The sequence below is a fragment of the Scyliorhinus torazame genome, chromosome 4 (assembly GCF_047496885.1).
Source record: "Scyliorhinus torazame isolate Kashiwa2021f chromosome 4, sScyTor2.1, whole genome shotgun sequence".
Classification (NCBI taxonomy): domain Eukaryota; kingdom Metazoa; phylum Chordata; class Chondrichthyes; order Carcharhiniformes; family Scyliorhinidae; genus Scyliorhinus; species Scyliorhinus torazame.
In genome coordinates, this window is record NC_092710.1 from 119,511,046 (window position 1) to 119,576,140 (window position 65,095).

At 48.8% G+C, this 65,095-nt stretch overlaps 1 long non-coding RNA gene across 1 annotated transcript; it reads right to left on the minus strand.

Moving 5' to 3' along the window:
- Nucleotides 1–37,198: 37,198 nt before the first annotated feature.
- Nucleotides 37,199–43,120, minus strand: LOC140411630 (uncharacterized). Its single transcript, XR_011940907.1, has 2 exons — nt 43,020–43,120; nt 37,199–37,454 (listed from the first exon to the last, which is right to left on the minus strand). It is a non-coding gene; the product is annotated as an uncharacterized lncRNA (long non-coding RNA).
- Nucleotides 43,121–65,095: the final 21,975 nt, after the last annotated feature.

The window sequence follows — 65,095 nt, forward strand, 5'->3', positions numbered from 1 at the left end:
AGAACACCCTGGCGCTCCAGCGCATGCGCCAACTCGCGCCGGCCTTCGGAGGCCCTTCGGCGCTGGCTGGCGTGGCGCCAACCACTCCAGCACCGGCCGAGCCCCCGGAGGTGCGGAGGATTCTGCAACATCTGTGCGGCCCGACGCCAGAGTGGTTCACGCCACTCTTTGGCGCTGGTACGGCCCACCCCGCCGATTGTGGAAGAATCCTGGCCCTCATCTTTTACGATGCTTTAGTAGACACATTGCCTGTATGTATTTTAAACCATATCATTACTGCAGCAGAACATAAAATAGAATATATATCAATTTCTACGTGCATCACAACAATGATACTGCAAAAAATATTAGGACGTCTAATTTTCCTCACACACTGCATTTACCCCCGTGAATAGTGAATCAACCCATAGAAGCCGACAAATGCTGACATCACCTGGGTCCACAGTCTTACATAACCCAATAAATGTTGAATTACTCACACAGATCTGCAAAATACTGACAATGTTTGCGCACAGCTCAGTTAGTCAGATGGCTAGAGTGCGATGCAGAATGATACCAACAGCATGGGTTCAATCCCCAATTCCAGCTGTGGAAATACAGGCCTCACTTAGTTCCACACTTTGCCTCATACTTCTGCAGTCACACCCCTCAAACCATGAGTAGCCACAAATGTCTCTTGGATCAAGAAAGATGCCTAGGTATCAGTTTAGCCAGATGATGAAGTATGAAACAGTGGAGCCTAGTTATTACACATTTAAAACTTTTATTTAGATAGACACACATCGTAGGATGGGGAGCTCTAACCGTCAACCCCTCTTCTGGTCTGCTGTTATATGTATGAGCACATGTGTTTCCCCAGTTAATACCTGAATAAAGTTAATATATAATTAAAAGTTGTGCTTCTCTTTTTAAATAAAATAAAAATTAGACTTTGTATAACCGTAATTTAAAAAAATGAATTTCATAGCCTGTACAAAATTTTAGATTAAGAGACATAAAATAAAATAATCAGACTCGTGGTCAGCATTTTCTTCAAGCCCACGTAGTCAATTCGTAAGCCTTTCTCATTCTTTGCCTTCTATGCTCGTTTCAAGCACGAACCAAATCAAACTGCTGTCAACTGCCCCAGCAACCTCAGACACATCGATACCTACTGTCGTGGAAATCATAATAAAGACAAATTCCTCGAGGTTTGATTTCAGGAAATTTATTTACACAAATATATTTGCGGAGAGAGAGTGTTCTAGCTGCAAAGCCAGTGCACTGCACTCTGAGATTCGATTGAAGAATGCATATCTTTATCTTCATAGTCTGAAATAACAGCTTGAAGTAAACAGGCATGTTTATATTAAATAGACCTTGGAAAGTATGAAAGATGAAATACGTAGTACGTATGTTCTTGCCCTTGGCTAAAAACAACTCGAGTACACATTTTGTTATCTTTCGGAGGACAATGTGTTTTCATAATAAGGCCGAGACTAGAATATTAAGCAGTATTTTGTTTATGTTACCTGACCTACTTATTTTAGTCCAAAAGCAGTGTTGAACTATAGTCAAGCATTTCCCAGCATGCTTTGAAGTTGGTTTATGTTAATTTCCCTTCCACAATTCCCTTCTTGTTGATCTTTTGATCAACACCTTTTAGTAAATTATCGTGTCCTCCGTAGAGAAGGGTGGTTTATAATGTAAGGGGAACGGACGTATGACCATTCCCTGCGTGTTATGAGCTGGTAGCAAGGAGGCAAGGCGGCTAGGGCTTTTCCCATGTTAGTACAATAAAAATATCTTGCACAACATTAAAACAGTAACCATACGACAATCAAGATTACAATGGTGATTATAATCCAGAACACAATCCTCTGTTCTGATGATCCTACCACCCAAAGCCAAAGTCCCATCCCTCATTTTCATGTAATTTTGTCACCTCTCTACGAATGTGATCCACCAGATTATCAATTTTTCTGAGTTATCAGGGATGTGTGTGCAACAGTCCCTTCCAATCAGGGCACAAGTGCCTCCCTTTTCAGCTAACAAGAAATCAGGAGCCATTCTATTCTGCAGGGCAACCGCTCTCATAGCGACCATCTCAGTTTCTATCTGGTTAACAGCTTCTGCAGTGTCATTAGCTACCTGCTCAAGGATGTCTCGTAGTTCGCGTAGTTCGTAGGCATTAGTGGCTATTCCTAATGGTGGTATCATTATTCCAGGCATTTGTGCCCATGTCATAACACTTTGTGTCGTCCTGTGATGGGGATGGTCCTGCAATTGCTGAATGTGATGCACATAAGGGACTACGTATCCCAAATAGCAGGAGCCTTCCCAATTTTCTGGTATGGCCACAGATAAAATACGGGCCTCCACTAGTTTGATTTTCAACTGCTGCCTAATCAAAGATGAATAATCCTTTAACTTTAAGGTAGAACATAGGGAGTTTCCAATTCAAGGTCTGATCACACTGACTCGTGCCTACTGAGTGGGTCCCATATGTTTTATGATTCTTAAAGCATATACTTCCTTTTGGGACTCCAGTATAATTGGGAAGGATCAATCAGGGCGGTTGACGTGTTACATTAAACCTAGGCCCCCACCATTCCTCAAACCTATTCATTTCATATCCAGTTAATCTCCAATCTAACATATTCTGTGTATCTTCACCGCGTCCTGTACTATTTTGTCTTAGAGCCCATTCTGCTATCTCTTTACTAGTGAATGGGATGGGTCGCACAGGGAAGCCCTCCCCGAGCATCTGGGAATTTGTGTACAAACCCAACAACTGAATTTATTTACCGTCTCTGCGTATGAGTGAGACATGTATATTAAGGTGTTAGTATGCAGTTTACCCTCTACATGATGTTGGATTAATATGATAAAACATAAGAACAGTAGCGCCGTCATTGTCTTCAGGTCAGCATTTAGTACTCTCAAAGTTCCGTATGATGTGGTTTACACGGGTTGCGTGGATCCTATCTGGCGTTTCTTTTACTTTAACGGCTCTTCGGGTTGTTCGCAGCACTTGGCAGGGTCCATTCCACCGAAGAGAAAAATAATCTTTGTTTAGTGCTTTCACATATACTTGATCTCCAGGTTTAAAGGGTGTGTATTTCCCTCTTGGATGCATCTGAGCCTATCGCACCGTTTCATGTTTTTAAAAAAATTAGTTATTTATTATTTATTTATTTATTTATTTATTTTTATGACCAAGAAAGCACAACTGCACCTATACTTCCTCAGGAAACTAAGGAAATTCAGCTTGTCCCCATTGACTCTCACCAATGTTTACAGGTGTTCCATAGGGAGCATCCTATCTGGCTGCATCACAGCCTGCTGTGGTAACTGCTCGGCCCAAGACTGTAAGAAACTACAGAGAGTCGTGAACACAGCCCAGTCTATCACACAAACCTGCCTCCCATCCATTGACTCTGTCTTCACCTCCCACTACCCTGGGAAAGTGGGCAGCATAATCAAAGACCCCCCCCATCCGGGTTATTGTCCCTTCCAACCTCTTCCATCGGGCAGGAAATACAAAAGTCTGAAGAACAATCACTACAGATTCAAAAATAGCTTCTTCCCCACTGTTACCAGACTCCTGAATGACCCTCTTATGGACTGAACAGATCTCTTCACACATCTTCTCTACTTTGTGAGCGGGATTGTCCGGTCACCGATGCCGAAATCGCGTTCGGCGATCGGCTGGAGAATACTCGACCAATCGGGGGCGGCGCTGCTTTGCCCCCTCCAAATCGACAGCCTCAGGACGTTGCCTGAGGCCCACACCCGATGCTCCGCCCCCGACCGGCCGTGTTCCAATGAGGTCCGTCGCATGGGGTATCATCCGTTGGAAATTTGGCGTGGCGGCTGGGGACTCAGTCTGGCGTCACCACAGTCGGGGGAGGGCCGATCCGCGGGCAGGGGGGACTTTGTCAGCGGCTGGGGGCACTATTGGGGGGTGGTCTGGGGCTCGCGGACCGGCCAAAGGGGGGGCACTATTTCACAGGCGGATCCGCGAGCGGCCGGCGCCACGTTGCACAGTGCGGCAGCTGCAGGCCGCCGCCGTGCCCATGCGCGGCTACGGACCCAGCAATTCTCCTAGCCGTATCGGCAGCTAGAGTTCGGTGCTCTTCACTGCCAGCATGCTAGCCCCCAGCCAAACAGAGGATCGATGGCCATTTTGCACTGGATTTTCGGTCATGAAACGCAACCGTTCGCATGTCGGCATGGGGACATAGCCTCAAAATCGGAGAATCCAGTCCTGCATGTTTCACCTGATGCCGCTGTCAATGTATTGCACTGTGATTTTATGTATATCCTATATTTTTGTCATGTATGGAACGATCTGTCCGGATACATCGGTACACATGACAATGCATCCAATCCAATCCCTCCCCGCTGGGAATCCCGTGGGCAGGGGTGCATGACATCAGGAAAAGAGAATCTGAACTGCTGGAGAATTCCGGCCCAAAGTTATTGGGCGAAATTCTCCGTTATCGGCGGAAAGTCCGCCGATCGGCGCAAAAAACGGCGCAAATCCGACTTGCGTCACGTCGGAAAAATGGGTCGAAAGTCTCCGGCCCAAAATGGGCTAGCAGCGACGTAACGGTAGCCGCTTGTGCAGTGGTTCACGCCGTGCAGCGTCATACGCGCCGCACGCGTGACGGCTCATAAGGCCGCGCTGCTCCCCCCGCCCGACCGGAACACCCGGCCGCAACACCCGACTGGATGGCTGGCCGCCGCTCAGCCCCGAGGCACGAGTCACGCGATGTGGAGGCGCTCCTGGACGCGGTGGAGCAGAGGAGGGACGCCCTGTATCCCGGGCACGGCCGCAGAGTTGCCCAACGCCACAGCCCCGTCTGTGGAGGGAAGTGGCAGAGGCCGTCACCGCTGTGGCCCTGACACCACGGACAGGCACCCTGTGCCACAAGAAGGTGAACGACCTCGTCAGAGCAGGCAGGGTGAGCCTCCCCCATATCCCCCCTCCCTCATATCCCCCCTCCCCATATCCCCCCATCCCCATACCCCCCCTCCCCCATATCCCCCTCCCCATATCCCCCCTCCCCCATATCCCCCCTCCCCCATATCCCCCATAATCCCCCCTCCCCATATACCCCATATCCCCCCTCCCCCATATCCCCCCTCCCCATATCCCTCCTCCCCCATATCCCCCCTCACCCATATCCCCCCTCCCCCATATCCCCCATATCCCCCCCAATTTCCCTCCTCCCCCATATCCCCCCTCCCCCATATCCCCCCTCCCCATATCCCCCTCCCCCATATCCCCCATATCCCCCATATCCCCCTCCCCATATCCCCCCTCCCCATATCCCCCCTCCCCCATATCCCCCCATATCCCCCCTCCCCATATCTCCCCTCCCCCATATCCCCCATATCCCCCCTCCTCCATATCCCCCCTCCCCCATATCCCCCCTCCCCCATATCCCCCACATCCCCAAGTGAATCCAGCCCTAACCTTAACCTCTGCAATGCACGCGCAACCGATGGCGTGCATTCATATACCTGCCTAACAGTGTTGCCTTTTACCCCTGCCACCGCCCCCCCACAGGATAAGCGCGCACACAACAATAGGGAGCATGTGAGGACTGGAGGAGGCCCCGCTGATGAGAGGCCACTGACCGAACACGAGGAAAGGGTCCTGGAACTGGCTAGTGGACCTGAGGACCGGGAGGTTGCTGATGCAGAGGTCGGGGGCGTAGTAGCAAGTGAGCCACCGACAGCCCGTCCCCATAACCCTCCTCCCCTATATCCCCCTCCCCCATATCACCTGATCACTGCCTGATGTCTAACCATGCATGCTTCATTGTGTATCGCAGGACCAAACGTCCAGGCACCCATCCCCGCAGATGCAGACCGCCCGCAGGATGTCCCTCGGAGGCCACGGGAGACGGAGAAACACGAACCCTCCAGCATACGACACCCGCAGGATGCCCCTCGGAGGCCACGGGAGACGGAGAGACCCGGACCCTCCAGCATGTGACGCCCGCAGGATGCCCCTCGCACACCACGGGAGACGGAGAGACCCGCACCCTCCAGCATGCGACGCCCGCAGGATGCCCCTCGCACACCACGGGAGACGGAGAGACCCGCACCCACCAGCATGCGACGCCCGCAGGATGCCCCACGGAGGCCACGGGAGACGGAGAGACCTGGAGCAACAGGGAGACGACACCCCCGTCACGTGCGGGAGCGACCACCCAGCGACGAGGGGGGCAGCCACAGGCCCCCGTCACATCCGAGCCAGGACACCACTACCCAGGACACCACTACCCAGGACACCACTACCCAGGACACCACTACCCGGGACACCACTGCCCAGGACACCCCTACCCGGGACAGCACTACCCAGGAAGACGAAATACCGGACAGTGACTCAGAGTGGATGGGTGGAGACGAACCCCCACCCCAAAGTGCCATGGACTCAGAGTGGGACGAAGAGCACGACACAACGCCACTGCTGTCACCAACACCCTCCACCATCGCAGAAACACTCACCTCGGTTGGGCACTTTAGTGATGAGGCGTCTGGTACACTCACTGGTGCGCACAACACAGCCGTCCCGGTACAGCAGGTGGAGGTAGGAGCAGCAGAGGGACCGGGCGGTCGGAGGGCAGCCCAGCCCAAGCGAACAACTGCCGCCCAGATGGATCCCGGGTTCCTGGAGTTACCACACCCACACATAGATCCGATGCAACCACCGACCCGGAGACGAGCGAAGAGGGTGACGGGTGGCTTGCGGTGGCTGCAGTCGCAGGTGGAGGAGTCCACCCACGTCCAGGAACTGGGAGTGGTGCCGGTCATGCGTGCCACCCAGGCCGACACCGCACGGGTGGCGTTCGCGGTGGAGGCAATGGGTGCGACGGTGTCAGGCATGGGGAACGGTTTGCGAGGCCTGGGGCTTTCTGTGCAGGCGGCGTCTGTGGCCCAGGAAATGGCTGCCCTCTCACAGAAGGCCATGAGCCAGTGCCAGCGCCAGATGGCAGAGGCGCTCAACGCCATAGCCCAGTCTCAGCAGGCCATGGCTCAGTCTCAGCAGGCCATGGCCCAGTCTCTGCAGGCCATGGCCCAGTCTCTGCAGGCCATCGCTGAGGGCATCGGCGCCAGTGGCCATGTGCGAGCCGGCGTCGCACTGTCACAGACAGGGTTTGCCAACCCCCTGGGCTCCATGGCTGCAAACCTGCAGATCCCTGTTGATACCAGCACGGGCCTCCAGGACTGGCAGCGCCAGATGTCGGGGGGGCGTCGGCTGGCCAGTCCGTTCGCATCCCCCACCCATGTAGAGGCCTGGGGGCCATCGGGCACCCCGAGGGAGGAGGAGGTGGTGTGGTCCGTCCCGGCTCCCCCTGTAGGGGAGGTCCCGGTACACCGCGACACCTCGGACTCCCCCCCTTCCGTCCCAGGTGCATCGGGTGGGCAACGGGCAGGACAGGCTGGCAGCTCGCCATCCCAGTCGCCCGGGCCGCAGCCTGGCCCATCTAGGCCAGGACGCCCCAGGAAACGGCCGCCAAAGGGATCCAGTGTCAGAGGGCAGGAATCACAGGAGTCCACCTCCAGTTCTGCTGTACCGTCTGGGGAACCACGTAGACGTAGTCAAAGGGCCCGTAAGGCCAAACAATTAAACACTGAGTAAGTTGGCACGGGTGCAGGGCACAGATGAGTTTTAGGGGCTAGGGCACGTGCATGAACTCCTTTGGTTATTAAAGTCAATGTTACACCTACAGAAGCTGCCTTTGAGCTCTGTCCAAAGCGTGCGGGGGTGTCATGTACGTTGAGCGCAAGTGTGTGTGTGAGGGGTGGTCTGACCTCAGCCCCAGGTGAGTCTGCCCCCTTCCCCCTGGGCCGCCATCACCATCCCCCGGGCAGAGGACGGGACCATGTGCTGCAGTGTCACAGCCGCATGCAGGGATGGTCCGGGTGGATGGTGGTACTGTGGCCATGGGTCAGACATAGTCCAACGATGTAGAGCCAGGAGCTCACCGCAGGGCGGGTTGTCATCATCCTCCATGGCCTGCAATAGACACGCGTCCACCTGCAACTGTGTGAGCCCGGCCGTTGTGCCGCAGGTGGATCGGCAATGGGGGGGGGGTGGTGTGCATGCGGGTGGGGTGGGTGGGGTTGGGGAGGGGGGTGAGGGTGCTGGGTGGGTGGATGGGTGGGGGGTGTGGGTGGTCGGCTGTTGCCATGGTGTGCGGTCTGTGGCCATACTACCCGATTCCCACGCCCATCTAGTCAGTGAAGCGGGCGGCTATCAGTCTGTCCCGTGCCCGCTGGGCCAGCCGGCAACGGTGGACAGCCACCCGCCTGTGTCTACCCCATCTGCCCTGACCATTACCCCCATCCCCCTCATCTGGGGAGGACTGCGCCTCTTCCTGCTGCTCCGCCAGTCCACCCTCCTCTGCCTGCGGCACATCGCCCCTCAGCTGGGCTATGTTGTGCAGGACGCAGCACACCACAATGATGCGGCCGACCCTATCTGACCGATACTGGAGGGCGCCCCCAGAGAGGTCCAGGCACCTGAAACGCATCTTCAGCACGCCAAAGCACCTCTCTATCACTCCCCTTGTCGCTACATGGGCATCATTGTAGCGGTTCTCCGCCTCATTGCGTGGTCTCCGTATAGGCGTCATCAGCCACGATCGCAATGGGTAGCCCCTGTCGCCCAGCAACCAGCCCCTCAGCCGGGGATGGCGTCCCTCGTACATGCCGGGGATGGATGACCGCGACAACACGTATGAGTCGTGTACACTGCCTGGGTAACGGGCGCAGACGTGCAGGATCATCATGCGGTGGTCGCAGACCACCTGTATGTTCATCGAATAGGTCCCCTTCCTGTTGGTGAACACGGCCCTGTTATCTGCAGGTGGCCGCACGGCGACGTGCATCCCATCGATCGCGCCTTGACCATGGGGAACCCGGCCACGGCAGAGAAGCCCATGGCCCGGGCATCTTGGCTGGCCCGGTCCACGGGGAAGCAGATGTAGCGGTGCGCCATGGCATATAGGGCATCTGTCACTGCCCGGGTGCACCGATGCACCGATGTCTGCGATATGCCGGACAAGTCCCCACTCAGTGCCTGGAATGACCCCGTTGCATAAAAGTTCAGGGCCACCGTAACCTTGAGGGACACGGGGAGAGGGTGTCCCCCGCCAGTGCCACGCGGTGACAGGTGTGCCAGCAGGTGGCAGATGTGTGCCACGGTTTCCCGCCTCATCCGGAGTCTCCTCCTGCATTCCCGGTCCGTGAGGTCCTGGTATGACTGCCGGGGCCGGTACACACGGGGCGCCCTTGGGTGCCTCCGTTGCCGTGGGGCCGCGACGTCCTCCTCCCCCTCCTCGTCCTGTCGGTCAGGTGTCCCTCCAGCCTGGGCGGCTGCCGCCTGTTCCTCTGCGGCAGACTGCGCCGCCTCTCTGGCACGCTCCTCCTCCTCCTCCTCCTCATCCAGGGCAACATAGACATGAGCGGCTGCCGCCACGGCGGCCATTATCGCTGGATGATCGGAAAACATGACGGCCTGGTGGGGGGGAGGGGAACGACGACATGTCATCATTGCCCATATCCCCTCCTCCCCACAGCCAGGTGGCATGGACCGCATGGGTCCAACTGTTGGAGGCTGGCACCTGGCCAGGTGGACCAACTCACTTGCCCTCGCATCCCCCTCCCCGGCACGGACCCCCCATCCCCCTCCCCGGCACAGACCCCCCCCCCAACCTCCACCCCGGCACGGAACCCCCCCAACCTCCACCCCGGCATGGACCCCCGCTCCCAAACTCCACCCCGGCACGGACCCCCCCCCAACCTCCACTCCGGCACGGACCCCCCATCCCCCCTCCCCGGCACGGACCCCCCCCCCAACCTCCACCCCGGCACAGACCCCCCCACCAACCTCCACCCCGGCACGGACCCCCCCCAACCTCCACCCCGGCACGGACCACCCCCCCCCCCAACCTCCACCCCGGCACAGACCCCCCCACCAACCTCCACCCCGGCACGGACCCCCCCCAACCTCCACCCCGGCACGGACCACCCCCCCACCCAACCTACACTCCGGCACAGACCCCCCATCCCCCTCCCCGGCACGGACCCCCCACCTAACCTCCACCCCGGCACGGACCCCCCCCCCCAACCTCCACCCCGGCATGGATCCCCCCCCCACAACCTCCACCCCGGCACGGACTCCCCCCCAACCTCCACCCCGGCACGGACCCCCCATCCCCCTCCCCGGCACGGACCCCCCCCCAACCTCCACCCCGGCACGGACCCCCCCCCTAACCTCCACCCCGGCACGGACCCCCCTAACCTCCACCCCGGCACGGACCCCCCCCAACCTCCACCCCGGCACGGACCCCCCATCCCCCTCCCCTGCACGGACACCCCCAACCCCCACCCCGGCACGGAGCCCCCCCCAACCTCCACCCCGGCACGGAACACCCCAAACTCCACCCCGGCACGGACCCCCCCCAACCTCCACCCCGGCAGGGGCCCCCCCCACCCTCCACCCCGGCACGGACCCCCCCCCCAACCTCCACCCCGGCAAGGATCCCCCCCCAACCTCCACCCCGGCACGGACCCCCCCCAACCTCCACCCCGGCACGGATCCCCCCCCAACCTCCACCCCGGCACGGACCCCCTCCCAACCTCCACCCAGGCACGGACCCCCCCCCAACCTCCACCCCGGCACGGACACCCCCCAAACCTACACCCCGGCACGGACCCCCCCCCCAACCTCCACCGCATCACGGGCCCCCCCATCCCCCTCCCCGGCACGGACCCCCCCCCAACCTCCACCCCGGCACGGAACCCCCCCCAACCCGGCACGGACCCCCCCCAACCTCCACCCCGTCACGGAACCCCCCCTAACCTCCACCCCGGCATGAACCCCCCATCCCCCTCCCCGGCACGGACCCCCCCCCCCAAACTCACCCCGTCACGGGCCCCCCATCCCCCTCCCCGGCACGGACCCCACGCCAACCTCCACCCCGGCACGAAACCCCCCCCCAACCTCCACCCCGGCACGGATACCCCCCAACCTCCACCCCGGCACGGACCCCCCCCCCAACCTCCACCCCGGCACGGAACCCCCATCCCCCTCCCCGGTACGGACCCCCCCCCAACCTCCACCCCGGCACGGACCCCCCCCAACCTCCACCCCGGCACGGACCCCCCCCCCAACCTCCACCCAGGCACGGACCCCCCCCAACCTCTATCCCGGCACGGACCCCCTATCCCCCTCTCCGGCACGGACCCCCCCCAACCCCCACCCCGGCACGGACGCCCCCCCAACCCCCACCCCGGCACGGACGCCCCCCAACCTCCACCCTTGCACGGACCCCCCCAACCTCCACCCCGGCACGGACCCCCCCCCAACCTCCACCCCGGCACGAACCCCCCAACCCCCTCCCCGGCACGGAACCCCCCAACCCCCACCCCGGCACGGACCCCCCCCCCAACCTCCACCCCGGCACGGACCCCTCCCAACCTCCACCCCGGCACGGACCCCCCCCAACCTCCACCCCGGCACGGGCCCCCCACCCCAACCTCCACCCCGGCACGGACCACCCCAACCTCCACCCCGGCAAGGACCCCCCCCAACCTCCACCCCGGCACGGACCCCCCCCCAACCTCCACCCTGGCACGGACCCCCCCCCAACCTCCACCCCGGCAAGGACCCCCTCCAACCTCCACCCAGGCACGGACCCCCCCCCAACCTCCACCCCGGCACGGACCCACCCCCAGCCTCCACCCCGGCACGGATCCCCCCCATCCTCCACCCCGGCACGGACCCCCCCAACCTCCACCCTGGCACGGACTCCCCCCAATCTCCACCCCGGCACGGACCCCCCCCCAACCTCCACCCCGGCACGGACCCCCCCAACCTCCACCCCGGCACGGACCCCCCCAACCTCCACCCCGGCACGGACCCCCCCAATCTCCACCCCGGCACGGACCACCCCCCCAACCTCCACCCCGGCACGGGCCCCCCCCAACCTCCACCCCGGCACGGACACCCCCCAACCTCCACCCCGGCACGGACCCCCCATCCCCCTCCCCTGCACGGACACCCCCAACCCCCACCCCGGCACGGAGCCCCCCCCAACCTCCACCCCGGCACGGACCCCCCAAACTCCACCCCGGCACGGATCCCCCCCAACCTCCACCACGGCACGGACCCCCCCCCAACCTCCACCCAGGCACGGACCCCCCCCCAACCTCCACCCCAGCACGGACCCCCCCCAAACCTACACCCCGGCACGGAACCCCCCCCAACCTCCACCGCATCACGGGCCCCCCCATCCCCCTCCCCGGCACGGACCTCCCCCCAACCTCCACCCCGGCACGGACCCCCCCCAACCTCCAGCCCGGCACGGACCCCCCCCAACCTCCACCCCGTCACGGAACCCCCCCCAACCTCCACCCCGGCATGAACCCCCCATCCCCCTCCCCGGCACGGACCCCCCCCCCAAACTCCACCCCGTCACGGGCCCCCCATCCCCCTCCCCGGCACGGACCCCCCCCAGCCTCCACCTCGGCACGAACCCCCCCCCCAACCTCCACCCCGGCACGGACCCCCCCCAACCTCCACCCCGGCACGGACCCCCCCCAACCTCCACCCCGGCACGGAACCCCCATCCCCCTCCCCGGTACGGACCCCCCCCAACCTCCACCCCGGCATGGACCCCCCCCAACCTCCACCCCGGCACGGACCCCCCCAATCTCCACCCCGGCACGGACCACCCCCCCAACCTCCACCCCGGCACGGACCCCCCCCAACCTCCACACCGGCACGGACACCCCCCAACCTCCACCCCGGCACGGACCCCCCATCCCCCTCCCCTGCACAGACACCCCCAACCCCCACCCCGGCACGGAGCCCCCCCCAACCTCCACCCCGGCACGGACCCCCCCCCCAACCTCCACCCCAGCAGGGCCCCCCCCACCCTCCAACCCGGCACGGACACCCCCTCCAACCTCCACCCCGGCAAGGATCCCCCCCCAACCTCCACCCCGGCAAGGACCCCCCCCCAACCTCCACACCGGCAAGGATCCCCCCCCCAACCTCCACCCCGGCACGGAACCCCCCCCAACCTCCACCCAGGCACGGACCCCCCCCCAACCTCCACCCCGGCACGGACCCCCCCCAAACCTACACCCCGGCACGGAACCCCCCCCAACCTCCACCGCATCACGGGCCCCCCCATCCCCCTCCCCGGCACGGACCCCCCCCAACCTCCACCCCGGCACGGACCCCCCCCCCAACCTCCAGCCCGGCACGGACCCCCCCCAACCTCCACCCCGTCACGGAACCCCCCCCAACCTCCACCCCGGCATGAACCCCCCATCCCCCTCCCCGGCACGGACCCCCCCCCAAACTCCACCCCGTCACGGGCCCCCCATCCCCCTCCCCGGCACGGACCCCCCCCAACCTCCACCCCGGCACGAACCACCCCCCCAACCTCCACCCCGGCACGGACCCCCCCAACCTCCACCCCGGCACGGACCCCCCCCCAACCTCCACCCCGGCACGGAACCCCCATCCCCCTCCCCGGTACGGACCCCCCCCCAACCTCCACCCCGGCACGGACCCCCCCCCAACCTCCACCCCGGCACGGACCCCCCCCCCCAACCTCCACCCAGGCACGGACCCCCCCCCAACCTCCACCCCGGCACGGACCCCCTATCCCTCTCTCCGGCACGGACCACCCCCCCAACCTCCACCCCGGCACGGACGCCCCCCCAACCTCCACCCTTGCACGGACCCCCCCAACCTCCACCCCGGCACGGACCCCCCCCCCAACCTCCACCCCGGCACGAACCCCCCAACCCCCTCCCCGGCACGGACCCCCCCAACCCCCACCCCGGCACGGACCCCCCCCCAACCTCCACCCTGGCACGGACCCCTCCCAACCTCCACCCCGGCACGGACCCCCCCCCCAACCTCCACCCCGGCATGGGCCCCCCCCCCCAACCTCCACCCCGGCACGGACCCCCCCCAACCTCCACCCCGGCAAGGACCCCCCCCCCAACCTCCACCCCGGCACGGACCCCCCCCCCAACCTCCACCCCGGCACGGACCCCCCCCCCCCCCAACCTCCACCCCGGCAAGGACCCCCTCCAACCTCCATCCAGGCACGGACCCCCCCCCAACCTCCACCCCGGCACGGACCCACCCCCAGCCTCCACCCCGGCACGGATCCCCCCCATCCTCCACCCCGGCACGGACCCCCCCAACCTCCACCCCGGCACGGAACCCCCCCAATCTCCACCCCGGCACGGACCCCCCCCCAACCTCCACCCCGGCACGGACCCCCCCCAACCTCCACCCCGGCACGGACACCCCCCAACCTCCACCCCGACACGGACCCCCCCAATCTCCACCCCGGCACGGACCCCCCCCCCAACCTCCACCCCGGCACGGACCCCCCCCCCAACCTCCACCCCGGCACGGACCCCCCCCAACCTCCATCCCGGCACGGACCCCCCACATCCTCCTCCCCGGCACGGACCCCCTTCCGGCACTCCCCCGGAGCCCAACCTACTCTAACCACACACACCCCTCCCCCCCCCCCCCCCCCGCCGCACACACACACACACAACCCGAGACACACCTCTCCTCACACATTCAGACTGCGGCCACGCCATCGCCTGCCCAGAGCCAACCCCCCAGGCCGTCACTCACCTCCACGCTGGTCGGCGTGAACCTGGAGCACAGGGTCACTCCGATGAAAAGGAGGTTTAATTTACGTCGACGTGAACGGTCATCACGTCGACGGGACTTCGGCCCATCCGGAAGGGAGAATATTGGCAGGCCGAAAATCGGCTGCCTTGCGCAGACCCGTGACATTCTCCGACGGCAGCGGCGACATTAACGCCCCGCCGACTTTTCTCCCTTCGGAGACTTCGGCAACCGGCGGGGGTGGGATTCACGGCGGCCAACGGCCATTCTCCGACCCTCTGGGGGGTCGGAGAATGACGCCCATTGTAGCCACATTTGCTGAAGATACAAAGATAGGGAGCAAGCTGTTTTTGAAGAGGACATAGTCCATAAGGGATGTAGTTAGCTTAAGAAAGGGGATAATAATGAAAAATCTGAGCTCATTCAATTTGGTAGGAAGAATATAAAGATAAAATTTAATTAAATGTAGAGAGATTACAAAATGATGCAGTGGAGTGAGATCTGGGAGTCCTCAGATATGAATGACAAAAAGTATACATGCAGATAGAGCAAGTAATTAGAAATAAAAATGAATGTTGGCCTTCATTGCAAAGGAGAAGGGAGTATAAAAGTAGGGAAATCTTGCTACAACTGTACAGGGCTTCGATGAGATCACACCTAGAGTCCTGCATGCAATTTGGGTCTCCTTATTTAAGGAGGGATATATTACATTGGACACAGTTCAGTGTAGTTTCACTCGGCTAATTCCTGAGGTGAAGGGCTTATCTTCTGCTGAAAGTTTGAGCAGATTAGACCCATAGTCATTTGGATTCAAAGCATTTATTTTCTATCTTGATTCTTTTCTCAATGATTATTTTAAAGTTGTCTCTGGTATGCTGTGAGCTAAACAGTTCTCGGCGAACTAATAGTGCAGGTAAACCCTTCAGCACACTGTTTGAACTCACAGACTGGGTCACCCTTTTGGTCACCCAAACCTAATCTTCCTTCAAAGGTAACGTACCTGCTATTTATTTAGTTATATGTTTATCCATGGTTTCCCCTTTGGATTTGTCTGTCTCATAATATTTTCCCTTGAAGCAGACCCCTTCATGGTCACTAGAATGCATAAAGCTTTTAAGAACCCAGGCTGATAGTTTGAGCCCTAAACTGTACAGGGGAAATAAGAAATGACTCAGTCAAAAAATATTCATGGATCAGATTTGTTTATTTAACACAAAGGATTATAGATTTTAAATGGTACTGCAATGCCTCATAATACAATGTTCTCTGACAATACAATCACTTTATTGTTCTTCCTCTACCAACAAAGTGCTCAGGTATCTTGTAAATAAATTGTCATACAATCATTCTTGAAGCAGGCACATCTCTTGATTGTAGATCTCCTTTTGACATTCCATCTGCCTTTGACTTCCCCATAGCAATCTCCAATCTGTTTATACCTTCTGTTTAAGGAGGGACAAGTTATAATGCTGACAGTGGCTTACAGTCCAATTGGTATTAGTGTTAAAATGTCCCATCACTTGCTGAACTCCTAGTTTTATTTAGAAGGTCGGGCCTGGCCAGATTTCTTGGATTTACTTATGCAGTCAAGTATTGCTGGGGGGCATGGATTGGTTGTAATTCTCATCTGTAACCTCATGTAAAGGTGTTTGCATGAGATCAACAGGCCCATTAAATTAATGCTGTTATATCTCATTCCTGTAGGTCTTTTCAAGGCTTTGTATCCCATTATGTTAGACAAATGTTTCTCTTAACTGCTGAGCCTTTGTACCGTCCTGATAACATTGTCTGTGTTTCTGCTGCTTGGGACACAACTCAGCAAGTTTAATTTTAAAAACTGAAAACATGGGGCAACACCGGCACCAGACCCACTCGAGGATTGCCCTCCGGATGTGCCTCACCGGCACGAACGGATGCCTACTTACGTATGTATAGGTATATCATATCCTGTGAACATAACGGCAAAATATACTCTGTGCAAAAATCCAATTAAAAACATTTATAAAAAAAAAACTGAAAACATATATTTGTTTCAGTTTTTCGCAAGGTGCAATGGTCAAAGGAGTCAATCATTGCATAAAGTTATTTTTTTAAGTAAAGCTACACTGACAGAGGACATTCTATAGAGCTGTTCAAAATCATGAGGGAACTAAACTGATCAGATAGAATCTGTTTCCATTGGGGAAAGGGTTACCTAACAGAAGACATGATTTGAAAAATAAGTACAGGTGACATTCTGCTATTTTACAGTTATGCTACTCTTAGCACTTCTTTAATCCTCAATACTACCATTAACATGACTTCATTGTCAATCACTCCTTAGCTCCGACCTATCCCGGACCTTGTATTCTACCCCACCTCCTCCACCCCCTCTCCTACTATATCATTCCTTAAATTTCTACCCCTCCTCAGTTCTGAAGAAGTGTCATACAGACTCGATAACTCTGATTCTGTCTCCACAGATACTCCCATATGTGCTGAGTTGATCCAGCATTTCCTGTTTATATTTCAGATTTCCAGCTCCACAATATTTTGCTTTTGTATGATGAAAAGTTGCTTAACACAGCGAGCAGTTATCATCTGGAATTTAGTGCCTGAAAGTTCAGTGAAGGGAAATTCAATCACAGCTTTCAAAAGGCAATTGTATTGAAAAAACAAAAGGAAGAGAAATAATTAACAGGGCAGTGGGGAGATGGCCTGGGAGTGGGTCTAATTGAGTTGCTCTTGCAGAGGGCAATAACGGACTGGATGGGCAACACGGCTTCAATAACTCATTGGTGAAGATACAACACATTCAAACTCTCTCCCAAAGAAACTGAAACCTGAATCCAGCAACATGCGCATTGGTTTCTGCCACCATTAAACACATCATGATAGCTTCCTTGTGCCATAAAGTCAATGTTTTACCAAATCTTAGCTGCACATTTCACAGTTACCATGAAAGATATTAACCACTTGGTCAAAATTGTTCCATATTCCTTTTCCATTTATAAAATTCAAAAATTAAAGTTTGAATCCGTGTCCATGACATTTTAATCTATTGAACATAAAACATTGCTAAAATTCTTTCAAATATTTTCAGGAGAATAAGTTCTGAAAGATTTCTCCTGTCAGAAGATAAAACATTCTCTCTTTGCACAGCTGTGTCCCTGGCTGCGCTCAATATTAAACTGGAAGCTGCTCTGCTGGACTCGGACAGGCACCTGCAACCAACGTGTGAACATCTCATCTAATATACCTTCTGAGTTTTTCTTCAGAAAAGCTAGATTAAACAATGTCTTTCCATCGATATTTACCAATCTGATGAAAAATGTATTTTTCTAAAACTCCAACTCCAATAAATACTAAGGAGGCGTTAATTTATTTTAAAAGCACTGTTGCCTTCCATGTGAAATATCTCCTGTCCTCCCAGCAAACTTTCAAAAAAATTCAAAACATTCCTTACAGAAACCTGAATTTGAAATGTGATCAAATCTCTTCAACCACTTTATTCTAACAGGGTTTTTCTTCAAATGAAGGTCTTTGAATTTGAAAACTCCTTGATCCCTGCTTCCAATCCCAGAATGGTGGAAGAATTAACTCACCCGGTTTGCATCCGTTCTGTGGGCAGCAAGGTAGCATAGTGGTTAGCACTGTTGCTTCACAGCTCCATGATCCCAGATTTGATTCCTGGCTTGGGTCACTGTCTGTGTGGAGTCTGCACGTTCTCCCCGTGACTGCATGGTTTTTTTTCTGGGTGCCCCAGTTTCCTCCCACATGTCCCGAAAGACGTGCTATTAGGTAATCTGGAGATTCTGAATTCTCCCTCTGTGTACCCGAACAGGCGGTGGAATGTGGCGACTAGAAGATTTTCACAGTAACTTCATTGCAGTGTTAATGTAAGCCTACTTGTGACAATTAAGATTATTATTACAAAAAGAAACTTAGTTCAATTCCCCACCCTTGTCCCATATCCCTGGAATTGTTTTTCTCCTTCAGTTATTTATGCATTTTTCTCTTGAAGGCTGCTATTGAATTTATATCTGTCAGGCAGTGAATTCCAAACCTAACCACTCATTACCTCTGGTTCTTTTGCTGGACATTTTCTATATGAGTCCTCTCATTGTTCACACTTTAGCCACTGGTCGCAGTTGTGCTTTATTTTCCCAATTTAAATCCTTCATGATTTTCATGAGCGTATCAAATCTTCCCTGTTCAGAAGGGAATAATCCCAATCTCCCCACCATTCTCGGAACCCTTTTGGTAAATCACTCCTGTACCTTCTCCAAAATCTTTTTGTCTTTCCAAACGTGTTGTGCCTGGAACTGGAAACAAATCTTCATTACGTGCCTCACACCTTGTACCCGATATCTCCAAGTATCCTGTGTTTTATGAATGGCTTTGTCTCTCTGACCTGACAGCTTCAAAGATTTCTGCACAAACTCCCCCAAATCTCTGTGTCCCTTCACTATATTAAAAAAATCTGCACTATTGTTTGCTTCATCCACATTCTACTCAGCAAAATAGATTTTTTTGCTGGAAACTTTCATCATCCCTGTGTTCACCAATTCCACAAGCCTGCCCATGTCTATAACTACCACTCTCGCTGTTTACTAGTTTTCCAATGTTTGTGTTACCGGAAATATAAAAACAATTCCCTCCATTCACCCTACGTCCAAGTCATTAATGTATATTAAAATCCGGAGCACTCCCAAGCACTGAATTTTGGAGAACACCAGAACATACCCCCACTTCCCAAAGACAAAAGTGCTTCAAAAAAAAACCTTAACTACTCAAGAAAATTGCTCCTGAAATGAAATGCTTTCAAAACTGTCATTAAAGTTCAGGGCGGATCCTATTGAAAACTTTCTCTTCACCTATCTTTAGCACGGAAACCCCATCCTCCCAATCTCTGCCATGAATTTGGGCACGTTTTGGATTGAATCCATTGGGTCTGCCATGTCCCCATCAACGATTCCGTGGACAGAGTGAGGGTGAAAAATATCTTAATCTCATCAACTTCAGCAGAATTACCATAAATATCATGGATTATTTGTAATTCATGGTTACTTTTGTGAGAATCGCAAGAATCCGACAGGAAGCTAAAGTAGGATTTGAAAGTTTTCTTTCATTTTTAAATTTTTTATTTTTAATAAATTTTCAGGACCCAATTCTTTTTTTTCAAATAAGGGGCAACTTAGCATGATCAATCCACCTACCCTGCACAACTTTGGGTTGTGGGGGTGAGACCCACGGAGACAATGCGCAAACTCCACATGGACAGTGACCTGGGGCCGGGATCGAACCGGGGTCCTCAGCGCCGTGAGGCAGTAGTGCTAATCACTGCACCACAGTTTTGTTTCATTTTTAAACAATCCTCCAATCAGTGTCCAGGGACATTTCAGAACCGTTGTCAACTCTTCCCTGAATTTCCTCTGGGTGGCTGCATAAATAAACGTGTTTATGCAGGAACTCAAATACTTCATCATAGCTCCAGTTTCCGTGGCGATATACGCAGGCGCTGTGCGGTCACCTCGATAGTAAGTTGTGTTTGTCAGTCTTGTCGCTAAAAAACTCACATTGGCTGTCAGCCACAACAGTATAAAACTGCCCGAGATAGTGAAGAGTAAAATGATGGATTTCCTCCTGTTCTCCATCTCTGAATCACTCTGATTCTCACTGCTGTGACCCCGGAGTCTCCTACGGGCTCTGCTGGCCACTAAAACACGTCTGACTGTCAAAGAATTAAACAGGACAATTAAAGTAAATGGGAGCCAAACATGCCAGATGCTGTGAAACAATGAATACGCTACACCGAAAGGTGAGGTAAAAACAGCCACATTTGCCCGGCAGCCCCACCACAATTTGTTAATCACCTGTTCAGGTTCATAGGCAAAAAACATGGGGATATTCTTTATACCGATCAGGATAGAGAACATTGTTATAACCAGCACCGCAGTTCTCTCGGTGCAATATTTTGTGTTAAATCTTTGGGAGCAGATAATTATAAAACGGTCAAATGTGAAGGAAACAGTGAACCAAACAGACAAATCGAGGGTCACAACAGTCATATATAGAATGAATATACACACGGGAGTGTGAGACAGGAATGAATGTGGAAAATGATAGCCAAAAATATAATAAACCATTACATTGATGATCAAGACGAGTAGATCTGCTGTTGCCATGGCCACCATGTAGACAGAGATACATTTGGAAAGGCCACAGTTTCTTCGGGAGAGCGTCACAATCGTCATTAAGTTTGCTGTAAGGAAGACAGAGGGGAGAATATAAGCACCACTATCTAATATGGTACTTGTTGAGACCACTTGACTCTATTTTGTGTCATTATTAACACAGAGCTGTGTGAGGCAGGATTTATATTGGAGACATTACCCGTGAAACCTTCCCGCAGCATTTCATAAACTGCTGCAGCTCCTAAATCAGCAGTGGGTAGCAAGCTGGTCCAGAAAGCAACTAAAATCCTAGTGTGGAAACTTTAAAAATCAGTGCAACATCAGCGAGGCTGTCGGGTTAGGAGAAGATGTAACGTGTGGACAAGGAGTTCACAAGTTGATTCCAGCAACTTTCTACACAATCACCCAAGAAACACCATACTCCATTGAATTAGCAGAAAGAACGGGAAGGATATTAATACAGATCAACAACAAGCAGATTACAATAACTCACCGGGAATACCAGCAGCTGTGAGAATTGGGTAGTAAATCTCCTTTATTAGTAGAATAGTCACGCTATCCATTTCCTGCGAGAGAGAATGGACACTGGCAAAGCTTAAAGTCTGTGACTGGGGCACGGCTGAGGCACTGGGTGGGAAACGCTATTCATATACACAGAATAATCCTCCAGGGAGTCAGTCAGGTTACATTAATAGCATTAGGTGCAGCCATTTAACAAATATGCTCAATTAAATTGTTGCTTCATAATGAGCTAAATTGGTGATATTGTTATTGGACAGTTTGATAGTAACAACTATAATAAAACATTTATTTTACAAATGGGGAGCAAAATCTTTCAGTATTGGTGCTGTTATTTTTCATACAACACAGCTAGAGACATTTCCCCTTGTAGTCATAATCCATCCTGACCCTGAATTTGACTCACCCTTACAAAGAAACATAGATACATAGAAGATAGGTGCAGGAGGAGGCCATTTGGCCCTTCGAGCCTGCTCCGCTATTTATCACGATCATGGCTGATCATCCAACTCAACAGCGTAATCCTACTTTCTCCCCAAAGCCTTTGACTCCATTCACCCCAAGTGCTATATCTAGATGCCTCTTGAATATATTCGGTGTTTTAGCCCACCTTTTGGGTGAAGAAATGTTTCCTCATCTCTGTCCGAAATGGTTTACCCTGAATTCTCACCCTGGTTCTGGACACACCCACCATTGGGAACATCTTCCCTGCATCTACCCTATCTAGTCCCGTTAGAATTTTATAAGTCTCTATGAGATCTCCCCTCATACTTCTGAACTCCAGTGAGGACAATCCTAACCGAGTCAATCTCTCCTCTTTCTGCTCCAATGATATAAAAACAGGTGATATTTGAAGGATAACCCATTAAACACCTGCATTAGTAACTGAAGCAGGAGGGGCTAGCAATATGTAGTAGACCAGGTGGCATCTGTTCAAAGTCAAATATTGCATCAACATTTCAGGTCAATGATCTTTCATCAGAACTGAAATTCTGAAATTTTGGAGATTCAAATTTGGAGATGACCAAAGGAACGGTGAGAAGAGGAGCAGGAGTTGACCATTCAAATCTTTGAGCCTGTTCCAATCGTTATAATCAGGGCCGATCATCCAACTGAGTAACCTGTTCCAGCTTCTCCTCCATATCGTTTGATCCCTGAGATCGAGCCAATGTTTTGGCCTCAACTGTTTTGTGTGATAAGAACAACAAAGAACAAAGAAATGTACAGCACAGGAACAGGCCCTTCGGCCCTCCAAGCCCGTGCCGACCAAGCTGCCCGACTAAACTACAATCATCTACACTTCCTGGGTTCGTATCCCACTATTCCCATCCTATTCATGTATTTGCCAAGGTGCCCCTTAAATGTCACTATCGTCCCTGCTTCCACCACCTCCTCCGGCAGCGAGTTCCAGGCACCCACTATCCTCTGTGTAAAAAACTCACCTCGTACATCTCCTCTAAACCTTGCCCCTCTCACATTAAACCTATGCCCCCTAGTAATTGACCTCTCTACCCTGGGGAAAAGCCTCTGACTATCCACTCTGTCTATGCCCCTCATAATTTTGTAGACCTCTATCAGGTCGCCCCTCAACCTCCGTCGTCCCAGTGAGAACAAACCGAGTTTATTCAACCGCTCCTCATAGCTAATGCCCTCCATACCAGGCAACATTCTGGTAAATCTCTTCTGCACCCTCTCTAAAGCCTCCACATCCTTCTGGTAGTGTGGCGACCAGAATTGAACACTATACTCCAAGTGTGGCCTAACTAAGGTTCTATACAGCTGCAACATGACTTGCCAATTCTTATACTCAATGCCCCGGCCAATGAAGGCAAGCATGCCGTATGCCTTCTTGACTACCTTCTCCACCTGTGTTGCCCCTTTCAATGACCTGTGGACCTTTTGTACTAGTCTACCATGAGGGACCTTGTCAAAGGCCTTACTGAAGTCCATATAGACAACATCCACTGCCCTACCTGCATCAATCATCTTTGTGACCTCCTCGAAAAACTCAATCAAGTTAGTGAGACACGACCTCCCCTTCACAAAACCATGCTGCCTCTCACTAATACGTCCATTTTCTTCCAAATGGGAGTAGATCCTGTCTCGAAGAATTCTCTCCAGTAATTTCCCTACCACTGAAGTAAGGCTCACCGGCCTGTAGTTCCCTGGATTATCCTTGCTACTCTTCTTAAACAGAGGAACAACATTGGCTATTCTCCAGTCCTCCGGGACATCACCTGAAGACAGTGAGGATCCAAAGATTTCTGTCAAGGCCTCAGCAATTTCCTCTCCAGCCTCCTTCAGTATTCTGGGGTAGATCCTATCAGGCCCTGGGGACTTCCCTACCTTAATATTTTTAAAGCCGCCCAACACCTCAACTTTTTGGATCTCAATGTGACCCAGGCTATCTACACACCCTTCTCCAGACTCAACATCTACCAATTCCTTCTCTTTGGTGAATACTGATGCAAAGTATTCATTTAGTACCTCGCCCATTTCCTCTGGCTCCACACATAGATTCCCTTGCCTATCCTTCAGTGGGCTAACCCTCTCCCTGGCTACCCTCTTGCTTTTTATATACGTGTAAAAAACCTTGGGATTTTCCTTAACCCTATTTTCCAATGACTTTTCGTGATGCCTTCTAGCCCTCCTGACTCCTTGCTTAAGTTCCTTCCTACTTTCCTTATATTCCACACAGAGTTCGTCTGTTCCCAGCCTTTTAGCCCTGACAAATGCCTCCTTTTTCTTTTTGACGAGGCCCACAATAGCTCTCGCTATCCAAGGTTCCCGAAAATTGCCGTATTTATCCTTCTTCCTCACAGGAACATGCCGGTCCTGAATTCCTTTCAACTGACACTTGAAAGCCTCCCACATGTCAGATGTTGATTTGCCCTCAAACATCCGCCCCCAATCTAGGTTCTTCAGTTCCCGCCTAATATTGTTATAATTAGCCTTCCCCCAATTTAGCACATTCACCCTAGGACCACTCTTATCCTTGTCCACTAGCACTTTAAAACTTACTGAATTGTGGTCACTGTTCCCAAAATGCTCCCCTACTGAAACTTCTACCACCTGGCCGGGCTTATTCCCCAATACCAGGTCCAGTACCACCCCTTCCCTAGTTGGACTGTCTACATATTGTTTTAAGAAGCCCTCCTAGATGCTCCTTACAAACTCTGCCCCGTCTAAGCCCCTGGCACTAAGTGAGTCCCAGTCAATATTGGGGAAGTTGAAGTCTCCCATCACCACAACCCTGTTGCTTTTACTCTTTTCCAAAATCTGTCTACCTATCTGCTCCTTTATCTCCCGCTGGCTGTTGGGAGGCCTGTAGTAAACCCCCAACATTGTGACTGCACCCTTCTTATTCCTGATCGCTACCCATATAGCCTCACTGCCCTCTGAGGTGTCCTCCCGTAGTACAGCTGTGATATTCTCCCTAACCAGTAGCGCAACTCTGCCATCCCTTTTACATCCCCCTCTATCCCGCCTGAAACATCTAAATCCTGGAACGTTTAGCTGCCAATCCTGCCCTTCCCTCAACCAGGTCTCTGTAATGGCAACAACATCATAGTTCCAAGTACTAATCCAAGCTCTAAGTTCATCTGCCTTACCCGTAATATTTATTGCATTAAAACATATGCACTTCAGGCCACAAGACCCGCTGTGTTCAGCAACTTCTCCCTGTCTGCTCTGCCTCAGAGCCACACTGTCCCTATTCCCTAGTTCTCCCTCAATGCTCTCACCTTCTGACCTATTGCTCCCGTGCCCACCCCCCTGCCATACTAGTTTAAACCCTCCCGTGTGACACGAGCAAACCTCGCGGCCAGGATATTTATGCCTCTCCGGTTTAGATGCAACCCGTCCTTATATAGGTCACACCTGCCCCGGAAGAGCTCCCAGTGGTCCAGATAACGGAAACCCTCCCTCCTACACCAGCTGTTTAGCCACGTGTTTAGCTGCTCTATCTTCCTATTTCTAGCCCCACTGGCACGTGGCACAGGGAGTAATCCCGAGATTACAACCCTAGAGGTCCTGTCTTTTGACTTTCTGCCGAGCTCCCTGAACTCCTGCTGCAGGACCTCATGCCCCTTGCTGCCTATGTCGTTAGTACCAATATGTACAACGACCTCTGCCTGTTTGCCCTCCCCCTTCAGGAAGCCCTCTACCCGTTCGGAGACATCGAGGACCCTGGCACCAGGGAGGCAACATATCATCCTGGAGTCTCTTTCATGTCCACAGAAGCCCCTACTGTGCCCCTGACTATAGAGTCCCCTATTACTATTGCTCTTCTGCTCTTTGACCCTCCCTTCTGAACATCAGAGCCAGCCGTGTTGCCACTGCTCTGGCTGCTGCTGTTTTCCCCTGATAGGCTATCCCCCCCCCCCCCCCGACAGTATCCAAAGGGGTATAACTGTTCGAGAGGGGGACAACCACAGGGTGTCCCTGCACTGACTGCCTGCCCTTTCTGGTGGTCACCCATTTCTCTGCCTGCACCTTGGGTGTGACCACATTTATATAACTGCGATCTATGGTGCTTTCTGCCACCTGCATGCTCCTAAGTGCATCCAATTGCTCCAACCGAACCATGCAGCCTGTGAGGAGCTCCAGTTGGGTGCACTTTCTGCAGATGAAGCCATCTGGGAAGCTGGAAGCCTCCCGGACCTGCCACATCTCACAGTCAGAGCAGTGAACCCCTCTAACTGACATTGCGTCAATTAATTAGTAAATTAAAATTAAAAGTTTAAAAATTAAAAAAAAAAATTTTTTTTTTTTTAAATCTGTTTCCTAGCACTAGATTTCTACTATAAATGTGAAAGCTAAATATAGTACTCTCTGATCTCTGGCTTAGATACCACTCTAAATTATAATTAAGTAATTATATTTAATTAGTTACCAATGCTTAATTTTTTAAATTTAGTGTAGATTCCCAACCAGCCACTCAGGTCACAGCTTTTCTGTGATGTCACTTCAGTTCCCCCCCCCCCCCCCCACACACAATTTGAAAAGGTAATAAAAGTAAAAATGAGTAGAAATCACTTACTTACCTTCTTACCTTCTGAGGGTCTTAGATGTTCTCAGGTTCTCTCCCTGACAGAGACTGCTCCTCCTCCTCCGAACGGCTCCCGAAACTAGGCCGCGATCTTTTTAAATCTCCGCTCCGACTCACAGCTCCCGCACTTTTTAAATCTCCGCAAACAATAACGAAATAATCAGGCCATTTGCCTTCTTTTTAAGGAAATACAGAGGGAGGGTGGAGGGTAGATGAGGACCAAAGTGTCGCTTTATGAGAGGGTAGAAAAGAGATATGAAATGATAAAAGGTTCAATACCAGAAGGCATAAAATGATGATTACGGGATAAGCAAGGAAACAAAACATCGACACAAAGGGGGCATAAATTGGGAATGTGATATCATCAATAGCGACCATCGAAAATAATGGGGGCATTGGTTAGGATCTGGACATTGCCCTCAGTTACACATCACTCTATGCCCCTCTGTTAGTGTCTCTCTTTACTACGACACCTCGTTCCAACTTTATCTCTCTCTTTCTCTTTTGGTGTCTCTCCATTTCACTCACTTTATCAACACGCACCATTTTCAACATCAATATTGTGTTTCTAATTCATTCTGTTTCATTGTATTCAATGGGACAATGATTGAGCAGGACAAAATATGATACCTGATTTCATGTTCGAATACTTTTAAGAAATGGGTGTTTATCGAATAGCTGTCCTTTTGAACTAACTTTTGGTCATGAGATAAGAGGACGACTTAAATTGATTAAGGAAAAATGGTGAGTGAGAAATTGGAACTTACATTGTTGGATTACGTGTCAAATTTTAGGGAATTTTTAAATAGAGCAGGTGAATTGGCTGGACAGCATTTAGAAGTTGCACAAAATGTGATGAAACGGGTAGCAGCCAAGAAATCCAAAGATCGTAGTTTTGCCAGTGGAGATAAAGTTTTAGTGTTGTTACCAGTGGTAGGTGAACCTTTAAAAGCAAGGTTTTGTGGACCTTATCAGATTACAAGGAAATTAAGTGAAGTGAATTATGTGGTAAGAACGCCAGATAGAAGGAAAACTCACTGAGTGTATCATGTGAATATGCTTAAAAAGGTACTTTGAAAGGGAAGGAGAGCAAAAGGAGGAGGTTTTAATGATTCTAACTCAAAGTGACAAACCAAATCCAGATGACTTTGAATTTGACATACCACAAATTAAATTGGAAAACGAGAATGTTCTTAAAAATTGGGATAAATTGTTGAGTTACCTTCCAGAGGAAAAACAAACTGACCTGAAAGAGTTATTGATAGCAAGTTTGTGGAGATAAGTTGGGAAGCACTAAAATGGCTATACATGATGTAGATGTGGTAAATGCTGTTCCAATTAAACAACATCCATATAGACTTAACCCTTTAAAATCAGCACAGGTTAACAAAGAGATTGAAAGTATGCTTAAAAATGGCATATTTGAAGTGGGTTACAGCCAATGGAGCTCACCCATAGTGATGGTACTGAAACCGGATGGTACCCAACGGTTGTGTGTGGACTATAGAAAGGTTAATGCAGTTACAAGGATGGACTCTTATCCTATCCCACGCTTGGAGGATCGCATTGAGAAGGTGGGACAATCAGCTTTTATTTTCAAACTGGATTTATTTAAAGGTTTCTGGCAGGTACCTTTATCCGAAAGGGCGAAGGAGATTTCAGCTTTTGTGACTCCAGATGGTATATGTCAATTCAAAGTTATGCCATTTGGCATGAAAAACGCCCCAGCGACATTTCAACGGTTAACTAACAAAGTTGTTTCAGGATTACCCAATTGTGCGGTATACATCGACGATCTGGTAATTTTCAGCCAGACATGGGAAGAACATTTGAAACATCAGATGGAGTTATTCGATCGACTTCAGGAGGCGGGTTTGGTGGTAAACCTAGCCAAAAGTGAATTTGGAAAAGCCCAAGTCACTTTCCTTTTCCATACAATCGGACAGGGTCGAATGGTCCCACGGGATGTGAAAATAAAAGTTATTGGGGAGTTTCCAATACCATCGACACAAAAGGAAATAATGCGATTGCTTGGCATGAGTGGATTTGATCGAACATTTGTGCCAGATTTTAGCAGTGTGGTTGCTCCACTGACAGCTGAGTTTCAACAGGCATTTGAAGGCCTAAAGGCTGTGTTAACCACTGCTGCTGTGTTGGAGAATTACAAGGGACTCTGTGACCGGAATGAACTAAAGTATTTGACTATAAAGAGAAATGCCGAGGTGTAGAGAAAGGGATGGATAGTGCAGAGATCTTCTTGTCCAAAGAGACTGTCAATAAAGAAGGATTCCAATTGGAGGAAGAAGAACTAAAATGGACTATGTCATTATTAAATGTTTGCATGTTTTGTTGGAAAAAAAAACGTATATTCACTGTCAATATTTCTTAAAGGAAAGTGAAAAGTTGAAAAATGATACCATCTTCAAGCTGATGGTTTATTTATTTTTCTTGAGGGGAGGTGTCATGTGCGAGTACCTTTAAGAAATGGGTGTTTACCGAATAGCTGTAGTGGGTGTACCTTTAGGAAATGGGTGTTTGTCAGATAGCTGCAGTGATGTCAGAGAGTGGGTGGAGCTGGGCTGTCTGTCGTTTTTCAGCAGGCAGCTACAGTGTGTTTTAGTTCCGTTTTGAGAGCTGGATAGCTGCAGGTAAATCAAGCAGCTGTATAAGGATCTCTCTGCAATCTAAAGGCTATCTCCAGATCATTTGGGTGATTTCAAAGTGATAACCGCTCTCAGTAGAGAATTTAAACCTGATCTCTGTGTTAAAAAGGGTCTTTTGTCTTATGGATGTTGCAAGGAAAGATTAAGGATTACTTATAGAATATTGTATCTGTGGGGATGATTGGTGTTGATAGTTGTTAAGATGTTTATTGTGGGTTTATAAAGTGTTAACTGGTTTCATAAATAAACATTGTTTTAATTCAAAAGTACTTTAACTCTCTGTTGCACTGCACCGGTAAAGTAGGCCAGTGTGCTCCCCATAACCACAATTTATTAAAAGTTTTGGGTCAGGTGAACTCCATGATACATTTTGGGGTTCTCTAAACCCTGGCCCATAACACTGATACTATAATAGGCCAATTACAGCAATTGTTCCAATTCACAATTCCACATCTCAGACACTGTCCCTGATAACACTTTAAATATCTTTCTGCTGTGCGGACATACCACAGACACATTGCACATAAACCCCAGCATGAGACACAGCAACATATTGGTTCTCCAAACCCATCCCATTGGCAGATTTGAAGTTTTGCTGGATAGTCGATCATTCAGCACTGATTTTTGGCCACTTGATTCTTCCTCTTGTGCCGTACACATTCATTCTCAAGTACATGTCTGACCCATTCAAATCCATCAAGTTCCTTCATAGTGGGTGCCTGAAGCAATTGGGAAATCCACATTGTGCTGATAATTCAAGTAATCGTGTTGGACCAATCTGACCTTTCATGAGAAGCTTCAGAAATATCCGAAGCTTAGTGTTACCTCCCAATGGAACTGTTTAACCTGAATTTAATGATTACATTTTACAGCAGTTGGGTGGTTATAGTTGCTACCAAACGCTATTAATTTAAGTTTGAAAGCAATATCATTGTAACAGTATTAAATTATCAATAAGTTACTCTCCCCTTATAAAAGCAAATTACTGTGGATGCTGGAATCTGAAGGCAAAGAGAAAAAGTGCTGGAAAATCTCAGCATGTCTGGCAGCATCTGTAGGGAGAGAAAAGAGCTAACGTTTCGAGTCCAGGTGACCCTTTGTCAAAGCTCCTGTTAATGTGATAGCTCTGTCACATGTGTAAAGATCATATCATGTTGCCACTGTCCAGAACTTGATCTACCACATTCTGTTCCTTAGAACTTTCATGACCAAAATCGTGAGCATTTGAGGTATAAGGGATCTCATTTGCTTATATCAGCTGCACTGAAGCTGAGATATTGTCATTAATTCTGATTAGTTGTGAGGAGTGAATTTTAAGACACACCTTTTTGCTGATTTGGACTGAGCCTGAAGGCACTTAAAAATGTAAGGCCTTATTCTGGCTTTCATGCCCACAATCATAATGAAACCGTCTAGCAACTGTATCAACAGAAGCAGATATGTTTTGTCTGATTAATAGATATAGTACATTATAATAAGTTATTTTTGTTTGATGTGGTTTGTATTCTTACTTCTACAAGGTTTGGACATGTGACAAATTGGCAAAGTACTGTGAATTTGGCCTATCCCTGACTGAGATGCTGCGTGATAGGCTGATGTGTGGGGTGTGTCAGGCGGCACGGTAGCACAGTGGTTTGCACTGTTGATTCACAGCGCCAGGAACCCGGGTTCAATTTCCGGCTTTGGTCATTGTCTGTGCAGAGTCTGCATGTTTTCCCCGTGTCTGTGTGTGTTTCCTCCGGGTGCTCCGGTTTCCTCCCACAAGTCCCGAAAGACGTGCTTGTTAAGTGAATTGGACACTGTGTCTTCTCCCTCAGTGTACCGAACAGGCACCAGTGGGTGGTGACTGAGGGATTTTCACAGTAACTTCATTACAGTGTTAATGTAAGCCTACTTGTGACAATAATAAAGGTTATAATTAACAACGTCACAAGCCAAAATGAATTCCTGGCAGAGCCCAACCTAGGCCTGAAAAAGGCCATTGAGGTAGCCTTGTCCCTGGAGAATGCCGAAAAAGAGGCTCAAGAGCTTCAAGGGACGCCAGACAGTCAGATCCTCAAGTTGGGGTGAGCATTTTCTTCAAGCTCATATGGTCAATTCATAAGCTTTACTCATTCTTTGAAGTAAATACTTTATTCCACAATTACATGCATTCAAAGGGTATCCTACGTCCAGTAGACACATTTTACACACTTCCTTTTAAAATGTTTGCTACATAGAATCTCATATCCATTACCTGCACAAGACCCAGTGTTTCAGCAGCTGAAGTATTTCGAACAACATTTCTTAGCTTGCATGCTCAAGGTGAACAGTTCCCATTTCCATAGGAAATATGAAATCAGCTGCACTAGAAAAGCTAACAGATAGAAGAGAATGTAAAGCATCATTACAAATAAGTAGAGTCACATATGAATTGCTCGTCTTGTACATGGTCTTTCAGATGCAATTTTGGAAATTATTTCTTGCCCTTAAAACGACCTTTACGTTGGAGTATTTCAGTTTCTAAATATAATTGTTGATTTAACGTTATGACAGACCGTTGCTTCATGTTTAAACTAATAATTTAAAGCCTGACTCCCATCTTAAATTCTACTCTAATCTTATTAATAACACATTTCTTGAATTCTGCATTACCCATAAAATATCATCAACATGCATTATGCAGTTGCGAAAGATTTTCCTTTATGATGCCAATAAAACATTGCAGGATCTGTAGATCAACTGCTGTAGTTAATGATCACCATTTGTTCATTGTGCCTGAAAACATGAGAAGAACAGGGATCAAAGATGAATTGGCATTCCTACCTAAAAGACTATAAAACATAGGAGCAGAATTAGGCCATTCGGCCCATCGAGTCTGCTCCGCTATTCAATCATGGTTGATATGTTTCTCATCCCCATTCTCATGCCTTCGCTCCATAACCCTTGATCCCCTTATGAATTTTTAAGGGAAAATCATGCTTGAAAAATCTGTTGGAGTTCTTTGAAGATGTAACCAGTACAGTTGACAAGCGGGAGCCAGTCAATTTGGTATATTTGGACTTTCATAAGGCGTTTGACAAAGTCCCGCATAAGAGATTATTGTATAAAATTAAAGCGCATGGGATTGGGGGAAATGTATTGAGGTGGTTAGAAAACTGGTTGGCAGAGAGGAAACAAATAGTAGGGATTAATGGGTCCTTTTCAAATTGGCAGGCAGTAACTAGTGGGGTACTACAGGGATCAGTGCTGGGACTCATGCTATTCACAATATATATTAATGATTTTGATGATGGAACAAAATGTAACGTCTAAAAGTTTGCAGATGATACCAAGTTAGGTGGGAGGGTGAATTTGTGATGAGGATGCAGGGATACTACAGCATGATCTGGACAGGTTGGGTGAGTGGGAAAATCAATGGCAGATGCAGTATAATTTGGATAAGTGTGAGGTTATTCACTTTGGAAGCAAAAACAGGAAGGCAGATTGCTACCTGAATGGTTATTAATTGGGAGAGGGGAGTGTGCAGTGGGACCTGAGTGTCCTTGTGCACCAGTCGCTGAAGGTAAGCATGCAGGTGCAGCAGGCGGTAAAGAAGGCTAATGGCATGGTGTCCTTCATTGCGAGAGCTTTCGAGTATAGAAGCAGGGATGTGTTGCTGCAATTATACAAGGCCTTGGTGAGGCCACAGCTGGAGTATTGTGTGCAGTCTTGGTCTCCTTCTCTGAGGAAGGATGTTCTTGCTCTCGAGGGACTGCAGTGAAGGTTTACCAGACTGATTCCAGGGATGGCGGGACTGTCATATGGGGAGAGATTGACTGGGTTGGATTGTTCTCGCTGGAGTTCAGGAGAATGAGGTGGGATCACATAGAGACTTATACAATTTTAACGGGACTAGACAGTGTAGATACAGGAAAGATGTTACCAATGATGGGTGTGTCCAGAACCAGGGGTCACAGTCTGAGGATTCAGGGTAAACCAGATATAAGGAGACATTTCTTCACACAAAGAGTGGTGAGCCTGTGGAATTCATTACAGGAAGTAATTGATGGTAAAACTTTGAATATATTCAAGAGGTGGCTCGATATAGCACTTGGGGAGAATGGGATTAAAGGCTATGGGGAGAAAGCAGGATTAGGCTATTGAGGTGGATGATCAGCCATGATCGTGATGAATGGCGGAGCAGGCTCATAGATACGTAAATATATGGAAGATAGGAGCAGGAGGAGGCCTTTTGGTTTGCCCACTCACCCAACCTGTCTAGATCATGCTGTAGGATCCCTGCATCCTCATCACAATTGACCCTCCCACCTAACTTGGTATCATCTGCAAAATTTAAGATGTTACATTTTGTTCTTCCATCCAAATCATTAATATATATTGTGAATAACTTGGGTCCCAGCACCGATCCCTGTGGTACCCCACTAGTTACTGCCTGCCAATTTGAAAAGGACCCATAAATCTCTACTCTTTGTTTCCTCTCTGTCAACCAGTTTTCTATCCACCTCAATATATTTCCCCCAATCCCATGTGCTTTAATTTTGCTCAATAATCTCTTATGCGGGACTTTGTCAAACGCGTTCTGAAAGTCCAAATATACCACATCGACTGGCTCCCCCTTGTCAACTGTACTGGTTACATCTTCACAGAATTTCAACAGATTTGTCAAGCATGATTTTCCCTTCATAAATCCATGCTGACTCTGACTGATCCTGCCACTGCTTTCTAAATGTTCCGCTATAAGTCTTTGATAATGAATTGAGGCATTTCCCTCACTACCGATGTTAGGCTTACTGGTCTATAATTCCCTGCTTTCTCTCTACCTCCCTTTTTGAATATCAGAGTGATGTGAGCTACCCTCCAATCTGCAGGGACAGTTCCAGACTCTATCAAATCCCGGAAGATGACTACCAATGCATCCACTATTTGCAGAGCCACCTTCTTAAGCACTCTGGGATGCAGATTCTCAGGCCCTGGGGATTTATCCGCCTTCAATCCCATCAATTTTCCTAGCACCATTTCTCTGCTAATGTTGACCTCCCTCAGTTCTTCCCTCTCACTAAACCTTTCATTCTCCAGCATTTTTGGTGTCTGATTTGTGGCCTCTTTTGTGAAGACAGTTTGAAGGGCCAAAACGCCTACTCATGCTCCTATCTTCTATGTATCTATGTAATCAATAACCTATCTATGTCTGTCTTAAGGACACTCAGGGATTTAGCCTCCACAGCCTTCTTCGGCAAAGATTTCCATAGATTCACCATCCTCTGGCTGAAGAAATTCCTCCTCATCTCCGTATCAGATTGAAAGGAAATTAAGTGAGGTGAATCATGTGGTTAAAAACACCAGATAGAAGGAAGACTCACTGAGTGTGTCATGTGAATATGCTTAAAAGGTACTTTGAAAGGGAAGCAGAGAAAAAGGAGGTTTTAATGATTCTAACTCAAAGCGATGAACCAAATCCAGATGACTGTGAATTTGACATACCTCAAATTAAATTGGAAAGTGAGGAAGTTCTTAAAAATTGGGATGAATTGTTAAGTTACCTTCCAGAGGAAAAATGAACTGACCTGAAAGAGTCATTGATATCACGTGGGCAAGTTTGTAGAGATAAATTGGGAAGTACTAAAATGGCTATACATGATGTAGATGTGGAAAATGCTGTTCCTATCAAACAACATCCATATAGACTTAATCCTTTAAAATTGGCACAGATTAACAGAGAGATTGAGAGCTTTCTGAAGAATGGCATAACTGAAGTGGGTTGCAGCCAATGGAGCTCACCCATAGTGATGGTACCTAAACCAGATGGTACCCAACAGTTGTGCATGGACTATCAATAGGTGAATGCAGTTACAAGAACGGACTCTTATCCTATCGCGCGTTTGAAGGATTGCATTGAGAAATTGGGACAATCTGCTTTTATTTACAACTTCCAGACATGGAAAGAACATTTAAAACATCGTATGGAGTCCTTCGATCTACTTCTACTTGGCTAGTGATAAACCTAGCCAAAAGTGAATTTGGAGAAGCCCGAATCACTTTCCTTGCGGAGTTTCCGATACCCTCAAGACGAAAGGAAATGATGCGATTTCTTAGCATGAGTGGAGCTGATCGAACAGTTGTGCAAAGGTTTTGTGGCGTGATTACTCCACTGATGGAATTGCTGAAGAAACGTAAAAAAATTCAATGGACAACGGACTTTCAACAGGCATTTGACTGCCTGAAAGCTGTGATCACCAATGCTCTTGTATTGGAGAATTGCAAGGGACTCTGTGGTCAGATTGAACTAAAGTATCTGATTCTAAAGAGAAATGCTGAGGAGTCGAGGAATGGATGGATCATGAAGAGACTTTGTTCAAAGAGACTCAATTGAGAAGGATTTCGGTTGGAGAAAGAAGAACACAGAAAAATGGACTATATTATTATACCTGTTTGCTTGTGTTGTTTTTTTTAAAAAACAAAAAGATATATTTACTGTGTACATTTCTTAGTGGATGGTGCAAAAGTGAAAAATAAAACCATCTTGAAGTTGGCTGGTTTGCTGTGAGATGTTTGAAAGGCAAAAGCCAGTTTGAGGGGAAAGCTGGGAGTGGCTGTGTGCTGCTTGAAAGAAGAACGTTTGAGTTTTGAGGAAAAGAGTTTGGGTGTGTCTGTGTTTGCAGTGAGCTGGATCTGCTGTGATCTCTGCCATGAAAGACTATCTCTGGATCATTTGGGTGATTTAAACTCATAAAAGCTTTACCCTGATGTGTCTCTGTTTAAAGGTGTTAAGTCTCTTGGATGTTGAAAGGAATAACTGAAGGATTATTTAGTGTTGTATTATTTTCGGGGTTATCTTTGAAGTAAGGGGTGTTAAGTGATCCATTGTTATTTAAAAGGTTAAGTTGAGTTCATGGAATAAACATTGTTTTGTGTTTAAAAACCCACGTGTCCATAATTGTAATCCCACACCTGGAGAACAAGCCGTGTGCTCGGAAAAGCAACAATACATTAAAGGGGGAGGTTGGTTGAACTCCATGATGCATTTTGGGGTTTTGAAAATGCCTCTCCCATAAAAAATTGGACACAGTTCAGTGAAGTTTCACTCGGCTAATTCCTGAGGTGAAGGGCTTATCGTCTGCTGAAAGTTTGAGCAGATTAGACCCATAGTCATTTGGATTCAAAGCATTTATTTTCTTATCTTGATTCTTTTCTCAATGATTATTTTGAAGTTGTCTCTGGTATGCTGTGAGCTAAACAGTTCTCAGCGAACTAATATTGCAGGTAAACCCTTCAGCACACTGTTTGAACTCACAGACTGGGTCACACTTTTGGTCACCCAAACCTAACCTTCCTTCAAAGGTAACGTACCTGCTATTTATTTAGTTATATGTTTATCCATGGTTTCCCCTTTGGATTTGTTTGTCTCATTTATTTTACATTGAAGCAGACCCCTTCAGGGCCACCAGATTATGTAAAATATTTAAGAACTATAGGGCGGGATTCTCTCAGCCCAGGCCGGGCCGGAGAATCGCCGGAATGGGCGCGAATCGCTGGCCGCCGCCCTGACGGAGCACGGAGAATCGGCGCTGGCGCCAGTCGGGGGGCCGCTCTACAGGGCACCCCTGGTCGTTCTCTGCCCAGGATGGGCCGAGCGGCTGTGCAAAAACACCCGAGTCCCGCCGGCGCCGTTCACACCTGGTCTTACCTGGCGGGACCTTGGCGTGAATGGATCGGGGCTGGCCTGGTGGGAGGGTAGGGGGGGTCCGACCGCGGGGGAGGGGGCATTCGGCCTCTCGGGCTGGGGGCCTGTTTGGTTCCGGCCCCTGTAGCCCTACGTCATGTTGCATTGGGGCCGGCGCGGAGAAGGGAGCCACTGTGCATGCGCGCATTGGCGCTGGTACCACTGCGCATGTGCAGATCTGCGGCGCCCATCTGACGCCGGGATCGGCAGCTGGAGCAGCATGGGTCGCTTCAATGCCGTGCTGGCTCCCTGTAGCGTCAGAATCGCTGCTCCTGAGGCCATGTTGACGACGTCGAGAAACGCGATGGCGTTTACGACGGCGTCAACATTTAGCCATCAGAAAATCCCGCCCATAGTTTGAACCCTAAACTGTACAGGGGAAATAAGAAATGACTCAGTCAAAAAATATTCATGGATCAGATTTGTTTATTTAACACAAAGGATTATAGATTTTAAATGGTACTGCAATGCCTCATAATACAATGTTCTCTGACAATACAATCACTTTATTGTTCTTCCTCTACCAACAAAGTGCTCAGCTATATTGTAAATAAATTGTCATACAATCAATCTGAAGCAGCCACATCTCTTGATTGTAGATCTCCTTTCGACATTCCATCTGCCTCCGACTTCCCCACAGCAATCTCCAATCTGTTTGTACCTCCTGTTTAAGGAGGGACAAGTTATAATGCTGACAGTGGCTTACAGTCCAATTGGTATTTGTGTTAAAGTATCTCATCACTTGCTGAACTCCTTGTTTTAGAAGGCCGACCCTGGCCATATTTCTTGGATTTACTTTAGCAGTCAAGTATTGCTGGGGGGCATGGATTGGTTGTAATTCTCATCTGTAACCTCAGGTAAAGGTGTTTACAAGAGATCATCAGGCCTATTAAATTAATACTGTTATATCTCATTCCTGTAGGTCTTTTCAAGGCCTTGTACCTCATTATTTTAGACATGCTTCTCTTAACAAAGCCTTTGTACCATCCTGATAACATTATCTGTGTTTCTGCTGCTTTGGACACAACTCAGCAAGTTGAATTTAAAAACCTGAAAACATGAATTTCTTCCAGTTCTCTGCAGTTTTTCGCAAGGTGCAATGGTTAAAGGGGTCAATCATTGTATAAAGTTATTTTTTTAAGTAAAGCTACACTGACAGAGGACATTTTATAGAGCTGTTCAAAATCATGAGGGGACTAAACTGATTAGATAGAATCTGTTGCCATTGGGGAAAGGATTACGCAACAGAAGACATGACTCGCTAACCCTTTCTCTCTCCACACATACTGCCAGACCTGCTGAGTTTATCCAGCATTACCTGTTTTTATTTCAGATTTCCACCATCCACAGTATATTGCTTTCATACGAGGAAAGGTTGTTTACAAGCTGTGTTTACCATTGTAATTTATTGCCTTAAAGTTTAGTGAAGGGAAATTCAATCACAGCTTTCAAGAGGCAATTGAATTGAAAAAGAAAAACAGAAGAGAAATCATTTACAGGGCAGTGGGGAGATGGCCTGGGAGTGGGTCTAATTGAGTTGCTCTTGCAGAGGGCAATAACGGACTGCAAGGGCAACAAGGCTTCAATAACTCATTGGTGAAGATACAACACATTCAAACTCTCTCCCAAAGAAACTGAAACCTGAATCCAGCAACATGCGCATTGGTTTCAGCCACCATTAAACACATCATGATAGCTTCCTTGTGCCATAAAGTCAATGTTTTACCAAATCTTAGCTGCACATTTCACAGTTACCATGAAAGATATTAACAACATGGCCAAAAGTGTTCCATATTCCTTTTCCATTTATAAAATTCAAAAATTAAAGTTTGAATCTCTGTCCATGACATTTTAATCTATTGAACATAAAACATTGCGAAAATGCTTTCAAATATTTTCAGGAGAATAAGTTCTGAAAGATTTCTCCTGTCAGAAGACAAAACATTCTCTCTTTGCACAGCTGTGTCCCTGGCTGCGCTCAATATTAAACTGGAAGCTGCTCTGCTGGACTCGGACAGGCACCTGCAACCAACGTGTGAACCTATCATATAATATACCTTCCCCAGTTTTTCTTTACACAAGCTAGATTAAACAATGTCTCTCCATCGATATTTCCCAATCTGCTGAAAATGTATTTTTCTAAAATATTCAGTAAGCTGCACACTTCTGAAGAATTGGACCCGAATTCTCCAACTCCAATAAATACTAAGGAGGCGATTAATTTATTTTAAAAGCGCTGTCCGCTTCCATGTGAAATATCTCCTGTTCTCCCAGCAAACTTTCAAAAAAATTCAAAATAATCCTGACAGAAACCTGCATATGACATCTGATCAAATCTCTTCAACCACTTTATTCTAACTTTTCTTCAAATGAAGGTCTTTGAATTTGAAAACTCCTTGATGTCTGCTTCCCATACCAGAACGGTGGAAGTATTGACTCACCCGGTCTGCGTCCACTGTTTGGAAAAGAAACATAGTTCTTTCCATCCCCCGCCCTTGCCCCATATCCCTGGAATTGTTTTTCTCCATCAGTTATTTCTGCATTTCTCTCTTGAAGGCTGCTATTCAATTCACATCCATCAGGCAGTGAATTCCAAACCAAACCACTCATTACCTCTGGTTCTTTCGTTGGACATTTTCCATATGAGTCCTCTCATTATCCTCTCGTTAGCCGTTGGTCCCAGTTGCTTTTCATTTTTCCAATCTAAAGCCTCCTGATTTTCATGAACCTATCAAATTTTCCCTGTTCAGAAGGGAATAATCCCAGCCTCTCCACCATTCTTGGAACTCTTTTAGTAAATCACTCCTGTACCTTCTCCAAAGCCTTCATGTCTTTCCAAACGTCGTGCCTGGAACTGGAAACAAATCTTCATCTTGTGCCTCACATCTTGTACCCGATATCTCCAAGTATCAAGGGTGGGATTCTCGGTCCGCTAATGCTGGAATCGGGAAACGCGATTGGATGGAGAATCAGTTTTGATGCCAAATTGCAATTTACCAGTGCCTCGACAGCGGCGTAAATGCATTCCAGAATGGATTTACAATATGTACCCTTGGCATATCATTAACGGGTCTGACCCGATATTCTTCGGGGCCTCCATGATGCTCCACCTACCCCGCGGTGAATTCCCGATGGCGAGGTTCATTTGTGCTTTTAAGAATCGTAAAACTAGCACCGTGGCTACTGAGGGAGAGAGAGCAGGTATGGAAAGTGTTCAACATCGCATAGTTTGCTGTCAGTTGTGCGTGGTCGGGGGAGGGGGGGGGGGGGGCTTCTGCCAGGGCTAGGGAGAGTAGCCAGAGTGGCCATGAGGAGGGCTGTGCAGTCGGGATATGGAACACCATTGTAGCAGCTGCAAAGCAGCCATGCAGCTGCACTCCACTGATTGCCCACTGTGAACATAGGGCCACAGGTCGCATGGGTGCCCCCCTAGACCACCCCCCCTAGATCCTCTCTGGCCCCAGCCAAGCCATCAGTGGGTTGGGCACGCTGCAGTGCAACCAGTGCCATCTTGTTGGCTGGGATGAGATGTGTGGGGATTGTGATGTGTATATGCAGCTGCAGCTCGTCAGCCTCTCGAGTGTCAATCACAGACCAGGCGAATCCCATATCATTTCACATTGGAATAGATTGTGTTCCACGTGGCGCCGGTGCGCCTCCACGGTCGTGGAATCAGCCCAGTGCGGCGCCAGTTTTGCTGTCGTGGAAGTCCATGAATTCTGCCCCGGCGTCAACACTTAGTCTCAGAAACGGAGAACCTTGCCCCAGGTGTTTGATGAACAGCTTTGTCACTGACCTGACACCTTCAAAGATTTCTATACATACTCCCCCAAAACTCGGTGTCCTTTCACCTCAGTAAAAAAAACTATATCATTATTTGCTTCATCCATGTTCTACTCACCAAAATATGTACTTTTGACGTAAATTTCCACCAGGGCAGCACGGTAGCACAGTGGTTAGCACAGTTGCTTCACAGCTCCAGGGTCCCAGGTTCGATTCCCGGCTTGGGTTACTGTCTGTGCGGAGTCTGCACGTTCTCCTTGTGGCTGCGTGGGTTTCCTCCGGGTGCTCCGGTTTCCTCCCACAGTCCAAAGATGTGTAGGTTAGATAGATTGGCTATGCTAAATTGCCCTTAGTGTCCAAAAAAAGATAGGTGGGGTTACAGGGATAGGGTGGAGGTGTGGGGATAGGGTGGAGGTGTGGGCTTAGGTTGGGTCCTCTTTCCATGGGCTGGTGCAGACTCGATGGGCTGAATGGCCTCCTTCTGCACTGTAAATTCTATGAAGCCATGTGTTCACCAATTCCACAAGCCTGCCCATGTCTATAACTACCGCTCCTGCTGTTGACTAGTTTTCCAATTTTTGTGTCAACTGCAAATTAAAAGAAATTCCCTCCATGCACCCTAAGTCCAAGCCATTAATGTATATTCAATTCTGGAGCACTCCCAAGCACCAAATCTTGGAGAACACCAGAACATACCCCCACTTCCCAAATATAGAAGTGCTTGAAAAAAAACCTTACCTACTCAAGAAAATTGCTCCTGAAATGAAATGCTTCCAAAACTGTCTATAAAATTCAGGGTGGACCCTATTGAAAACTTTCTCTGCACCTACCTTTAGCATGGAAACCCGATCCTCCCAATCTCTGCCATGAATTTGGGCACGTGTTGGATTGAATCCATTGGGTCTGCCATGTCCCCGTCAACGATTCCATGGGGCAGAGAGGGGTGAAAAATATCTTAATCTCATCACCTTCAGCAGAATTTCCATAAACATCACCGAGTGTTTAGAATTCATGGTTAATATTGTGAGAATTGCAAGGAGAGAATCCGACTGAAAGCTAAAATAGGATCTGAAATATGTTCCAAACTGAATTTTAGATCAGTTTTGTTTAATTTTTAAACAATCTTTTAATCAGTGTCCATGGAGATTTCAGCACCTTCTTCAGCTCTTCCCTGAATTTCCTCTGGGTAGCTGCATAAATAAATGTGTTTATGCAGGAACTCAAGTACTTCATTATAGCTCCAGTTTCCGTGGCGATATACGCAGGCGCTGTGCGGTCACCTCGATAGTAAGTTGTGTTTATCAGTCTTGTTGTTACAAAGCTCACATTAGATGTCAGCCACAACAGTATAAAGCTGCCCGAGATAGTGAAGAGTAAAATGATGGATTTCCTTCGGTTCTCCATCTCTGAATCACTCTGATTCTCACTGCTGTGACCCCGGAGTCTCCTACGGGCTCTGCTGGCCACTAAAACACGTCTGACTGTCAAAGAATTAAACAGGACAATTAAAGTAAACGGGAGCCAGACACGCCAGATGCTGTGAAACATAGAATACGCTACACCGAAAGGTGAGGAAAAAACAGCCAGATTTGCCCGGCAGCCCCACCACAATTTGTTAATCATCTGTTCAGGTTCATAGGCAAAAAACACAGGGATATTCTTTATACCGATCAGGATCGAGAACATTGTTATAACCAGCACCGCAGTTCTCTCGGTGCAGTATTTTGTGCTAAATCTTTGGGAGCAGATAATTATAAAACGGTCAAATGTGAAGGAAACAGTGAACCAAACAGACAAATCGAGGGTCACAACAGTCAGGTATAGAATGAATATACACACGGGAGTGTGAGACAGGAATGAATGTGGAAAATGATAACTAAAAATATAATACACCATTACATTGATGATCAAGACGAGTAGATCTGCTGTTGCCATGGCCACCATGTAGACAGAGATACATTTGGAAAGGCCACAGTTAACTCGAGAGAGTGTCACAATCGTCATTAAGTTTGCTGTAAGGAAGACAGAGGGGAGAATATAAGCACCACTATCTAATATAAATGTATAGTTCCTGGTTGAGACCATTTGACTCTGTTTTGTGTCATTATTAACACAGAGCTGTGTGAGACAGGATTAATATTGGAGCCATTACCTGTAAAACCTACCGGCACTATTTCATAAACTGCTGCAGCTCCTAAATCAGCACCGGGTAGCAAGCTGGTCCAGAAAGCAACTAAAATCCTTGGGTGGAAACTTTAAAAATCAGTGCAACATCAGCGAGGCTATCGGGTTAGGAGAAGATGTAATGTGTGGACAAGGAGTTCACAAGTTGATTCCAGCAACTTTCTACACAATCACCCAAGAAACACCATACTCTATTGAATTAGCAGAAAGAACAGGGAGGATATTAATACAGATCAACAACAAGCAGATTACAATAACTCACCGGGAATACCAGCAGCTGTGAGAATTGGGTAGTAAATCTCCTTTATTAGTAGAATAGTCACGCTATCCATTTTCTGCGAGAGAGAATGGACACTGGCAAAGCTTAAAGTCTGTGACTGGGGCACGGCTGAGGCACTGGGTGGGAAACGCTATTCATATACACAGGATAATCCTCCAGGGAGTCAGTCAGGTTACATTAATAGCATTAGGTGCAGCCATTTAACAAATATGCTCAATTAAATTGTTGGTTGCTTCATAATAAGATAAATTTGTGATATTGTTATTGGACAGTTTGATAGTAACAACTATAATGAAACATTTATTTTACAAATGGGGAGCAAAATCTTTCAGTATTGGTGCTGTTATTATTCATACAGCACAGCTAGAGACACTTCCCCTTGTAGTCATAATCCATCCTGACCCTGCTCACTCTTTCTGCCCCAATGATATAGAAACAGGTGATATTTGAAGGACAATCCATTGAACTCCAGCCTTAATAGCTGAAGCAGTAGGGGTTGGAAGCCACGTGGCATTTGTGGAAAGCCAAAATTTACCTCAACATTTCAGGTCAATGACCTTTTGTCAGGATTGAAATTCTGAAATTGACATTTGGAGATTACCATCGAAACTAGGAGCAGGAGTAGGCCATTCAGCCCTTCGAGCTAGCTCCATTCACAATAATAATGGCTGATCATCCAGGTCAGTAACCTGTTTCCGCTTCTCCCCCATATCATTTGGTCCCTTTAGCCCCAAGTGCTATATCTAACTCCTTCTTGAAAATGTACCATTTTTTGGCCTCAAATGTTTTCTATGGTAGCATTGGCTCACCACTCTCTGGGTGGAAAATGTCTGCTTATCTCAGTCCTAAATGGTTTACTCCATAACATTAGACTGTGACCCCTGGTCCTGTACTCCTCCGCCATCGGAAACATCCTTCCATTATCTACCCTGTCTAGTACATAGGAACATAGAAACTCAGAGCAGAACTAGGCAATTCAACCCTTCGAACCTGCTCCTCCATTCAATCAGATCATGGCTGATCTCTTCCTGGTCTCAAATCCACCTCCCCGTTTGTTGCCCATATCGCTTTAACCCATTTATTAATCAAAATACGTTTATCTCTTTTTTGAAACCATTTAATGATTCAGATTCCACCACACTATGAGGCAGCGAGTTCCACAAATTCACCACCCTCTGCGAAAAGTTGTTCCTCCTTATCTCAGTACTAAATCTACCGCCACTCTACCTTTATCCATGATCTCTCATTCTAGATTGCCCCACAAGGCGAGACATTTGGTCCACGTTTACTTTATCAATCCAATTTAGTACTTTATACACCTCAATCAGATCCCCTCTCATCCTTCTAAACTCCAGTGAGTATAAGCTCAAACTGTTTGATCTCTCCTCATACATCAGCCCTTTCATCCCCGGAATCAAAATGGTGAACCTCCTCTGAACTGCCTCCAATGCCACCACATCCTTCCTCAAATAAGAAGACCAAAACTGGACACAATACTCCAGATGTGGTCTCACCAACACCCTATACAATTGCAGCAACACTTCTCTACTTTTATACCCCAGTCCTTTTGCAATAAATGCGAACATTCCATTTGCCTTTTTAATTACATGCTGTACCTGCACACCGACTTTCTGCGATTCATGAACAAAGACACCCAGATCCCTCTGCTCAGATGCATCTTGAATCTGCTTTCCATTTAGATAATAATTTGCCTTTTTATTTTTTCAGGCAAAGTGGATAACCTCACACTTATCTACATTAAACTCCATCTGCCAAATTTTGACCCAATCTCCTAGCCAATCTGTCTCCATCTTTAAAATCTTTATCTCCTCTTCAGTGCCTGCTTGCCGACCTATTTTAGTATTACCCGCAAATTTTGCTATATTACTCTGTCCCTGCTTTCAGATATTTGTTTAGATTTTAAACAGTTAAGGTCCGAGGACTGAACCCTGTGGCATCCTGCGACTTACAGTTCACCAGCCAGAGAAGGACCCATTTATCCCGATCCTCTGCTTTTGGTCAGTCAGTCAATCCTCAATCTAATGTCGTACTTTACCCTCAATCCCTTGCAATCTCACCTTATGGATCAGTCTTTTATATGGCACCTTGTCAAATGCTTTCTGGAAGTTTAGATATACCACATCCACAGGTTCTCCATTATCCACTTTGCTGGTTACGTTCTCAAAGAACTCAAGCAAGTTTGTCAAGCATGGCTTACCCTTCGTAAAATCATGCTGACAATGGTGGATTAATCTTTGTCTTTCCAAATGTTCAGTTATCTCCTCCTTAATGATTGGTTCCAGTAACTTCCCCACCACAGAGTTCAAGCTAACTGGTCTATAATATCTTACTTTTTGCCTATCTCCCTTTTAAAATAGGGGCATCACATTAGCGTGTTTCCAATCCACCGAGACTCTTCCAGAATCCAGGGAATTCTGAAATATCCTAACCAATGTATCCACTATCTCCATTGCCACCACACTTAATGCCCTAGGGTGCAGACCATCAGGTCCCAGAGACTTATCTGCCCCTAAACCTATCAGTTTATTCAATACTATCTCCGTAGTTATGGTTATTGCACCAAGTTCCTCTGCATTAACTGCAGTTGTTGGAAAATTTTTATTATCTTCTACCATGAAGACAGAGGCAAAATATTGGTTCAGTGCTTCCTCCATCGCTGTGTTCCCTATTATTATCTCACCAGTATAGTCCTCTGAAGGGACAACATTTATTTTAGCTAATCTCCTCCTCTTTATAGACCGATAGAAGTTTTGGTATCAGTGTTTACGTTTTCTGCTAGTTTCCTTTCATAGTTCACCTTCGTTCTTTGATTTTATTTTCAATAGTCCTTTGCTGAACTTCAAAGTTATCCCAATCCTCCAGCTTACTACTAGCTTGTGCAAAATGGCATGCCCTAGTTTTTGCCTTTATGCCTTCCTTGAATCCTTTGTTTAGCCATGGAACATTTTTTGCCCGTTTACAATTCCTTTTCCTCTCAGAAATATACTTTTAATTGAGAGGTGTTTAATATCTCCCTGAACATCCGCCATTGTTCCTCCCCTGTCCCACCCTCAATTAACTGTGCCCAGTCTATTTGAGCCAACTCTTTCCTGTATAATTATTCTGCCCAATGCTAAAACTCCAGTATAACACTCTGTCTTCTCTCGCTCAATTTGAATTTGAATTTTTAGCATGCTGTGATCACGTCTTCCAAGAGTATCCTTAATGACAAGACTATTTATCAAACCTTCTTTGTTACGTAATACTAAATCTAAAATAGTTCTGGTTGGCTCCATAACATATTGCTCTAAGAAATAAGCCCTCACACACTATGAAATCTCCCTCGAGCTACCCTTGCCAATTTGATTAATCCTGTAAATATGCATCTTAAAATCACCCACGATTACTGTTGTGACCTTCTCACAAGCATTTGTTATTTCTTGGTTTCTACTATGCCCCACTTAGGAAGTATTGGTAGGGGTAAGTTACTCCTACAAAGGAGTTTTTTTCCCTAGTTTTGATTCAACATTTTGGCCCTGAGTGCCAATATCATTTCATAATACAGCCTTGATGCCATCTTTAAACAATAAAGCAACTCCACCGCCTGTTCCATCCGGTCTATCCATTCGGAATACGAAGTAACCTTGGACATTCAACTCCCAGTCCATGTCCTCCTGCAACTATGTTTCAGTGATCTCCATTTGTTTATTTATGCTGTTAACTCAATGACTTTATTCTGAATAATGCGTGCATTTAGGTACAAGGTTTTTTTAATATGTCTCACTGATTTGTCTTTCCCTTGCAGGACTTTTTATGTTTCCTTTGCCATCCGTAGTTGATAGACTGATCCTGCCTGTTCATTCTATTAACCTCTACCTTCTCCTCACATGCCGACCTACTGCTTGGGTGCTATTAACCATTATACTTCATGTAGCTTTACTTTGCCAGTTTAAAGTCCTTGTGACCACCTTATTTATCCTTTCCGCAAGAACACTGGTCTCAGATAGGTTCAGGTGGAGACTGTCCCAATGGTACAGATCCCTCCCATCCCAATACTGATGCCAGTGCCCCATGAAGTGAAACCCCTGTTTCCCGCACCATTCCTTTAGCCACGTGGTTACTTCACTAATTGTCTTATCCCTATGCCAATTGGAATGTGGCTCAGGTAGTAATCCAGACCTGTTCTTTAATTTTATTCCTAGTTCCTGATAATCCTCAAGCAGGTAATCTTTCCTAGTGCTGTTAGAATTTTATAGGTTTCTATGTGATTCCCCCTCATTCTTCTAAACTCCAGTGAATATAATCCAGTTGACTCAATCTCTCTTTGTACATCAGTCCCGCCAAATGATAAAAGAGACAATACTACAAGGCATAAAATTGGATTGGATTGGATTTGTTTATTGTCACGTGTACCGAGGTACAGTGAAAAGTATTTATCTGCGAGCAGCTCAACAGATAATTAAGTACATGAGAAGAAAAGGGAATAAAAGAAAATACATAATAGGGCAACACACAATGTAACTACATAAGCACTGGCATCGGATGAAGCATACATGGTGTAGTGTTAATGAAGTCAGTCCATAAGAGGGTCATTTAGGAGTCTGGTGACAGTGGGGATGAAGCTGTTTTTGAGTCTGTTCGTGCGTGTTCTCAGACTTCTGTATCTCCTGCCCGATGGAAGAAGTTGGAAGAGCGTGTAAGCCGGGTGGGAGGGATCTTTGATTATACTGCCGCTTTCCCCAGGCAGCGGGAGGTGTAGATGGAGTCAATGGATGGGAGGCAGGTTCATGTGATGGACTGGGCGGTGTTCACAACTCTCTGAAGTTTCTTGCGGTCCTGGGCCGAGCAGTTGCCATACCAGGCTGTGATGCAGCCTGATAGGATGCTTTCTATGGTGCATTTGTAAAAGTTGGTAAGAGTCAATGTGCACATGCCGAATTTCCTTAGTTTCCTGAGGAAGTATAGGCGCTGTTGTGCTTTCTTGGTGGTAGCGTCGAAGTGGGTGGACCAGGACAGATTTTTGGAGATGTGCACCCCTAGGAATTTGAAACTGCTAACCATCTCCACCTCGGCCCCGTTGATGCTGACAAGGGTGTGTACAGTACTTTGCTTCCTGAAGGGACGATAGTGACATTTAAGGGGCATCTTGACAAATACATGAATAGGATGGGAATAGAGGGATACGGACCCAGGAAGTGTAGAAGATTGTAGTTTAGTCAGGCAGCATGGTCGGCACGGGCTTGGAGGGCCGAAGGGCCTGTTCCTGTGCTGTACATTTCTTTGTTCTTTGTTCTTTGTTTGTTTGAAGTCAATTACCAGCTCTTTAGTTTTGCTGGCATTGAGGGAGAGATTGTTGTCGCTACACCACTCCACTAGGTTCTCTATCTCCCTCCTGTATTCAGACTCATCGTTATTCGAGATCCGGCCCACTATGGTCGTATCATCAGCAAACTTGTAGATGGAGTTGGAACCAAGTTTTGCCACGCAGTCGTGTGTGTACAGGGAGTAGAGTAGAGGGCTAAGTACGCAGCCTTGAGGGGCGCCGGTGTTGAGGACTATTGTGGAGGAGGTGTTGTTGTTCATTCTTACTGATTGTGGTCTGTTGGTCAGAAAATCGAGGATCCAGTTTCAGAGTGGGGAGCCAAGTCCTAGGTTTTGGAGCTTTGATATGAGCTTGGCTGGGATTATGGTGTTGAAGGCGGAGCTGTAGTCAATAAATAGGAGTCTAATGTAGGAGTCCTTGTTTTCGAGATGCTCTAGGGATGAGTGTAGGGCCAGGGAAATGGTGTCTGATGTGGACCGGTTGCAGCGGTATGCGAATTGCAGTGGATCAAGGCGTTCTGGGAGTATGGAGGTGATGCGCTTCATGATCAACCTCTCAAAGCACTTAATTACGACTGAAGTCAGGGCCACTGGTCGGTAGTCATTGGGGCACGTTGCCTGGCAAATGCTGGCAATGGTATAAGTAAATAAACAAAGCACAGCTGTAAAAGAGGCATAAATGGTGAAAGTGATATTATCAATAGCTACCATCCAGAATAATGGGGAAATTGGTTGTGATCTGGACAGGTGCACTGCACTCAGTTCCACATCACTCTATTCCCCTCTGTTAGTGTCTCTCTGTATTTTACAATCATTATTGTATTTCCATTTCATTCTGTTTCACTGTATTCAATGGCACAATGATTGAGCAGGACAAAACATTATACCTGATACTACAATAGACCAAATACAGCAACTGCACCAATTCACAATTCCACACCTCAGACACTATACCTGATAAAACTGTACACACCTTGCTGCTGTGCGGACATACCACAGACACATTGCACATAAACCCCAGTATGAGACACAGCAACACACTGGTTCTCCAGACCCATCCCATTGGCAGATTTGAAGTTTTGCTGGATAGTTGATCATTCAGCACTGATTTTTGGACAATTGATTCTTCCTCTTGTGCCGTACACATTCATTCTCAACAGATCTGACTTGTGTAAATCCATCAAGTTCCTTCATAGTCGGTGATTGGGAAATCCGCATTGACCTGACAATTCAAGTAATCAGGTAGGACCAATCTGACCTTTCATGAGAAGCTTAAGAAATAACCCAAGCTTCGGGCCCAGTGTTACCTCCCAATGGAACTGTTAACTTTTAACCTGAATTTAATGATTAGATTTTACAGTAGTTGTGTGGTTATAGTTGCTTCCAAACGTGATTATTTTAAGTTTGAAAGCAATATTATTAGAACCGTATTGGATTATCAATATGTTACCTTCCCCCTTACATTGCCACTCTGTTTCCCTATTGTCAGATGGATGTACCTTTAAGAAATGGGTGTTTACCAAATAGCTGCAGTGATGTCAGTGTGTGGGTGGAGCTGGGCTGTCTGTCTTTCACTTTCATTTTGAGCTGGGAGCTGCAGTGTGTTTTTGGTTTTGTTTTCTGAGTTGGAGAGCTGCATTCAAAGCAAGCAGCTGTGTAATGATCTCTCTCTCTACAAGCTAAAGAATGTCTTCACCTCATTGATGATTTCAAAGTAATACCTGTTTCTGTAGAGAATTTAAACCTACTGTTCTTGTTGAAAAAGATTTTAACTTATGGATGTTGTTTGGGAAGTTATTAAGGGTTATCTATAGAGTATTGTATCTGTGGGGTTATAAGAGTTGGTAGTTGATAAACAGTTTACTGTGTGTTTATAAAATGTTAACTGGATTCATAGAATAAACATTGTTTTTGTTTAAAAATACTTTTAGATCTCTATTGTATCACACCTGTAAAGTGGGCCCTTGTGCTCCCCATAACCAAATTCTATTAAAAGTTGTGGGTCAGGTGAACTCCATGTATACTTTGGGGTTCTCTAAACTCTGGCCCATAATACTATGACCTGGACTTCCAGTTTTGTGTCTTTAGGATGCAGTGTCAGATCTCCCTTTTGCACCACAAAAGGTTATTTCTGTAGCTTGTGATTTTCTTTTAACCCAATAATATTTTCTGGCCTCATTATCATTATAGGTTCTTACTCTCCACTTTTACTCCATTCTGCCAACACATGGGGCGCGATTCTCCACTCCCACGGCGGTTGGGAGAATCGCCTGGGCCGCCAAAATTTCCGGGGACTCCGGTCTGACGCCCTCCCGTGATTCTCCCAAGCGGCGGGAACAGCCCGGTCAAGTTCCGCGGGCCGCAGGCCGGAGAATCACCGAAGACACCGAAAATGGCGATTCTCCGGCACCCCCGCTATTCTGAGGCCCGGATGGGCTGAGCGGCCAGGGCAAAACGGCGGGTTCCCCCCGGCGCCGTCCACATCTGGTCGCTGCAGTCATGGGCGGTGCGTGAACGCTGGGGGGGCGGCCTGTGGGGGGCGAGGGGGGATCCTGCACCGGGCTTTACCTGGAATGTGGGGTGGCCCGCGATCGGTGCCCACCGATCGTCGGGCCATCCTCTCTGAAGGAGGACCTCCTTCCTTCCGTGGCCCCGCAAGATCCGTCCCCCATCTTCTTGCGGGGCGGACTTAGAGAAGACGGCAACCACGCATGTGCGGATGACGCCCGTTATGCGGCGCCAGCCGCGTCATCTATGCGACGCCGCTTTTACGCGGGCGACAAGGCCTGGCGCATGTAGATGACGCGGCCCCGATCCTGGCCCATTGTCAGGGCATGAATCGGTCGGGACCGGGGCCGTTCCGTGCCGTTGTGAACCTCGACGGCGTTCACGACGGTACGGCCACTTCGGCGTGGGAGTGGAGAATCCCGCCCATGGACATCACTTCTTTGCCAGCTTTCTGAACATTCAACCAATATTTGAATTTGCCAGCAGTTTTTCACCCATGTACCACTATCATTGCATTTCTATTCACTGGACATCTCTAATAGATGCCAGCCTTATACCCACCGTGTATAATTGTCCTGTAAATGTGATGGCTCTGTCACATGTGTGATGATCATGCCATATTGTCACTGTCTAGAACTTGATCTACTACATACCATTCCTCAGAACCTTCATGACCAAAAATGTGAGTATTTGACGTATAAGGAGCCTTATTTGCTTTTATCAGCTGCGCAGAAGCTGAGATTTTGTCATTAGTTCTGATTAGTTATGAGGAATGAATTTTAAGAACCACATTTTTGCTGAGTTGGGCTGAGCCTGAAGGCACTTACAAATAGCAGGCCTTATTCTGGCTTTCATACCCACAAATCATCATGATGTCATCTGGCAATTGTATCATCAGAAGTAGACGTATGTTTTGTTGTATTGACAGCTATAGCACCTTATAATAAGTTATTTTATTTGATGTGGTTTGCGTGCTAATTTTCATAGGATTTAGACATGTGACAAATTGGCAAAAAACTGCGAATTTGGTCCATCCCTGACCGAGATGCTACACGATCGGCTGGTGTGTGTGATTATTAACATCTGAAGCCAAAAAGAATTTCTGGCAGAACCGAACCTAAACCTGAAAAAGGCCATTAAGCTAACCTTGTCCCTGGAGAATGCTGAAAAAGGGGCTCAAGATCTTCAAGGGATGCTGAACAGTAGAGTCCTCAGATTGGGGGGAGGGTCTTCGTAGAGAAAAGCCTGCATTTCTGGTGAAGGCACTCATGTGCCTCACCCACTACCAACCCAACATTCCATAGGGATGACCTGGTGCTCCAAGAAGTGGCAGAATAACCCCAGAGGTATCGGAAAATCTCTCCGGAGGAATACAAGTATCAGCTGCTGGACTGTTGACTGCTGCAGAAGGGCACAACCTAGACAAGACTGCCAGAATTGGAAATACACAGATCACCCAGGCAGGAAGTCAAAGCCACCTCAGGCCCATGTTTTGTGAGTAAACAAGCCCTCTGTGGGGGAAACGATAACATTAAACTACATTGTCACAACGAAGGTCACCCCAATAAGGAATAAAGGAATAACCCCTTAACGGTTATTCTTTAGAGATTGAGGTAGATATGGGGGCTGTTGTCTCTGTCATAGGGGAAAATTCTATGGACATTCTATCACCTCTGAACGGATATTCTTCGCTTAAGCCTAGAGACACCAGGGACAGACTAGCCACGTATATGGTAGAACCTTTGAATCCCGGTATCTTATAGACAGCAGTCGGCCTGTCTCCCACTCATATTCATGTGAGAGTCAGGACCAAGTCTTATGGGCACGGATGCCATGGAAGATCCTCCTTTGCCGACTGGAAAATTTAATATCAGGGGCCGGTGGATTATACAAGGTTATTAGTAAATACCCGCAAGTCTTTCAAGAGCCTTGGTAAAATAAATGGACCAAGGGCCAAAATCTATGTTGACCCCAATGCCCTGCAAAATACTTCAGTGCACAGCCAGTCCCATACTTATTGCTTGAGAAAGTGGAAACTGTGTTTGAGTGGATGTAAAACCTTGAGATAATATGGCCAGTGTTTGCAGAGTGGGCCTCACTCTTAGTTCCCATCCATAAACAGGACACTTTTGCGGGGATTATAAACTTACCGTCAACAAGGTCTCACAATTGGACTGGTACCCCATGCCATGCATAGAGGATTTGTATGCCAAATTGGCAGGTGGCCAAACCTTTACAAAACTTAACATGAGCCACGCCTACTCCCAGCTGGAACTAGATGACTCATCCAGAAAATTCATTACGATAACACCCATAAGGGCCTGTACAACTATACACACCTGCCGTTTGGAGTCTCATCGGCATGTGCCATCATTCATGGTGTAATGGAAAATATTCTCCAAAGACTACCCAGGATTTCAGAATATAATAATAATATCTCGACTGCACACTAATTGCTGGGGCTACTGAACAAAAGCATTTTGCAAACTTGGAGGAGGCCTTGAGAAAATGGTCCAACACATGTGTACATGGTAGCACAGTGGTTAGCACTGTTGCTTCACAGCGCCAGGGTCCCAGGTTCAATTCCCGGTTCAATTTGCGGAGTCTGCACGTTCTCCCTGTGTCTGCGTGGGTTTCCTCCGGGTGCTCCGGTTTCCTCCCACAAGTCCCTAAAGACGTGCTGTTAGGTGAATTGTACATTCTGAATTCTCCCCCAGTGAACCTGAACAGGTGCCAGAATGTGGCGACTAGCGGCTTTTCAGAGGGTCACAGCTTGGTATGGCAACTGCTCAGCCCAAGATCGCAAGAAACTGCAGACTGTGGTGAACTCAGCCCAACGCATCACACAAACTTGCCACCCCCACATTGATTCTGTATACACCTCTCGCTGTCTCAGGAAGGCAGACGGCATTATCAGAGACCCCTCCTACCCAGGCTCTGCCTTCTTCCAGACCCTTCTGATCAGGCAGAAGATACAGAAGTCTGAAAACCTGCACATCTGGACGTAGGAACAGCTTCTTCCCCAGAGCTACTAGACTCCTCAATGACTCCCCCTCGGACTGATCTGTTCTCTGTAGGAACACTATTCACGACGTCCTATGCTGCTCTTGCTCATGTATTTGCTTTGTTTGGCCTCTTTTTCCGGACTGTAACCAATGACTGTTTGTCGATGTACCATTTGTCAATGTTCTCTGTTGATTATTCTTTTTTGTCTACTATGTACGTACTGTGTACATTCCCTTGGCCGCAGAAAAATACTTTTCACTGTATTTCGGTACATGAGACAATAAATCAAATCAAATCAAACTTAATTGCAGTGTTCATATAAGCCTACTTGTGACAATAAAGATTAATTATTATTACATCACAAGAGGGAGAAATACATATTCCAGGCAGGTGAGGTGACCTACCTTGGTTACTGGGTGGATAAGAAAGACCTACACCCCGTGGAGGATAAGGTCAAGGCCATTGAGGAGGTGCCAACCCAGTGTTATACGAGTTGAAATCCTTTTTCGTGTTGATAGATTAGCTTGGGGAATGAGCAGGTTAGCTGGGGTTATGGGGCTACGGAGAAAGTGCAGGTGAGGGGGCCCAGGTAGAGTGTTCTTTGCAGGGTCAATGCAGACTCAATGGACTCATTGGCCTCCTTCTGCACTGTAGGGATTCTATGGATTCTATGGAAATGAATCCAAAATCTGGCCACTTTGCTGTCCCACTGCACCCGTTACTAAGGAAGCACCAGAACCAGAAGTGGTCGTGGCAGGCACCAGGATATGGCACCTTTGTGAAAGTGAAACAGCAACTGCTGCTGTCAAACATACTAGCCCACTATGATTTCAGAATGGAACTAATATTGACATGTGATGCCTCTTCCTATGGAGTGGGCGCACTCCTCTCGCATCGTTGGGAAGATGGCATGGAAAGTCCATTACCTACGCGTCTAGGACCCTTGCCGATGCAGAGCGGTGCTACTCACAAATCGAGAAGGAAGGTTTTGCTGTTATTTTTGGTGTAAAGAAATTCCACCAGTATGTCTATAATAATAACAGAACACAAGCCTTTGCTGGGTCTTTTCAAAGAGGTTTTAGCAATTCCCCCATTGCTTTGGTGCGGATCCAATATTGGGCCTTGTTGCTAGGGGCCTATGAATACTCCCTCGAGCTCCACCCTGGAGCACGTGTAGTCAATGCAGACATCTTGAGTCACCTCACACAGCCTACGAGCTTGGCTCCTTTGCCAACGTTGGAAGATGTTGCCATGACTTGAAACATTTTAGACACCTTGCCAGTACCTGCGAAACAAATTAAGGCTTGGACACAGAAGGACCCCACATTGTGCAGGTACTGATGCGTGGGGCGAAATTCTCCGGAAACGGCGCGATGTCCGTCGACTGGCGCCCAAAATGGCGCAAATCAGACGGGCATCGCGCCGCCCCAAAGGTGAGGAATGCTCCGCATCTTTGGGGGCCGAGCCCCAACCTTGAGGGGCTAGGTCGGCGCTGGACGAATCTCCTCCCCGCCAGCTGGCGGAAAAGGCCTTTGGTGCCCCGCCAGCTGGCGCGGAAATGACATCTCCGGGCAGCGCATGCGCGGGAGCGTCAGCGGCCGCTGACAGCTTCCCACGCATGCGCAGTGGAGGGAGTCTCTTCCGCCTCTGCCATGGTGGAGACTGTGGCGGAGGCGGAAGGGAAAGAGTGCCCCCACGGCACAGGCCCGCCCGCGGATCAATGGGCCCCGATCACGGACCAGTCCACTGTGGGGGCACCCCCCAGGACCCCGGAGCCCGCCCACGCCGCCTTGTCCCGCCGGTAAGGTAGGTGATTTAATTTACGCCGGCGGGACAGGCATTTTAGCGGCGGGACTTCGGCCCATCCAGGCCGGAGAATCGAGCAGGGGGGCCCGCCAATCGGCGCGGCGCGATTCCCTCCCCCGCCGAATCTCCGGTGCCGGAGACTTCGGCAACCGGCGGGGGCGGGATTCACGCCAGCCCCCGGCGATTCGGCGATTTCGCCGCTGATCCTCAATGTTGGAATCCAGTTGGCCAAGTTGGCGCCCAATTCTGATGGAGCTACACATCTGTCACCCTGAGGTTTCAAAAATGAAGCTGCTCTCAAGAAGCTGTGTCTGGTGGCCAAGGATCGATTCAAATATTGGGAACTTGGTGAAGCAATTCCCTTGTGTCATGAGAACAAGAGGCTCCCACCTTCGGCCTCCTTCACCCGTGGCAGTGGCCTGGAAGACCATAGGTACAGGTACACATAGACTTCGCTGGTCCATTTTTATGGTTGATGTTCCTCCCCATTATAAATGGATGGAAGTGCACTATATAGCTTCTTGAATTCAAGATGGCGCCGGAGTGAGGTGACTTCTTGCAAGCTGTGCCCAGCATATCCTCTAATTTTATCTTTTACTCTCGTTCTATGCTTCTAAAGCTTCATTCTAACTCTTTTAAACTCTCTAACAATGTTCTAATTCAATTACTTACAGATTTAGCGATCTTTAGGACCTACCTCGTATTAAGTTGATCTTTTCTCTTCACCTTGCTATAACTGTAACGTTATATTCTGCTGTCTCTCCTTCCTTCCCTATGTGCGGTATGTATTGTTGAAGCATGCAAGAAACAATACTTTTCACTGCATACTAATACATGTGACAATAATAAATCAAATCAAATCAAAATCAAATCAAATTCTGCGAATTCTCAAGAGAGAACTCGGGCAAAACCTTTTCAACAGAGATAAAAAATCTCTGAACTCTGCCTTCAGTGAATCCAGCCACTAGATCATTACTCGGACTTGAACCACGTGGCGGTATCATAAAGATACCTGGCGACTCAAGAGCAAAGGTAATAAAACAGAGCAATTAAACTAAGGCAAAGTTAGCAACACTTTGAAGCTCTCCCATGCTAACTTTTGTCTCTGGAGTTCAAGCTCACAATTCTGCATTTCTCTTCTTTTTTCCTCTTTTTCAAATTCAAGCTCCTTCACCGATGAATGAATTCCAGCCAACTCGAGGTGTGTTATACCTATTTAGGCTTTTCTTCTAATTCCAAATGCTGTGCAGCCATGTTTGCTCTCTTATCCCCAGCTTTTAAACTCTTCCTTCAATATAATTAACCTATCCCTAATTCAGGGATAAATCTCCACTCTCCAGAAAAGTTGTAGCCACTGGCAAAGCCATTCGGCTTTTCAATATGGCAATACAATTCATTGTGAAAATGTTATCAGCCTTAGCCTCCACAAAACCCAGCACCCGCATTTGGCTGTGGATCCAAAGTCCAGGACATGCCCCAAATTTATGTTATGATCCAATTAGGTATGAGTAACATTTTGTTTAATGTAGACAGAGTTTGATATCCCAGTTACTCAATAGGAGAACAAAGCCTCAACATTCCATGTTTTAAACAAACATTATAAATTTCCGATACAAAGTCAGAAAAGCAAAACAATCTACAATATCAAACTTCTACTCTAATATTCAGTATTCGCAGGAGGTAAATATGAATTAACAGGAAAACTGATGTTAAGCACATCACACTTCACCTTAAATGTCAGATGCAACAAGGACGAACCCCAGCAACCCATCCAGACGGCCAGTGACCATTTTGAGTCACACTGATCCCATTAAAACCCTTCCTCACACAAGATATTTTAATTCTTAATTTTTGAAGATTTAGCACCTGAATTCCCTCAAAAGTCACTCTGACTCAGACAGCTTCAACGACTGGTCACCTCCTAATGGTTCAATTACTTCTTCTAAGACTACATCAATGGGATTCACAAAGATGCACACCCACCTCCAATTAATGGCACTCTTCCATCTCTTTCAGAGATCACTCGCTTAATGTTCCTTGGCCACTTCAGCTTTTTAGTCACCTTTTCAAGTGAAATAAAACAATCTCGCAACTCTGTCTTCAGTGAATCTAGCCACACGGCGAAGATTCATCGTTATATCAAAGCTCAGAGTGGGACTCAACTCATCATCTGAATTACTAGACTCTCTTTTAGCCTGTATTCTAAACTTTTTTTTAGCCAGCTCCTGGGTTTCTTTGGGCCCCATTCTCCTGGTTGCACCAAGCTTTAAATGTTTTGATGAGCCGTACTGGCTCCGAGCATGCAACCTGGTACCTTCTCCCACCTTCTTTGCTTTCCAGGCCTTCTCCTGAGCCCTAACTGCACAGAATGGCTCCCAGAGCTGCAAACCACACCAGGTCCAGACTGCAACTAACTCCCTCCCCCAGGAAACACAGAGCTTAATTTAAACAAGCGAACCCTTGTGAGCTCCACCCATCTCCATGGTAACGTAGCCATTTAGACTTCACTGCACGTTATTAAAGCAATTTAGCTCTAATTACCAAGCAAAACAACTCTCTGGACTGCTCTTCTTTTGCAAGTATTATAGACACTGCCTCTTCAGGTCTCCAGCTACGTAAGCCCACCTGTTGTTTTAGGATCTTACCTGTTGAGTTGTTAACCACCTAAGTTAACATAATGTTAGAATCTATAGTTTGATGGATCTTAACCTGCCGAACTACGCCAAGTTGGGGGAAGCTTAGTTGATGAATCAAAGTCCTGGCGCACTACGACAAGTTGTAAGATCTAATAATACACAAAAGCTTGTTGAAAGTGTTAATTTTCTTGCAGAGACAAAAAGAGGAGTATAGCTTGGAATGATGCCATTCGCATCTCTAAACGGTTTTTTATTTGTCACGCAAATGGACTGGGAGTAAAAATTGGATTGCTGCCAAATTCCCGTTATCAAATGTCTTTGAACGATCTGTTCTCTTGGAACACAGACTCGCTTCCAATCAAAACCATTGCTTCCCCCCCTTCAAAACCAGCTTCCACATTGTCCGAAGCTTTAATTTCCAGGCTAATTTTAAACATTTATTTTAAAATATCAAATACAATAACTTATTAAATATATAACTGAACCAATCTTGTGCTGTACCTTGATTTTCTGTAGATGAATTTGTCCATTCTGTTAAAGGAAACAGAGCCAACAAGATATGTTAATTTCTTTAAATTAATAAAGCAACGTTCAGAATAATGACAGTTTTCTTAAGTTGACAATTCTTGGCAACTGTTTAGCGATACATTGAGGTTTCTTTAGCTGCTTTGATGGCAGCCGTTCTGTTCTGAGTAAGTTCCCTTTTCCTTTGGAAATTTCCTGTCCCAAGTAAATATCTTCTTTCTGGGCAATTTGTGCTTTTGCAAAGCTAGCTTTGTGACTATTAGTACTGAGGTGGTTCAAGACCACCTGTAAGTCTTTGTCATGATCATCTTTATTGATGGAGGTTATCAGAACATCACCTTCATACTGGATAATGGTGGAAGGCCGTACAGGCAGTTACCTGAGATGATTCTGTAAAGCCATGTGGTAAATAGTTGGGCTTTTATGATACTGTTGTTGATTAACTGTAAAAGCAAACCATGGTTGAAGTTGCTTAGCCAGTGTTGCTGACCAGAAGCCATACTGGGTGTGTCTTGTTGGTACGTGTTACATGGTTGACCACGAGGTGGAGATGTATTGTAGTGAACATTGTCTACTTCATTATCATCTCTCGAATCCATCCGTTGTTTTTGATAGCATTTTGCCATCCAGTGTCCTACTCTACCACAGAAAAGACATTGTGGTATTTTCTTACATGATTTTAATGGCGCAAGGGTACATGTTTGCCCTGGCGCTGGTGGTGAAATTGTAGTTGCTGCTGATATTCCTGCGGGTGCTGCAACAGCCGCCGCTGGAACAGCAGGTAACATGGGCTGGATTTGAGCAATAGGCTGCATTTGAGCAGCTGCAGTGTTAAAAGTTGCCTGAATGTGCAAACCACGATCTATCTGAATGCATCGGTCAACTATGTCTCGGTATGTGCCAGCTGTGGCCCAAGCTGGTAAAACCAAATTCAAGGCAGCAGAAACTTTAGGTTTAACACCGGCTATAAAAGCCGTTTTTAATGGACTTAAAGTGCTTGCATCCCATGTGTCATTTTCCTGGTCGAGTGTCATCCCTGAATATTCCATCCAAGTATATAACAATCGTTTCCTCAAAATCCTGAATATCTTCATTATTTTTTGAATGCAAGATGTGATCTTAGACCAACCTCGGGGGACGAAATTTTAATAGCCAATTCTTGACTGCTAGCCAACCAGCTTCTAAATTTAGCAAATCGTCTGCAAGGGCAACTTCTACTTCATTTCTAAGGGTTGAAATTACACGAGTACCTAGCATGATAGTCAGAATTTGTACTCCATCAAATGGGTGGAGACTGTAAAAGGATTGTAATCTGAATTCCATCCCATGTGGTCATACCACCCTTTTTAGGGCGTGGAAGATCTTTGGACCATTCGTCAATTTTTGAAGGATCAATTTGTTCATGAACCCATTGGTGGTCAAATATGTTTCTAGATATAGTTTCACCGTCTTCTTCTATTTTTTTGCTTCCAACTCTAACGCGTTTGCGTTTTAAAGGGGCTACTTTAGTATTTTGTATTGTAGGAACACTATCTTCGTCTGAATCATCTGACAAAGGAACTAATTTATTCTTGACAATTGATCTCGGCTGTGCAATTGCCGATTGTGCCACTAGGTGGGGTGCTTAGGTGCCTTCTGAGTTTGTTCAAATTTCTGCACAGAAAGCCTGTTTGTCAAAAAATTGCAGTGTTCAGTTACGTTGTTTATATCTCTTTCTAAAACACATCTTTCTTCCATTAACTTGCAATTTTCAAGTTCAATACGCTCAGTTTTTAATTGCAATTGTCGGTATTTTGACTCCACTTCAAAAACTTGATTTTGGAATTCTGTTATTTGAAAAGATAACTGCTGGAGTTCAGAGGTTTTGTTTTGCAAATCTGTTTTAATTTCATCATAATGCTCAAGTTTGGATTTTGCAACTCGCAATTCTTCAACAACTGCAGAAGTTGGTCTTCAGTGGACTGAAGCTGATGATCACTTTTATTTTTAATAATGATCTCTTGCTGACTGTGTATCTGTCCCGTAATTACCAGGGACCATTTTACACGTTCTGCACCGTGTAATCGTGTGCATTTTCCCCATGCTCTCTTGATATTATTGAAGGACCACTGTCCTCTGGGGATATCATACTTTGATTCAATTTTTTTTGAGGTTTCACCTAGGTCAAATTGTCTACGAGTGAAAGATCTACAATCCCCCAACATATCTTCAACAGAAACATCTGGGGCGCGATTCTCCACTCCCGCGCCGAAGTGTCCACGCCATCGTGAACGCCGTCGAGGTTCACGACGGCGCGAAACGGCCCCGATCCCGACCGATTCAGGGCCCGAAAATGGGTTAGGATTGGGGCCGCGAGAACCTTGGGGGGGCATGCCGCGAAGGCCGCATCGTCACCGCGCGACGCCCGAATGACGGGGTACTGCGTCATAAATTGCGCAATCCGCGCACAGAGGACCCGGAGGAGAAGAGAGGAGATGGCTGAGCCACGAAGAGCCGCACCGAGGTTCCGGGACACGGACCTGGACACGCTGGTGGATCAGGTGGAACGGAGAAGGGACACCCTCTGCCCAAGACGTGGGCATCACCAGCCATCCAGCGCGGTGAGGCGCGGCTGGCGGGATGTGGGCACCACAGTCAGTGCTGTGGGGCAGACCCCCCGGACGGGGGAGCAAGAAGCTGCACGACCTCACCTGGGCTGCCAGGGCAAGTACCATGAGGGTGCCCCCAGGCCCCCCTCCCCGGCACGGGGGGGGGGGGGGGAAGTGGGGTGGGGGGGGTAGGGGGGGGGTTGGAGTGTTGGGGGGATTGGTGCATCCGGGGCGGTGCTGGGGGGGGGGGGGGACCAGGGGCGGTTGGGAGTGTTGGGGGGATTGGGGCATCTCCGGGCCCTGGCTGAGTCTCACCATGCCATGGCCCGGTCCCAGCAAGCGATGGCACAGTCCCAGCAGTCGGTCGCGGAGAGCATTGACCGCCTGGCACACGTGATGGATGGCGTCGCGCACTTACAGGTCGAGATCGCACAGTCCTTGGCAGGAATGTGGCACTCCCTGGCTCCGTCTCGGCAAACATTCGGACCGTGGTCGATACCGCTGCAGGCCTCCAGGACTGGCAGCGCCAGGTGTCGGTGGTGCGACGGGGCATTTCTCCGAGCGCATCTCCATCCCACAGTGAGGCCCGGGGGCCACCGGACTCCCCGAGGGAGGAGGAGGTTCTGGGGCCCATCCCGGTAGTTCCACCAAGGGACGTCCTGGAACACTCGGCCTCCCCCCGTTCCGTCCCTGGCGCATCTGGTGGGGAGCGGGCAGGTCAGGGTGGCAACACGCCATCCAGCACGCCCGCAGAGCAGCCTGGCCCATCGAATCCGGGCCGCCCCAGGAAACATTTGCCAACGGGGAGCCATGTCGAAGGGCATGATTCACAGCAGTCCACCTCCACTCCTGCTGTACCATCTGGGAACACACCTAGATGTAGTGGTAGTGCCCGTAAGGCAAAGTCGTTAGGCACGTAAGAAGTTGGCACGGGTGCAGGGCACAGTCTAGTTGTAGTGGGTAGAGCACCTATGTTAATCACACGAATAAACGCACTGTTAAATCTGACTTGTTAGACTGTGTGCTATGTCCGGTGCCAGGGGGCTCGTGAGGGTGCCCGATTGGCATAGTGGTATACGAGCCGTTCAAGGTCTGTTCCGGATGTGCTGACCCTTTCCCCCCCCCCACCGCCCCCCATAATCGGACACCATTGTCCTCGGTTCACCGACGCCAGCCACCCCACGGGCATGTGGTGAAATATCCGTCACAAAGGCTGTGACCACCGGAGTGCATGGTTCAGCTATAGTATTGAGTCAGACCTCGGCTGGTGAATCTGAGCTCACAGCTCATCGCAGAGCGGGCTGTCATCATTCAACATGGCACTGTTCACACCCGCTTACCCAATCATCAATGTTGTGCAATCCCATAGTGCGGCAGTGGTAAGGTGATGTGGAATTGTTGCTGTGAACGCGGTGCGGGGGTGCGGGGGGTGGGGGGGGGGGGGGGGGGGGGGTGGGGGGGGGGTGGGGGGGGGGGGGTGGGGGGGGAGGTGGTGGGGTGCTGTGTGGTGCCCGTGTGCAGGACTGACGGTGCAAGTGGCAGTGTTCAGCGAATCCCACCCCCACGGTGCGTGAACCGTGCGGCCACCAACGCATCGCGTGCCCGCTGTCCCCGGCGGTGCCGTCGCGCAGCCTCCTGGGCGTAACGAGCAGCCGGGCAGTGTCTGCGTCCTGCACCCCTCCCCCCACCCTGATGCGCGCCATCATCCTCATCCTCCGCATCCTCCTCTTCCCCATCCCCCTCGTTTGCGTTGGCTCCGGTGCCGTCGGGTCCTCCCTCCGGCTCCTCCACCAGGTCATCTCCCCTCTGCAAGGCAATGTTGTGCAGCGCACAGCAGAGACAACCATGTGACCGACCCTGTCGGGCCGGTACTGCAGGGCCTCTCCTGATCGGTCCAGGCATCTGAAGCGCATCTTCAGCAGCCCGAAGCACCACTCCACCACACCCCTGGTTGCTGCATGGGCCTCGTTGTATAGGCTCTCCGCATTGGTGTGAGGCCTCCGTATTGGCGTCAGCAGCCATGACCTCAATGGATAGCCATTGTCGCCCAGCAACCAGCCCCTCAGCCGGGGGGGGGGGGGGCATCCATCGAACATTGCGGGGATGAACGACTGTGCCAGAATGTAAGCGTCATGCACACTGCCAGGGTACTTTGCACACACGTGCATGATCTTCATGTGGGGGGTCGCACACCACCTGAATGTTCATGGAGTATGCGCCCTTTCTGTTCATGAACACTTCCCTGTTGTCTGCAGGCGGGCGCATGGGGACGTGCACACCATCGATGACAACCCTGGACCATCGGTATCCCCGGCCACCTTGGCGAATCCACGTGCCCGTGCTTCCTGCTGTGCTCGGTCCTCAGGAATGTACCTGTCCGCGATGGCGTACAGGGCGTCGGTGACGGCCCTGATGCACCTGTGGACCAATGCCTGTGATATCCCGGATAGGTCCCCGCTCGGCGCCTGGAAGGAACCTGTCGCATAAAAGTTTAGGGCCACCGTCACCTTGACAGAGACTGGTATCGCGTGTCCTCCTCCCATTCCACGCGGTGCGAGGTGAGCCACGAGCTGCCATATATGTGCGACCGTCTCCCTGTAGAACCGTAGTCTCCTCCTGCATGTGATGTCCGTCAGGACCTCGAACGAAATTCTGTCACGGTACACCCCTCGGCCTTGCTGGACACCTGTGGCGCCCTGGCACCACCATCAGTGGATCCTCCTGCTCCACCTGCTCCTCCTCCTCCTGCCCCCCCCCCCCCCAAGCACTTCCTCTACATTCCTCGCCGTCTGGCGGTCAATGTTCCCCTCGGCATCCCCCTGTACATTCGGGTCCTGAGCGCCTGCGGCCTGCGCGGCGACGACGGCCACTCTGCGGCCATCTCCTCTGCTGCACTGGCGACCGCTGCATCTGCAGCCACTGTGGGCCGTCTGACTCTACGCTGCCGGATGGCAAACTCCAGAGCTGCGGCTCCAACCACGGCAGTGAACATCGCTGTCTGGTTGGCATACATGGTGACCTGCAGGAGGGTGGTGGGGGGCAGAGAAACGACATGTTACACCGAGGTTCTTCCACACCTCGCCAGCCGGGTAGCCTGGGATCCCCTGTGTGCCCCGGTGGCCTGGTCGCGCTGCAGACACGCAGCCAGCCTAACACCTGGTCACTGTCTGCGCCCAACGGTCAGTTCACACCGTACTGCTCACCAGTGTGCCACTCTCCTGTGCCCATCAGCCACACGCAACCGGCGGGCCGTGTCCTCGTCACCGTCCTGCCATATCAGGGCAGCTGACCTGTGGCATCCGCGGATGGACGATACCATCCACACTCTCCCTCACCCCCCTCCCACCTGCACGCCGCTCCCTCATCCCCCCTCCCACCTGCACACTCTCCCTCGCCCCCCCTCCCACCTGCACACTCTCCCCGCCCCCTCCCACCTGCACACTCTCTCCACACCCCCCACCTGCACACTCTCCCACACACGCCCCTCCCACCTGCACACTCTCCCCCACCCCACCTGCACACTCTCCCACACCCCCCCACCTGCACTCTCTCCCACCCCCCTCCCACCTGCACACTCTCCCACACCCCCCCTCCCATCTGCACACTCTCCCTCACCCCCCTCCCACCTGCACACTCTCCCTCATCCCCCCCTCCCACCTGCACACTC